This window comes from Macrobrachium nipponense, chromosome 24 (genome assembly GCF_015104395.2).
Source record: "Macrobrachium nipponense isolate FS-2020 chromosome 24, ASM1510439v2, whole genome shotgun sequence".
In the NCBI taxonomy this organism is placed as follows: Eukaryota; Metazoa; Arthropoda; class Malacostraca; order Decapoda; family Palaemonidae; genus Macrobrachium; species Macrobrachium nipponense.
Window position 1 is genome coordinate 73156714 of NC_061091.1, and position 72089 is coordinate 73228802.

Genomic DNA, 72089 nt, shown 5'->3' on the forward strand with positions numbered 1-72089 from the left:
GACTTTTCAAAGTTTCTCTCACTCCTTGAGGTACCTCTGAAGTAACTGCAATTTCACAGATCTCATCATCACCCCAATTAGTACATCTTAACCCATGGCAGTAACCAAATGTAGCCTCAGAGGGAGGTTATTTTCAAAGATTGTTGTGTTTGCTGTTGCCACCCTGTCTTCCACCATATCCATTTGCCAAGCCAGTTAGATCAGGTTTGTGACATGTAACAAGTTGGGTTTTCATCCTCTCAAAACCAGTTCCAGTCTTAGCAAACTTCATCTTCCATTTATGGATTGACAGAAAACTCTCTCTTGGCTGTCAAGGGATAGCATATTATCTTGTCAGTAGTAAGTGTTCTGTCTCTCTGAGGCCTCCAAGCTTGGATTTATCCTTTTATCCTTTGTCCTGCACAGTGTTACCACTCAGTCAAATGAGGCTTTGTTGGAAGGCTTCCCTCAGTACATTTAAACAGAAGCAATGTTTTTTACTGCCTTATACCCTTCTTAAGTGTGCATTGAGCTTCATGCTCCTCCTGGTGATATTTCCTACTCAAGTCTTTGGTTCTTGGTTAGGCTTTTCTTACCCTAAAACCTTGTAGCAAAACTGCATCTCAGTGGGTACAGTTACTCTTTGGTCCTTTTGCAATCCTTGCCCTTCTTCTTTTCCTTCTCAAAAAATATAATCTTTTATGTCCTGTGAGGTGTCGTTTCACTCCTCTTCCTCCCCAAGTGTTTTCTAGCAAAAGTGGCTAGTTTTGTCTGGTCTCAAAAGAACTGGACTGTTACTAGCTTAGAAAGCTGTTACCCACAATAATTCTGCAGCTCATAGAGAGGACCTTTCTTCACACGTAATCAAACTTCAAACCCTATGAAGTTTAGGCCCAGTCTTCCTCTTTGGCTTTTAATTATAACTTTGAGCTCCTTGCCATCCCTTGAGATGACAATGGCATTGTCAATTCTCTTCATTAAGTTGCTTTGTCATCCACAAGACTTATGATGTTATTCCATTTGGATCTATCATCATGGCAGGTCATTTCCTGTTATGTTTAGGGTTGAACCATTCATCACAGTCATCATACTGGAAAACACCAATGACGGACATTCATTGGAGGCGGAGATACAGTTTTTTCCCTGGAGCCCCTTCATCTTTGCCTCCAGTTTATATCTGTCATTAAGGATTCCTTCCAGATGAAGCCCATTTCTTCAAGGAAACCCCACTGGTTGCAACTCCATGCATGCTATATCTCTGTATTGGATTTGGGATTGGATCTCAGTTATCAAACTTTTAAAAAAAAATGATAATAATTTGCTGAATTTAGAGGTAGTTTTTTTTTTTATAAAAATGGGGGAAGCTTTTTCAGCTTGCACAATGACACTTTTTCTGTACTTGAATATTGTATTGATTAAGCCAGTTGTGTGGCTACTCACTCTGTTTGAATGTACAGTGGTACCTCGAGATACGAAATTAATCCGTTCCGAGACGGCCTTCGTATTATGAGTTTTTCGTATCTTGGAACACATTTTACATGTAAAATGGCTAATCCATTTCAAGCCCTCCAAAAACACCCTAGTAAATTATATTTCCAGGGCTAAAACACATGTTCTAGGGTTACGACGGAAGAAATATGTCTCCAAAAAGGCAAAATACTGTACATACTTGAGTAATGTTCAACTGCATGTAATGTTCAACCCCATTTTTACTGCATATATTAGGACTTTAGCACATGTCCCCTAGCAATAAGCCTAGCCTATGTTAGCGGTTGCTACTGTAGCTTAGTCTATGATTCGGACATCTAAACCTGAGCTAAAAGCTTAGAATATGCCAATAAAATGTATAAATAATCAGTATGTACTCATTTCAAATAATTATTAATTAATCATTAACTATAATACACAAACAAAGTAAAAACAAACCACCTATAATACACAAACAAAGAAAAAACAAACCTTCCAATCGATTGTTTACATTCTTACGAGTATCGAACGAGCGCCAAGCAATCATTTTTCCTAGCACACAGTAAGCCATAAATTGTCATTAATATCTCTCTTCAACTAATGAAACCACCAAACAGTATAATAACCATTCATTTCTATTCTTTATTCTATCTTTACCTAATGGAGATACCGAGTTACTGACAGCTGTAATGAAACATACGTAATACATCACGTAATAATAAAACAGAAGAAGAATTCTAAAAAATACCTATTTGTTGGCAGACTGATTTATTTTATATTTTCTGATATCTAATTCACAATTTTTTTATTAAATGTATTGCAAGTACTCATTTCAAATAATTATTAAGTAACCATTAACTATAATAAAAAAAAAAAAAAAAAAAAAAAAAGCTTCCAAACGTCTGTTTACATCCAGCACTTACTAGTATCGAACGATCGCCAAGCAATCACTTTTACACAGTGAGCCATAAATTTTCATTATCTCTCTTCAACTACTGAAACTACCAAACAGTATGATAACCATTCATTTCTATTCTTTATTCTATCTTTACCTAATGTTTTTTTTTTTTTATTAAATGTATTGCATGAATAAGTTTTTCAATTTACAGCAACCTTTTACCAATAGAATACTTAAAGCACAAGGGGTAGATGCTGACCAATAGGAGAGCAGGACCTTATGGGGTGACTAGCATCAGGAACCAATGGGAGAGCGGGAGGATGGTGGCGAGTTTACTCAGTTGGCGGCGCGGGAGTTTTAAAATTGTTCTCGGTGGTCCGGGCGAATCTCGGGACTTACAGCAACAACCTTTCGTATCTTGAAAACTTTTCGTATGTAGAGCAGTAAAATTTTTCGCATTGGCTTTCGTATCTCGAGTTTTTCGTAAGTAGAGCCTTTCGTATCTCGAGGTACTACTGTATTGTATGTAATGATTGGGTTTGTAGAAAATAAAAATTTATTATATTAGTTTTGGAAAATATCAGATAAAACTGTTAAGAGTTTTCTTCTATCTCTTATAAATTTTGATAATGAAGAATTCCAGTAAACTGTTCATTTTGTAATATAGAAGATGCATAGGCACATATTGAATGTATTTCCTCATACTGACCTATATTAGTGTACCATATAGGACCAGTAAAGGGATTTTGACGTAAGGAAAAATCTATTTCTTGGGCGATTGGTTCGTGTCGCCAGCGAAATATCTTTAATCCATTATTTTATAGGTAAATGTAATAACACATACAGAGAATAAATAAAATAAAGAAAAGGTCAGCACTACTGACTCGCTCACCCTTCAAGAGGGTGTCGGTATGAACACTATGGCGAGTGAGACCACTACCACGAACCACTTGCCAATAGAAATCTCCCACTACAAAACCCCCACTAGAGGGGAGCCGACCCACAGAGTGGGCAGCAACTACTACTACTCCATCCCATGCTGCCGACTGCTGCGCCTCTGGTGGCCATCCTGAAGTTAGCAGACAATCTTGAGCGTTGGGATGGGTAGGGCGGGATTTCGCTGGCGACACGAACCAATCGCCCAGAAATAGATTTTTCCTTACGTCAAAATCCCTTTTCTGGGCTCAGTTCATGTCGCTGCGCGAAATCGTACCAGAGAAATAGCACAAGATTGTAAAGAACAAATAAAACAGACAAAAGAGGGTCTCAATAAAAGATAACATAAAATGAAGAAATATAATTGCTAATAGATATACATATACACAATGATACAGAATAGAAATATTACTTAAAATTAACTTAAGGTTAATAATATTTCTTAAAATTAACTTAAATTTAACATATATATACAGGGCTTACATGGAAATATGTTGAGCTTAACATCTGTGATAGTTAATATGTACAAAATAATTACAATTTATAATAATAAATTTGAATAAAACAAAACTTCGACATAATATAATAAAGAAAGATGTAGACTGACTTAGTATACAAAAACCCGTAACCATTGTAAATAAGATGTGTTCCACCCTAGCAATAAAAATAAAGGGGGAATCACATCAAAGAGATCTTATATACAAATCAATTGTGAGTGACCCTAGCAAAAAAAATAAGGGCACCCACTACACCATATAAGAGCAGCTAAGACTCAAGGTAAACCTAGATGAACATGGCAGGTATAGACAAACTGTTGGGTGAGATAGGTAGAAAGGAGAACTGGATCTTCTACTAAAGATTAAGCAGAGTCGGCGGAAACTATGTTACCCACCGCAACTGCTGAAAATTTCAGAGCTTCCAAGGACTTTAAGTAATGACGCTTAAATACTGTCGGCGATTTCCATCCGGTATACTTTTTTAAATCATCGAAATTCATGTGTTGGAAATAGTTAATTGAGGTGGCAACTGCCCTGACATCATGTGCTTTAGGGAAGGAATCAGGATTGGCTTGCTTAATAAAGTACAGGATCTGTTGCCTGATACCTTTAATAGATAAAGTACCACCTTTTTCTCTCTTAAAGAGAGGACCCGATGAGGATGAGGATGTCCTGGACAGAAAGGCTCGTAAGGTCGATACTGGACAAAGAGAAATATCTTGTGGAAGGGGTACAACCTTCCACGGTTCCCACCTCATCAAAGGATCTTCATTCTTTGCTATAAAACTACGTTCCGGAGAAAGTAGAACTTCCCCTGTGGGAAGAAATTCAACATGATTCGGATCTCTGGATAACGCCGACAGTTCTGAAATTTCTAGCTCCTGAAGCCAAGCTTAATAAAAATAGAGTTTTTCTTAAGAGCATTATAAATGAACATGTCGTTATTATCTGTTTCTGAAGCCAGCTTTAGAACATCATTTAAGAACCACGATACTGATGTAGGCCTCACTGAAGGTCTAAGGTCTAGCACAAGCCTTGGGAATAGACGAGAAGTAAGAGTCTGTCAAGTCTATGCTGAAAACCGAGTTGAAAAATCTTTTCAAGGCTGACTTGTTTGTCGTAATAGTGCTAGCTGCTAAGCCTTTTTCAAATAAAGATCTGAAAAAGGATATAGCTGAATTGATTGTCATGATTCTAATATCTGATTCTCTCAGGAAGGTTGCTAACTTTTTGACTGCAGCATCATACTGTCTCAAAGTTGAATCTCTTTTATCAGATTCCAAGAAAAGAATATTTCGAGGATCAATATTCGCATCTCTTTTAGCCGCAAACTTCATGAAGTCCATAAAGTTAGGGTTTTGAGAATTCCTGAGGAAGCGAACACAGTCTTCGTTTGTACTGACTGGGAGAGCCTGGGATTGGGAATTCGAAGAGGACGAAGACCCAGTTCCAGAATGAGAGGGTACCAATTGCTCTTCGGCCAGTCTGGGGCTACTAGAGCTACTTGACCCTTGAACGCCTCCTGAGTTTGTTTCAGTACCTTCAGGAAGAAGATTCACTGGAGGAAAGACATAAATCTTCTCCCAGTTGTTCCAGTCTATGGACAGGGCGTCCGTGGCATAGGCCAGAGGGTCCAGGTTGGGGGCCACATAACATGGGAGTTTGTGGTTTGCTTGGGATGCGAATAGCTCCACTTGTAAACCTGGAACCCTCCGGAGAATCCATTGGAACGAACTGTTGTCCAGTGACCATTCCGACTCAGAGGAACTGATCGTATAGAGCATCTGCTATGACGTTTCTCACATCCAGCTATATGGGTGGAGGAGAGGTGCCAACTGAACTTGTCGCCAGGGAGAAGATGGCTACCATGACATGATTCAGAGTCGTGGACTTGGAGCCTCCCCTGTTTACACAATGGACTACCACTGCGCTGTCTAAAACTAGCTTTATGTGGGAGTTCTTTGGCGGACGTAACCTTTTTAGAGTCAAGAACACTGCCATTGCTTCCAGTACATTTATGTGAAGCTGACGGAACTGGGGTGACCAGGTTCCTTGAACCTTCTTGAACTGAGAATATCCTCCCCAGCCGCTTAATGAAGCGTCCGTGTGGATGGTAATCCCCGGAGGAGGAACTGAAGGGGTACTGATATTGACAGGTTCTGACTTTTTGACCAAGGACGTAGACGATTCCGCAGAATCTGATGGGGACTGATGATAATTTGTCCCTGGACCTGACATTTGCTCGTGAGCGCCAGATTCTGTTGTTATGGTCTTTCAGTTTGGCTTTCATCAAGATGTTTGTCACTGATGCAAATTGGAGTGAACCCAGAATCCTTTCCTGGGTTCTCCTTTGAAGCAAGTTTGTGTCCTAGAAATTGCTTTACTGACTTCGCTATTCTTTTCTCTTGGCTGATGGAATCGACAGAGTAGTGGGAGGATAGATTCCATTGAATGCCCAGCCACTGAAAGTTTGACTCCGGAGTGAGTCTCGATTTTGTCCTGTTTATCTTGAACCCTAGATATTCCAGGAACTGGATTACTTTCAGTGTTGCTTTGCGACATTCCTCGACTGTTGGAGCCCAAATTAACCAATCGTCGAGATACGCTACTACCATGATCCCTTGCGATCTTAGTTGTTGGACGACCACTTCCGCCAACTTCGTGAACACCCTGGGTGCCACGTTCAGACCGAAGGGAACTACCTTGAAGGAGAATGCTTGATCTCCTATCTTGAAGCCCAGATAAGGGCGAAAGTGTCTTGCAATAGGGATATGATAGTATGCGTCTGTCAGATCGATAGAGGTGGTGACGGCCCCACGGGGAAGTAAGGTCCGCACCTGCGAGATGGTGAGCATCTTGAACTTGTCGCAGCGAATGGCCAAGTTTAAACGGGACAAGTCTAAGATTACCCTTCTTTTTTTGTAGCCTTTCTTTGGAACGCTGAACAAGCGCCCTTGAAACTTTAATCTGTTGACTCTCGCTATTGCTCCTTTCTGAAGGAGGTCCTCCGCATACTCCGTCAATTCTTTGATGGAAGTTGAAGGAAAGGTCTGGGTGGGGGCGGATTCGCCACCCAACTCCAACCCAGGCCTTTCGACACTATACTTTTGTGCCCATTTGCTGAATCCCCACCGGTGGCGGAAGAGACAAACAGCCTCCCTCCTACCTGGAAGTTCTCATTGTTGCTGGTAACCTCCGCGGCCTCCCCGGAAGTGTTTTCCTTTTCTATTAAGGGACCTTCCTGATCCTCTCTGACGAAAGATCGCTTACCTCTGCCTCCCCTAACCCGAGCGGTCATACTGTTGAAAGGCCTGGCCTCGAACACTTGGTTGAAGGCTGGGGAGACAGCGTAAGAGGTGGAAGGTTGAGGCTGGGAGAAATCACATAGATAGGCTGTGATTTGGGCCTTGGAGGTAGAGGGTTGGGCCGCCTGCACCAACGGAACAGCCGCAAACAAGCTGGGCGAAGCGTTGCTGTTTCTTTTGGTAAGGCTGGAAACGTCTGGGTTTCCTCTGAGCCTTACCCCTCATGCTTGGTCTTGGCGTCTCTTTGCAGTGAGACCCAACAATCCTTAAGGCTTTGGTTAAGCCTTGTAGCTTCCGCCTGGACCTCCTTTACCATTGCATCGGGGAAGAGGTCTGCTCCCAGATGTTTTGATGAAAGCAACTTATTCGGTTTCATGCCGAATAGTTGCTTCCTGGAGGACATGCTTCCGACAATTAGTTCTGGCTGTGGCGAACTCAAACATGTCAGACTGTACCGTTTGAGTCAGTGACTTGGTGATAAGCTTGAATAGTGGCTCGGAACCGTAAGCAATGGTAGCCACTTCTGTCATGGCCATGGAGTTAATAGACTGGCTAGCCTAGACTTGGCCTCAAACTCCGCCTGAATGAGGCTGTCCGAAGTCTAGGCAGTTCTCACCAAACTGATCCATAGCACAGTCTGGTTTGAGTTTGCCCGCCGAAAAAGTGTTGGGCAGGTCTTCTTCCAAATTCTCCGGTTGAGGGAAGCAAAGGAGATGTGGGGTCCGCTTCCTTTAGCTGCGGTAACGACTCCCCCTTTTGGGCCGCTGGGATAGTGACCGTAGCGATCTTGGTAAGGAAGGGAAGCGGAGTTCCCTCTTCCATTGTGAAACATGGTGAAGGGACTCTTAAAGGGTTGAATCTTCGTATTTGAACAATCCATGTCTCTAAGCACCTGAGCCATTCTCTTTGAGCCTGGTCACGTGAATAGAGGACTGTCTCTTTAGGGACCTTGTCATCTCGCGTCATGGCAGCGGCAGTGAGTCTGGCGTAGCCAATGAACGCGGTTGTAGATCCTCCGGGTAGAACTCGAAGTCCTCAATCCTTCGAGTTCCACACTCCGGAATAGAAATAAGCCCGTCCTGGAAGGGGGCGTATGACGCCACCCTCCAGGGGTTATTCATAGAGAACGGACGGAGCAGAGAGTCATGAGGTGGAAGCTGAGCTATACTGTGCCGAAAGGTGGGGAGTAGCTAGCGGACACCCTGGCTCAGTTCGGCGATAATGTTATCCTGGGAGTTAATCCTGTCGGACAACCGGGAGAACATCTGCTCCATCCTGTTTTTGAGAGAACCGACAAAATCCCCCCATGTGTTGCACAGACCAGCATTGGGATCCAAAGCCGGAGCTGCTGGGGAGGTGGTTGGGTAACTCTGAACAGTACAAGGGGAGAGGAGAACGGCTGACTCCGCCGGAGTATGTGATCTCTCCCTTGGGAAGATCGACTCCTTGAGGATTTGGAGCCGGACCCAGAAGCTCTAGACCTCTCTGCTCCGGGGTTCGTAGCCGGAGACTTGCGAGATGTTGACGCCGACGACGTCTTTTTGGACGACGACGACGTCTTTACTTAGGGTTTTCACAACCGTCTGTCCTTTGACCTTAGGTATTACGGAAGCATCAGGAGAAGTATAAAGGAGCTCCCAGCTCCTGTAAAGCCTTGGAAGGAAGCGTGAGAGTTAGCAGGAGTAGAAGGACCCAGTGGCGCCCAAGGGAAGCCCTTGGGCGTCCAACGTACCTACCTCGACCAAACGGTCGTCAACACCTACCATTGGTTCAATATTTAGATCCAGTGTCGCGACTTCCGACGAGATGTCCTGGCCTGGTTCAGTCAACGAAGCGGCGAGCTGTTGCTGAATCGCCGCCATAGTCGGGGCTGCCTCTGCCGGGTCAACGTAACCCGTTGACTTGCCGCGGGGAAGATCAGGACCGCCAACCTCTTCTCAAGGATGTAGGGCTGTCCCTTGGCGGCGTTCTTGCCAAAACCGCCGACCCAAGCCGCCCGCAGGTTGCAGGGCGGTGTCTCTAACAGCGGGAGCCTGGAAGAGAGGGTATTCGTTAGTTTTAAGTTTAAACTTAAAATTAAAACTTAAGTAATAGGTTAAACTAAAAACATAGAGGATGCGAGATCCCATATAAAACAAGCTTAAGTTTAAAATAAGAGATTAAAATTAAACTTAAGAACTATAACTTGTAGGGATTAGCGAACGGATTGGGAATACTTACCCCCGTCTAAGACTGGCTCACCAGATCTAGCAAATAGTGCAGGTCTCGTGAAACCAGACTTGAAGGTTCCCGTGCGGAGTCGCGCATGGAGCATGGGATCTGCAGACTTCATGCCCACAGGGGTCCTGGAGCATGGCATTGCATCCCGGATGCTCACAGTTGGTGGTCTGTAAGTGAAAAGATACATGAGCATCCTAAAAGATATCACTTACAGGCTAGAGGCTAAAAGAACTCCGCTGCATGCCGGAGCGCGAAAAAATTTTTGGGCATAACCCCTCCCCCTACCGCCTGAATAGGCTAGAACCCCGGAAGAGATCCGGTGTGAGTAGGCAACGGAGGGATTGGCTTAAGGTAGCTTAAATTAAACTTACTACAGTGGGGCATCGCTTATTCACGGATCAGTATTCACGGATCCAGTTAATCACGGGTTTTTTCTTGGACCGTTTCTCATGTTACATCACTGGTATGAATCGCTGCATCACGGGTTTGTTGTGTTGCGTATGCGATGTTTTTCGGTAGGCTAACCCTCGGCCGTGGTCCGATAACTACCAACATTCATTTAAAGACTCATATAATGATATTAACTGACAATAAAGGTAATAAAACCATTCTCACCTAATATATTATTGTCCTATCTTCGAAATAAATAGCCTATTCAAGGTTTATGTACGACGTTCATTGGTAGGCTAAGCGTAGTTGCAGTGCGATAACCACCAACGTACACAAACATTCACATTATGATATTAACTGACAATAAAGGTAATAAAACCATTCTTACCATATATATTATAGTCATATCTTCATAATAAATAGCCTATTCGAAGAATAATTCCACATCATGCACTCAACTTATCGTCGGAGTGGCCAGCCACAAAATGTAAGCATATACTTTACGTACGAAAATGGTTTATGTATACGGTTGCGTTCAAAGCGACATTTTTGTTTTGATAAATCTTTTAGAAATTTTAATAGTAGTGGTAGTGATATTACAGTAGTAATAACATTAAGGCTAAAAATTAATTCGAACTTCATTATTTTTTGGCAGTATTCGTATATAACTTCTCTGAACAATGAAGTCATACAAACGCTATTTGTCATAGATTATCGTAAGTATTGCTGTTTGTTATTGGCGACGAAGCGTAAAACGTGAAATACATAAAAGCATTTTTTAACCTTATATATTTATCGTCATATCTTCATAATAAAAAGGCTATTCGTGGAGTAATTCCATATCAGTGAAATCAATTTTATCTATGCGAGGCCTGAACAATGAAGTCATACAACGCTATTTGTCATAGATTATCGTAAGTATTGCTGTTTGTTATTGGACGACGCGTAAAGGAAATACATAAAAGCATTTTTTACCTTATATATTATCGTCATATCTCATAATAAAAGGCTATTCGTGGGAGTAATTCCATATCAGTGAAATCAATTTTATCTATGCGAGGCCCTGAACAATGAAGTCATACAAACGCTATTTGTCATAGATTATCGTAAGTATTGCTGTTTGTTATTGGCGACGAAGCGTAAACGAAATACATAAAAGCATTTTTTACCTTATATATTATCGTCATATCTTCATAATAAAAAGGCTATTCGTGGAGTAATTCCATATCAGTGAATCAATTTTATCTGTGGCGAGCCAGCCAGCTGACAAAATGTACGTACGTATATGAAAATCAAATTATGGTAGCGTTCACAGCAAGATTATCTTTCGAAATTTTTTATAGTACTATTCATGCTACGTAGTAATAATGTTTGGAATATACGTAACATTAATTTTCAATGCAAAATATCATCGTTATTTTGGTAGTGAATAATAGTTTAGAATTATCATACATACACTGCATTGTTATGGGTTTGTGCCAGTGATAAAAAAACCAAAATAACGTTCTCCTTTAAGTCAACGCGTTTAGGAAAAACATGACATAGAATCGACTTTGCGACTTCGTTCACTTTGATATTTTTAACGATACAATAACTATCATTTGTGCTACTAAAACCATCTTCACATAAGTAATTTTTCGTGAGATATGTGTTGTTACAAAAGCTAGCTTATACATAAAAGGCTTTATAATTTAAGTCATCTTAGATATACATATGTACCCAAACTCATTGTGGGGAAATTTACTACTGTTTCCTCGGATATTGAAATACTTTAGCATCATTCAACTTTAATAATATAATGCATAAATACTAGGCTATACTATTTACATCGTATACAAATACTACATACAGTTATATACACATACTTTTATATACAAAATTAATCATATGAGTAGTGATCAGACGACAGCTGTGCTGGAACTACGTACGTACTACTTGGAAGATAAAAACAAACAAACAAAAATTTTTTTGTTGTTAGTCGCTGGGATAGATTAACATTTTTCAGAGATTAAAGAGCTGAATTTTGTTTTGAAGGTATGTCAACCGCGTTAGTAAATAGGTATCATCTTCTAAGGAATTTTTTTTTTTCTCTTCTTTTTGCGGAAGAATTTCAAGCCATTTTGCATTCAAAGTAATGAGAAGGAATCATTCTAATCTTCATGAAATCAGTAAATACTTACACTAATAATAAAAACTAAAACTACGTACTGTATGCCAAACACATACATCATCGTTAGCTTCGTGTGTGTAAACGTTCATTCTAAGAAATTACAGAGTAGTATAACTAACACCTGATTGGTTGGTTGGTAGCCATGGAGATCTGTTATCCAATGACTGCCCTCTGCTTCTGTTCTATTATAGACATACGCCATGGATGGCACTAGTTTGAACGTTACCTGTTAGTGGATTTTCTGACTGCTGACGGCAAAAAATTACTCAATAATTTCTTTATATAATTATTCCTCGTGAAAACAATAATATAATATCGCGGTTTGACTACCTTCAAAACAAAATTCAGCTTTTTAATCTCTGGAAAAATGTTAATCTATCCCGGCGACTAACAACAACAAAATTTTTGTTCGTTTTATCTTCCAAGTAGTACGTACGTAGTCCAGTGCACAGCTGTCGTCTGATCACTACTCATATGATTAACTTTGTATATAAAAGTTATGTGCATATAACTGTTAACTTTGTATATAAAAGTATGTGCATATAACTGTTAACATATAAATATGTGTATATAACTGTATGTAGTATTTGTATACGATGTAAATATGTATAGCCTAGTATTTATGCATATATTATTAGTGTTTGAATGATGCTAAAGTATTTCAATATCCGAGAGGAAACAGTAGTAAATTTTCCCCACAATGAGTTGGGTGCATATGTATATCTAAGATGACTTAAATTATAAAAGCCTTTTCTGGGCTCAGCTCGTGTCGGCCTATGAAAGGGATCCTAATATCATTCTTTCTAGGTAAAATTAGCCTAAAATTACCAGAGAAAAACAAAATTAAGAAAATGTCAGTAAAACTGACTCGCTCACTCTTAAAAAGAAGTGTCGGTATGATAATAGGGGCGAGTGTGGAACACTACCACGAGACAAACACCAATTAGAACTTCCTATCAGAATCCCCCAAGAGAGAGATGATACCAACGGCGCGATGCAGCCTCTACTACTACTACTACTAGAGGACGCCACGGACAGCAGCGCCCTAGCGGACATCCTTAATTTTAGCGCTAGCGTCAAGACGCAAATTTTCCTTGTGCTGTGCTATTCGGGATTTATCCTTATAATCTACAATGGAACGCTCTACAATTGCCACGGCTAAGTTAAGTAACTCATAAGTAATATTTTACCACAATTTTTATCTTCCGGGTACCAGTATTTTCCTCTTAATAGGTCATATACGGTTCCCCGGTTGTCTCGTGGCGGCCATGCTGCCTCGTAAGAATTCCCGTTCCTCCATACTGGGACTTCTTATACTTATGGGCTTACTTTATCACGTTCATTGTTTTACATCGAGTTTTAGCTAGTTTAGCCCTCCTACCATTCTCTTAGTTCGGTATTTAGGGCTATTATTATTTTTATTCCGGCCCAGCATCCCGGCTCTTGCTCTTCATCGGCTATCGCTGGCTCCGAGTAGGCTTCTGTTTCTTGGAACAGTCTGCCTCCTCCTGGGCTTCTTTCTCTTTTACTAAAAGTGTCTCTTCCATCTTTTCGATGTATATATTTATTTTATTTAGGGTGTTAGGCTAGCCTAGGTGCTTGTTCCTTGTAGTTGGTACAGCTTGGTTCACGTGGCCCTCTCACGGTTGTGTTGCTCCGCGGCCTAGGCCACTTGCGGTCACGTGTTCCATCGCACCTTACCCTGCCCCTGCCCTCCCTTTCTGGTATAGGTAGGAGCTGGGGGACCCCTTGGTTGTCATGACAACCTCAGTCGCCTTCTCTCACTCCTACTCGGAGGTGGCCAGGGGTTCCTCCCAGCGGGGGGTATAGGGCGACCACTCATGAGGTACAGGGTCTCCATGCGGGTAGCCGGTGAGGCGGGGAGGAGTAGGCCATCCCTCCCCCCTCTCTCGCTCCCGCCGTGTTACGCCGAGACCTTCCTCCCCCCTCCCCAGTTGCTCAGCCACCTCCCTTGCTATACGAAAGGAGCCTTCCGTCGCAGCCGGGGCACCTTGGTTATAGGTTATGGCTCCGCTAGCGGGCGGGGTGGGCACTACTAGTGGTCGGTTGCTTGCCTACTATATCCTTATATCTCTCCCCGCTACCGGAAGGGAGCTTACTTCTTACCTACGACTCTTCTAGTAGACGGGCGGAGAGAGGTTTGTTTTATTATTATTTAAGGATATACCCTAATTGTACAATATTTTACAATGAATTGTGTAATATTATTATTATCTACCATCCCCGCTATTTTCCGTCGTGGTTTCCAATTACCACCACTCCTGGTTGGTTTCCTTTTGTGTCTCCGCCATCAGCGGAGCCATAGCCTAGGATACCAACCTGGTTACCACACGTATTTTGGCGGGGCTCTGGTTTAATCTAACTTATCGCTCCGGCACCAGCGGAGCATCTGTTAGACTGTAAGTGTTTACTTGGTACTCATGTACTTTTCCACTTACAGGCTACCAACTGCCAGGTCCCAGCGTGTAACGCGACGCTGTTCGACCCCTGTGGACATGATGAGTGTAGGTCTCACGCCCCCTGTGCCACGTCCTACAACGAGACGATCGTCTGGCACCCTGAAGCCTGCGCCATCTGCTACGACCTGGTCGGTCAGCTGGGAGATGGGGTAAGTCCGTTATAGGCTTACTTATCATTTTACTAACAACTTTTAGTCGTAAGTTTGTTAACACCGTTCCACCATTGGCAGCTAATCTCGCCTTTCTTTCAGGCTACCGGTGTGAGGGAAGTCGCCCTCGCCACCCTGAAAGCGTGGGTGGCGGCTTCGGGAAGAACGCCGCCAAAGGCCAGCCCTACATTCTGGATAAGAAGCTGGCCGTCCAGATCTTCCCCGCGGGCAAGTCGACGGGTTACGTTGACCCCTTGTCCGCTGCCCCGCTGATAGCCTCCATCCAGCAAGACCTCCAGCAATCCTTTGGGGTCGTAGCCTCCAGGAGTCGGTCACGGACGTCGCTGCCTGGACCTAACACTCGAACCTATGGCGGTACGGGGTGGAGGATTTGTTGGTTGAGGTAGGTGTGTCGGGCGCCCAAGGTCTTTCCTTGGGTGATTCTGGATCTTCTCCTGTCCCTCTTTCTAGTGCTTCATTCCAAGGCTTTGTGGGAATCTGAGATCCCTACCCGCTCTCCCGCTCTCTCTGTACCCCCCAAAGGTGAAGGGACAGAGAGAACCGAAGACTCTAGCCAAGACGACTTCTTTAGGAAGTCGTCTTCGTCTTCTTCGGCTAAGAAGACGTCGACTTCCTACGCCGATGCGGTGAAAGCAAGGCCGAGCTCTTCTCACCCAAAGAGCTCCAGAAGCAAGGCTTCGAAGGAGAAGGCTCGCGCTCCCGCCGAGTCACTGCCTTCTCCCGCCTCCACCGCTTCCACTCCGGCTACGCCGTAGGGGTAGCAGGGTACTAGCACCTTTGATCCGCTGCTTTTTCAGCAGGGGTGATGGAATAGGTGGGCGTGCTGGTGGGCTCGCAAATCTCCGCACTGGGGACACGGTTCGAGCAGATGTTTGCACAGTTGTCAAACTCTCTGTCTCAATCTGGCCAATCAATCCAAGATCTCTCTAACAGAATGAGAGAAAATGAGGACCGAGTAGCTGGGCTATCTCAGGTTCCTCCCCCAGTCTCCCCAGCGTCAAGCACTGGGATTCTTCAACTCCCGCCATATGACTCTTTGCCAGCTTTCTCTATGGAGAACCCATGGAGAGTAGCTGCCTACGCTCCGTTCAAAGATGGAATGATCTCTATCTCGGAGTGTGGAACTCGAAGGATTGAGGACTTCGAGTTTTTACCCTCCGGGTCTGACGCAGCCTTTCATCGGTTATGCTAGGCTGACGCCAACGGCTCTGACGAGGGAAGACAAGATCTCTAAGGAGTCGGTCCTGTATAGTAGAGATCACGCTCAGCGGGAATGGGTTCACTGCCTTGAGGACTGGGAGTGTACGAACACCAAACTCCAGGCCTACAAGAGTCCTTCACTATTTTCGCGACGGAAGAGGAGGTTTCTCTTCCGTTCGCCACGAAATTAGTTGGAGAAGTCCCTTCAGGCAGTCCTCAAGGATGAGCCCATCCCACAGTTGAGGGAGGCGGAGTCTACTTCTCCGCTCTTCCCGGCTTTCGGTAGAATTGTGGGAGAACTTGCCAGCTACGTTCACGCTTGGTAAGCTCAAACCGGACTGCGCCATGGACCAGTTCGGCGAGAAACTACCAAGGCTGCCGGATTCCCTAATCCAGGCAGAGTTTGATGCGCGAACCAGGTTTGGCAGGTCCCCCCTCAATTCCCTTATAATCACGGAAATGGCTGCCCTCTCTTATGCTACGGAACCAGCTGTTCAAGATTCTGGCGAAATCTCAGTTCCAGACGGTTCTAACGGACGCTTTTGACTTCTTCCAGGCTAGGAGGAACTGCCGGAAGCATGTCCTACAAGAGTGTACCATTAGGCAGAGCCTAATAGACTCTTGGCCGCTAGCATGTGGGAGAGCGGATCTCTTCCCAGAGTCCGCGGTTAACGAGGTACACCATGAAGCTGCTAGGCTCAACCAGAGCCTTAGAGCTAGGTGGGGTATTTCCTCAAAGAGGAAACAGGAGTCCGTTCCCACTGCTGGCAAGAAACCGAAGAAGGCTGGTAAGAGGTTCCAGCCATATAAAAAACTCCAGCAAACAGCAGCAATTTGTGCAGGCGGTCCCGGTTACCCAACAGGGACAACCTGCCAGTTCAAAGCAGAACCAGCCTATCCTCCTGTTGCCCCCGCCAATCTCAGCCATCCACTTCCTACGCTATTCTCGCCGGCCTTCAACCCTGCATATGAGGCTCAAGGCTACACTCAGCCGAGAGGTAGGGCGAGAGGGTTACTTCGTCAACGTGGCGCAGGAAGGGGTACGAGGAGCAGACAGTTCAGAGGAGGGCGTGGTGGCCAACCCGCCCATCAACAATGAGGCTCCCCAGGTAGGAGGGAGGCTGTTCTCTTCCGCCACAGGTGGGGGTTCAGCAATTGGGCACAGAGCATAGTGTCCAAAGGATTGGGCTGGAGTTGGATCAAAGATCCTCCTCCAATCAAATCATTCCATCAGATACCGTCAAAGGAATTGACAGATTACGCGGAAGAACTCCTTCAGAAAGGAGCTATTGCAGAGTCAAAACATCTAAAATTTCAAGGTCGCTTATTCAGCGTGCCAAAGAAAGGCTCAACAAAAAGAAGGGTAATCTTAGACTTGTCAAAGCTAACTCTTTCATTCGTTGCGACAAGTTCAAGATGCTTACCCTCTCGCAAGTAAGGACCTTACTTCCGCGTGGGAGCCGTCACATGCTCCATCGATCTTTACAGACGCATACTATCATATCCCTATAGCCAGGCACTTACGCCCATTCCTAGGATTCAGGCTAGGAAATCAAACATTCTCATTCAAAGTGATGCCCTTCGGTCTGAATGTAGCCCCCAGGGTATTCACAAAAATAGCAGAATGGTTGTTCAACAATTGAGAGCTCAGGGAATCATGGTAGCAGCATACCTCGACGATTGGTTGATCTGGGCACCAACAGTCGAGGAATGTCTCAAAGCCACCAAAAAGGTAGTTCACTTTCTGGAACATCTGGGGTTTCAGATAAACAAAACGAAATCCAGACTACTCCGGAATCTCGTTTTTCAGTGGCTAGGAATCCAATGGGATTTGTCTTCCCACAATCTGTCAATTCCAGTCGCCAAACGGAAGGAAATAGCAAAATCTGTCAGACAATTTCTCAAATGCAAGCAAACGTCAAGAAGAAACAGAGAGAATCCTAGGGTCTCTTCAGTTTGCTTCGGTAACGGATATCCTTCTGAAGCAAGGCTGAAAGATATAAATCGATTTGGCGGCTCAAGAGCAAACTCCAAATATCGAGACAAGTTGTCAGTAATCCCACAGATCCTCCGCAACCAAACTACGGCCTTGGTCAAAAGTAAAGAACTTAGCCAAGAAAGTACCCCTTCAATATCCCCTCCCAGTGTTAACCATTCACACAGGATGCATCCCTGTCCGGGTGGGGGGGATACTCTCAGTTCAAACAGGTTCAGGGGACTTGGTCAGTTCAATTTCGCCAGCTCCACATAAACGTGTTGGAAGCAATGGCAGTATTTCTTACTCTGAAGAGACTGCTTCCCCGAAGAAGTCTCATCTAGGCTAGTTTTGGACAGTGCAGTAGTAGTTCATTGCATCAACAGAGGAGGGTCCAAATCCAAGCATGTGAATCATGTCATGATAGCCATCTTTGCCCTAGCAAACAAACACAAATGGCATCTGTCTGCCACTCACCTGGCAGGAGTAAGGAATGTGATAGCAGACGCCCTGTCCCGGTCAGTTCCTCTGGAATCAGAAGGTGTCTCTTGGACGACGGGTCCGTAATTCACCAGGTTGGGTAGGTCCGGAGAGTCCCAGGGTCTTCCAAGGGATTGGATCTCTTCGCCTCACAAGCGAACCACAAGCTCCCTTGCTATGTGGCCCCCCAACCTGGATCCTCTGGCTTATGCCACGGACGCCCCTGTCGTTGGATTGGAATCAGTGGAGGAGAATTTATATTTTTCCTTTTTTACCTCCAGTGAATCTTCTCTTGAAGGTCCTAAGCAAACTAAGGTCTTTCAAAGGGATAGTAGTGCTCTGATGGGGTGCTCCGGACTGCCCAAGAGCAACTGGTATCCTCTCCTTCTGGAATTGGGTCTCCGACCTCAACGGATCCCCAATCCCAAAGCTATCACAATCAGTACAATGAGGACTGTGTTCGCTTCCTCAGGAATTCTCCAGACCCTAACTTTATGGACTTCATGAAGTTGCGGCTAATAAAGATGCTGATATTGACCCACAGAATATTCTCTTCCTAGAATCAGATAAGAGAGAGTCAACCATTAGACAATATGACTCAGCTGTTAAAAAATTAGCATCTTTCTTGAGAGAATCGAACACTACAACCATGACAGTTAATTTGGCTATATCCTTTTTCAGGTCCTTGTTTGAAAAAGTTTAGCAGCTAGCACGATTACCACTCATAAATCGGCTTTGAAGAAAATCTTTCAAGTAGGTTTTCAGATAGATCTGACTGAATCTTATTTCACATCTATCTCTAAAGCCTGTGCTAGACTTAGACCTTCTCAGAGGCCTACTACAGTTTTCATGGTTCTTGAATGATGTCCTCAAACTAGCTTCAGATACTGACAACTCATCCTGTACATTCATAATGCTCCTGAGGAAGACTTTATTAATTATTAAGCCTAGCCCTCAGGAGCCAGAATTTCAGAACTGTCGGCTCTATCCAGGGATGCGGGTCATGTGGAATTCCTCCACAGAGAAGTTCTACTTGCTCCGGATCGTAGCTTTTTAGCCAAAAAATGAGGATCCTCTTGCAAAGGTGGGCTCCTTGGAAGGTTATCCCACTTCCACAGATCCTTCTCTCTGCCCAGTATCAACTCTTAGAGCCTTTCTATCTCGTACTTCTTCAAGATCCTCAGGTGCTCTCTTCATGAGGAGAAAAAGGTGGTACCTTGTCAGTAAAAGGTATTAGAAAAAAACACAAATCTTCACTTCATTAAGCAAGCCAACCCTGAGTCATTCCCAAAAGCACATGATATCAGGGGAGTAGCCACCTCGATTAATTATTTTCAACATATGAATTTTGAGGATCTTAAAAAGTATACTGGATGGAAATCCCCGACAGTCTTTAAACGACATATTTAAAGTCCTTGGAATCTTTAAAGTTTTCAGCAGTAGCAGCGCGGGAAACATAGTTTCCCCTGATACTGTATAGTAGTTGTAGTATAGATCCAGGTCTCCTTTCTACCTACATCAGCCAACATGCCTCACCCTATCGCCAGGCTACTCGAATATCATAGCCTTAGCCGTTGAATCATATAGTGGATTGTCCCTTATTTTTTTGCTAGGGACATCCACACTTGTACTGATAATGTACTTCAGTGTACCTACCCTTATTTTTATGCTAGGGTAGGACACAATATGTTTGTATATATTCACCATTTTTGTATTTATGATGAACTTCAGTGTACCTACCCTTATTTTTATGCTAGGGTAGGAACACAATGTGTTTGTATATATTTTGCAATACTTGTATTAATGATGGATTTCAGTGTACCTACCCTTATTTTTATGCTAGGGTAGGACACATGAGTTTGTATATTTTGTAATTTTGTTAAGTAAATCCCCCTTTTTCTTTATATTACATGCATCACTGTAATTTACTGTAATTACCATTTAAGTACTTTAAGATTACTAACGTTCTATTATTTTACTGTTTAGTATAAGTTAGTTTAAGTGCTTAGTTGTATGCTGTAATTGATTTACTTATACTTATCCATCCGCATTTTACGCTGTTTTCATTGTCCCTTTTTTCCCATCTTGTCTGTTTCTCTGGTACTCTTTCATAGGCGACACGAGCTGAGCCCAGAAAAGGGATTTTGACGAAGGAAAAAATCTATTTCTGGGTGATTGGCTCGTGTCGCCCTATGAAACCCCCCTTTATGGTTTGTTTCCCCCCTTGCAGGACAAGATGTATTTAGTTGGTTTTTAATTAATTGGATGTCCGCTAGGGGCGCTGCTGTCCGTGGCGTCCTCTAGTAGTAGTAGTAGAGGCTGCATCGCCCGTTGGTATCAGCTCTCTCTTGGGGGGATTCTGATAGAAGTTCTAATTGGTGTTTGTCTCGTGGTAGTGTTCCACACTCGCCCCTATTATCATACCGACACTTCTTTTTAAGAGTGAGCGAGTCAGTTTTACTGACATTTTCTTAATTTTGTTTTTCTCTGGTAATTTTAGGCTAATTTTACCTAGAAAGAATGATATTAAGGATCCTTTCATAGGGCGACACGAGCCAATCACCCAGAAATAGATTTTTCCTTCGTCAAAATCTTTTATGTATAAGCTAGCTTTTGCAACAACACATCTTACGAAAAAATTACTTATGTGAAGATGGTTTAGTAGTACAAATGATATTAATTGTATCGTTAAAAATATCAAAGTGAACGAAGTCGCAAAGTCGATTCTATGTCATGTTTTTAACTTTAACGTATAGTGGTATGAAAAACACCAGTGTGTCGTAGCGATGCGGTCATCAATAATAGTTGGTATGAAAATACCTACATGGTGTTGTAGCGATACGTAATCACAAAGTACAAATCCTTTTCCCGGACCATCCTCAAAATTTTACGACTCTTCAACTTCAAGATCGATATGGTAAAATATATTATATAGTCTACTTATTGTTAAAATTCACAAGTTGAACTGCAAAACATTATTATATTTTGATTGTTATGTACATATATTTTTTTGTGTTTTACGAATGTTTGTTTTGAAAATAATACTATTAGTGAACATATGGTATTAATTGTCCCACTATATTTTATAGGTGATCTTAATTATCTCACATTCATTTAACAGTATTATATTATATTATTTAAATAAACTGTAATTAATAAATAACAATAATGAAAAACATAAAGGGAAAAAATGTTTTTGCTGCAGTAGTGGTGTTTGTTGATATGCATCCTGACCTCACATTTCCGAAATCTGAAAAAATTCCAAAAACCGAAACATCGGAATGTGTGTGTACTGCACATTTTTTAAACACGCACACAATGTCTACACATTTACTGCAAATTACAGTACGTACGTATTTATTCCTGAGAGAGAGAGAGAGAGAGAGAGAGAGAGAGAGAGAGAGAGAGAATGATTAAGGACTCCAAGGCGTGTTATTTTTACAATTATTTTATTATTATCTTTGGGATTTTTTTTAATCTTGAGATTTTCTATTCAATTCTCGAGATTAATAAGAAAATTACCGTAAATTGACTAGCATCAGCACACATCTGAATGACTCGGCCATTAGCAGGCTAAACCACCAACCTTATGAACTTGCATGATACATGAGATACATGACAAAACACAAAACCACTGTTTATTGGGTGAAAATTAGGGGGTTTGCACGATATGGGAGATTGCACGTTATTCGAGTATATACGGTATGTGATTTTTTTTTAGCCTTTTATGGAACAAAATCTAGCAAGAAATTGCCATTCCCAGTTGGCAACACTGGCCTACAAACGTTTGTTTGTTGTTGTTATGAAATGTGGTGTGCGGCGCGTTCTTTAAATTGTACCCATATAAACGAGTTAATTATGTGGCATCCAAAAGCCCTGATTCTTTTACTCTTATGGAAAGACGCCTAAAGGTCAGATGAAGGTTTTTACAGTGGAACTATACTAGTATTAACGTGTTGTGACGAAGGGAAGAGATGTTTCGCTGCATACTGTTGGTAGCATTATCGTTATTATATTACTGGATTGCACTGCAAAATCGTCGCCATCTTTTATCAACATAGATTGTTGGTGAGTACCCCATATGATTTACATATGATAGTTCTCTTACAACTCATCCTCTCTTTCCTTGTAAAAAAAAAAAAAAAAAAAAAAAAAGAGAGGCCCACCATGCGTATGTAGGCTTCTAGCTGTAACTCCCTAGGCTAGTAGGCTACATATGTACAGTAGTACATATACTACATTTATTTTTTAAGGCTAATTTTGTACAATAACTTTAAAACTGTCTTGAATTTAGTTTTAGGTGATAGTTGAAAACATATTTGGTGTTTGAACTAAAGTAGGCAGTTATAAACATTGGAATAGTGGTCTTGGGTGGGTTAACTATTAAAGTAGGCAGTTTTAAGCAATTTTTGAGGGGGGTATCAGGATAACACAGGTATTTACTTATCACGGGGGGGTTCTGGGCCCTATCCCCCGTGGATAACGAGGCCCCACTGTATAGTTTAAATTAAATACTAATACTTAAACCTAAAGCCATAGAAACGTACCGAATAAATCCGGTGCGCGGCGGTGTTCGTGTCGCGAAATCAGCGCGACGGGGTGTTAGTAATAAAGACCAACTGTACGCCTGCAGTTCCGCCCGTCAGGGTGAACTAGCACCTTTCCACGTGGATGCCGGAGCTCCGGTAGATTAAAGAGCACCAGTAAGCTGGGAAAGGGCGAGAGGGCGAAACAGACTCGAGCTAGCAACGGAGCGACGGCAGTAACGACGGAGGGGGGGAAGGCCAGTCCCCCCCCCTTAGTCATCCAAAGAGCGTGCCGTGAAGCCAGAGAGCGGTCGAGTCCAGTCTGGGTCTGTCCAGCCCCCCCTACTCCCTCCGCCTAGGGAGAGCAGGGAGGCAGGCACGGGTATGTGGAAGCGAGCGTGGACAGACCAACCCTCCCCCCCGGCCCTATGGAAGAGCGGGAGGAGGGAAAGGTGACTGGACAGGCGCCTGGCTGCTCCGTGATCACGTAGTGACCACGGAGCGGTAACATGTAATACAATGACACAATACAGCCTAGGATAAAGCAACCAACTAATCAGAGAGATGCTATAGAGAAGCAACCGAACTGAAGAGCGGAAGCAATAGTGGTGGATACCAATAATACATAACCTAGGCTACGTGAAATGCCAGACGCCGTAGGCTAACCTAAAACATAAATAATCAAAATCACTTAACATAAAGAAAGAAAATAAATCAGTAGGAGAAAACAATCCAGGAGTGTACGACTAACTCGAAAGAAAGTCTACCACTCAAAGCTAGCCGGGCCGATACTAAGAGCTGTGGCTAGGGTCTGGATGGAAGATGCCTACGCAAGGTGAAGAAGACATGCATGCATGACATAAACCCAGTAGGCTGAACCCCTAACATAAAATAGATAACTAATAATAGAGCGTAAGGAAATAAGGGAAGGTTCTGGGTATGGAAGACCAAGAACGAACCCGCCACGAGGCAGAACCATGCTGCCATGCTTCCGACCTAGAGCCCGTATTTATACCTAAAAAACGGCAAATACTGACTCAAGGGCGGAAAAAACCAAATAGCAATAACAACTGATTACTTAACTTAGCTGCTGCGATGGCTGTACGCTCCATGACTAATAAATCCAAGATAGGGGCACAAAAAACACAGAGCAAAAAAGGGCACGTGTATACGCGGTGCGCTAACTGAAAAGGATGGCCACCAGAGGCGCAGCAGTCGGCAGCATGGGATGGAGTAGTAGTAGTTGCTGCCCACTCTGTGGGTCGGCTCCCCTCTAGTGGGGGTTTTGTAGTGGGAGATTTCTATTGGCAAGTGGTTCGTGGTAGTGGTCTCACTCGCCATAGTGTTCATACCGACACCCTCTTGAAAGTGTTGTGAGCGAGTCAGTAGTACTGACCTTTTCTTTATTTTATTTATTCTCTGGTATGTGTTAGTACATTTACCTTAGAAATAATGGATTAAAGGATATTTCGCGCAGCGACACGAACTGAGCCCAGAAATAGTCTATCATACTAATTACCAGTGTATCATTTACTTATTCAATTCCTGCCTTACAGGTTAACTTTGGTGCTGAAGATCCATGGTTTACTCCTTTGACAAGATATACTTATGTAGGCCACATATCACTGCAAGATAGAGTTTTGGGTGGACAAGGACCAGCAACTAGAGAGGAAGCTGAGGTAAGAGGTGAAGTTTTTGGTACAACTGCAGGTGCCCTATGAAAGTTGAGTCTTGACTTGTAGGTCGAGTTGAATTATTTAATGATAATCTAGCATCACAGCTTAATAAATAGTTCATTAACCCTGGTATATGTAAGGTTTTGAGGTAAAAATTACCTGATGCCATTCATTTTTATTCTTACTAAGTGCCCCAAGGCTACTGTGGAGGAAGGTTAAACCCTCACAAACATTTTATTTTGGGTGGGGGATAATTAGTTGCAATAAAATTATACTAACTATTAACCCTTTACAGTCCAAGTGGCCCATATGAGTTTAGGTGGAGTACGCTAATCCATTCTGGGACACTTTGGATTTTTTGGATTTTTTTAACCGTTATGGACCGTAACGGTTAAAAAAATCCGTTAAGATACGGAATCACCCACAATTTGTTATTGTGTGTTATTGATTGTCTGTTTACAAAAGTGAGTGCTGTTAGTGTCATTTCTAGTAATTATAGTAATGTTAGGTTCATTTGCATGCATTTTGATTTAGTTTGCAGTTGTTAGGCTTATGTGCACAGAGAGAGAGAGAGAGAGAGAGAGAGAGAGAGAGAGAGAGAGAGAGAGAGAGAGAGATTGAGACAAAAGAGAGATTGTTTACAAAAGTGTTGAGTAGTGTCATTTCTAGTAATTATAGTGATGTTAGGCTCAGTTGCATGCATTTTGATTTAGCTTGCAGTTGTTGGACTATTGTGCAGAGAGAGAGAGAGAGAGAGAGAGAGAATTATTACATGAATTTTAATTTTTTTTTTTGCAGATTAAAAGTTCGATGTTTTATGGGCGAAGGAATGCTGCATTGGAGCATGAAGATAATAGTCAACGTTCTTGGATAGCCCCTGATGATGCTGCAGGCAGTGACATGGACGTGGCATCACTCGAGGACGACAGTGACCTTGAGGAACTCAGCCTCGACGAGGATACGTCTTCTACCTCGAGATCTGAGCCAGGTTAGTATGACGCATATTATAAAGCCAGTTATTGCCGTGCGTTTTTTAAAAGTCATGCCATTTTTATATTGATGTTTTGTGTATGAAAATGTGTACATTTGCTACACTCACTGCCCACATATACACATGTACGCTCACTGCTCACACATACATGCACACATACCCTCACTGCCCACACATACACACATTCAAACATACTGCCCACACATACATATGTAAGTGTTTACATAATAAAAATATGGAATGTTAGTCCATATATATAAAAGTCTAAAACTAAAGAGGTCAACCAGATTGCTTGCAGGAATGTGATCAGACTAGAGACGCTAAAGATGACGTATACAATAAAAGTAGGCTAAGATAACATGCCGTCACCTGTAGTCATTCAATTGTTTATAAACATTAGTCCAAGCTCCCTGCTTGAGACAACTACCGCCTACGTGATCTGTAGCGTGTCTCATTTTGATTGTGTGTTCGTATGAAACTATGTCATTTGGATTGTATGTTCATATGTTCGAACTACTGTCTGTTCCTTCATAACTTGTAACAGAGATGGTAGACAGGCAGAACAGAGTTAGTGATCGTCATTAGAAGACCTGTACCTCTTTACCTAAGCTTTATCATGTAGAGGAATAGGATTAGCCATCATCATTGGCAGAAGCGATCAAGCTATCGTCATAGAAGACTTGTACAATCATATCTGATCTTCAGCATGTAAAACTTCAAGAATATATCTATTTTTTATACTTAGTGGTTTTCTACAAGAACCTCACCGAACCATGAGGGTTTAACACATCGTCGTAAAGATAATACCGACTTCGTAAGTGATCTACAAAACCCCAGACACTCCATTGAGATGAAGTGCAATACCAACCGACTTAGCGTATAGATTATCGCAAGTCTAACATTACCTCATAGGGCGCCTTATCATACAAGGCACAAGCCCTAATATTGGTGGCCAGCGTACCAGAAGAACTCTACAACGTCCTACGAAGAAAAAACCAGAATAATAAATCATGTATCATAAGAAGTCAACGACGACGGAAGCAGGCAGAGTTCTTCAAGCAACATAGTATCATCGTTCAGTGAGCGACTTCAGAAAACAATAAGAACTCTTCAACGACGACGAAAGCAACAGATTCTTCAAGCAACTTAGTATCATTGTTTAGTGAATAACTTCAAGAAACAAAACCGACGTGTCTTTTTCCTACGACAACGCAAGCTTCGTCTCTCATTAGAATCATTTAAGAAAACATCGTTAATGAGCGTTTCCGCACTGCAAGAAACCCCAAAAACCGAACGCAGGGGGGGGCGTCTGCAGCATCGGATCTTTCAAGGGCTCGAATCATCGAAAACAACGCGACACGGGAGAAACTGAAGCCAACGAGGTCATCCGCTAAATAGAGAAGGAGGACCAAGGCCGTGTGTCGTTATCGGAACACCGTGACTTCCCACAAAAGCAAGCTAAGTACAATTTTTTATTCATTTGGAGTAACTTTGAGTGTTTCCTTTGCAGGTCGAAATTCGTTATTCCTGTGGCTGAAGTTACGAGACATTCTTAATCTTACTTTTTTACAGAAATTATCTACATCATTGAGATTTCGCTACTGCGAGTTTTTTTTATCTTTGAGTGTCTGTTTCCAGAAGTTCTACTGAAATATCATAATCATATACTGATGTTAATTTTATCATTTTGGTTTTGGGTGATTATTAATCCCTTACGTAACAAATCATATTAAACAGTGAATATGCGTTTACGCAGTGGACGTCTGTATTTATACAGATGCATGGATAGGGTCGTAAGCACCGTAGTGATTAGAAAAACACACAAAAAACAAGTGGAACACCCGTACAAATCTATATAAATTAGAGGTAACACTATTTCGGGTCATGACAATAAATGCTCCTTTGCAAGTCCCGATCGCAGTTTTAGCCTTGAGTTTTTTTAGTTATATAAAATATCGAACCTCAATGACTCAACTTAACTTTAAAAAATATGGCTGGATTGCAAGGAATAACATGTCGTAAAAAACTTTCATCAGGCTAAATGCGCTGACCAGGATCCCTCACTATTTCAAAATTTTAGCAAAGAATGAAGTACAAACAGTTAGTATTGTATGCAGTAGTGATAACTTGGTCTTATTAGTAATCGTCTCAGTTCCTAATAGTTCGTCATTCATTGCTTTATACGTAACCAGCAACATAATGCTAAAAACACACATCGTTGCCGATGGTAATAAAGAGAAGGATCCCAATTATTACAAAAGAAATAGAAACAGTAGCCCGTTCAGAATCAAACAAGCAAACTCGGTGACTGTGTCACCTAGTCAACGCGGTCAAGGTCAGTCAAAAAACTGCCGAAGTGTTCAAAGCAAAGCAAATTCCACACAATAAGCGACTCTAGCAGAGTGGGGAAAAAGCGATGTTGGATCATACATCCCAAATACCTTTTTAAAATTAAAAAGGAATTTCCCTATGCATCCACGACCATATAAAGTAATCAGAGCATTTTGTTTTCGGTTTTTTTTTTAATTACATAAGTTATATAAGTGTGGTGGATTAAGCCCGATGGCTTACGCGCCGTAAAATTAGAATATCTTGATTTATTTCATTAGTACACGTATTATCCTGTATTTACGGACTCACCGTCTGTTGTTCGAACTTCCCTAATGAGAAGTCCGGATAAGCGAGCGCTTACAGATACCTCTATAGTTATAAAAAACATTGATCTGTATCTAGTGTAATTGTAAGATCCATCTAGGGGTATACAAAATTATCTTACATCCTGCAAAATAAGGTGTGTTTATCAAAGGGAAATCCTATAAACCTTCAAACATATTAAAATCCGTTTGAACAAAAATGAGACAGTTAATCAAATAATAACTTATATAAAGGAACTATACATTTGTCTCATAAATCGTAACATTGTTCAAATGACCCAACAGAATTCTCCCACAACCGCAGTCGCACTTTGCACGCAAAATCTCGAGAAGCATGCACCCTCGAATGTCTTAGTGCGTGTAAAAAGACTTTGCTGGGAAATGAAATTTTAATCCTTCCCGACACTCTGAAATATAACGATTTCCGCGAACAAAGCCCTAAAAGTATACATATCGTGGATACGGAAGTTATAAATATCGCATTTTTTATTGTTGCTAATTTTTAATCACGCCCAACCGGTCGTGGATGAATTTCTCTGATAATCTATCTAAAGTAATATCCGTAAAGTCATTCAAGCAGAGGTGATTCAGCAGAAATTTTTTTTATCTTTTACCTGAATACCAGGAAGTTTCTCCACTGGCGAGTGATCTCTGGAAAAAACGGATGTAATTTAACACAAAATACGGTCTAAGGACAAACATAAAGCTATATACGTACCTTCGTGTAGACTCTCAATGAAATTTCAAAATAGAGATAAATGACGAAGTTGAAAAATGTTAGTAATAGGAGCCATTAGGAAATCAAATAAGCCCATATAATTTTTCCCTCAAATGTCATGCCATAAAAGATCGGACTTGGCGTATCTGCGTAGATTCTGTCGCTTAAACAAGGAAACGACTTCCGATAGTTTCCAGTGCGATGTACCGACGACATCTTATCTCTGTTAGGTTAGAATAAATTTTTTTCACCAACTTGGACTTACTTAAATGCTTTTTCCAGATACCAATACCTAAGTGATTGTACCTCATACACCGTTTTCAGCACACTCAGGGGACATTATCAATTTTTTACGTATGCCTCCGGCTTACGTTGCGCCCCAATTACAATATATTGTTTGGAGACTTTTAGGGGATAACCTACATGCCTATATGGATGATCTTGTAATCTTTTCTAATACCTTAGAAGTACATTCACATAAAGTAGAGCTAGTGCTACAGAGACAAAGACAAATAATCTCAGAGTAAAATATCTAAATGTGAGTTTTTTAAAACCGAACATGTTTATCTAGGTTTTATGTGTCTGGTCAAGGTCTTAAAATAGTCCATGGTAAGGTGCCGGCTATTCATAACTTTCCGGTACTTATTAACGTAAAAGGGGGATACAGCACTTTTGCGCTGTAGTGGGTATTACAATCGTATGTAAAGATATTTAAACTCTTCAATCAGTACAGATCCTTTAACAGATCTTACGAAGAAGAGCGTAGATTTATTATGGTCTGAAAAGCATCAACAGGCGTTCGATATCTTAAAAGCGAATAATGCAGTTCACCTAACTTAAAAAATCCCTGATTTAAATAAGGAATTTTTTTTATTGCAACAGACGCCTCAGACCAAGGGGTAAGAGGGATATTACTTCAGTAATATGATAAACAGTTCTTCCCTATAGCTTTTTATTCACGTAAACTAAAGCCCTCTGAAAGTAAATATGCTACTAGGCAAGGAAGGGCTAGGTATCTTTAACTCACTAGTACATCTTAAGTTCATAATCTATGGCTATCCTGATAAAGTCCTTACTGAACATGAGTCCTTTACCGAGTTTTTCAAAGGCTTTAATCACAGTCCAAAGGAACTCGGTGACAAATGATCATTCAGGTCTTTGGAGCCAAGATAAGATATCTACCTGGGAAGCAATTATCATAGCTGACGCATTATCCCGCAATCCCGCACCATACTGCAAAGAACCATTAATTAGACTAAAAGATATAGAAACATCCGTACCTATTGTTAAAACCGTATCTAAACAAGAAAATTCCTTAACCTAAGAGATCGCGAGCATTGAATATCTGGGTTGGAGCGCAGAACTGTTACAAACTGAACAAAGCAAGAGTCAACAGACATAACCCAAACAATAAACACTTCGAACGGAAACAGAGTCAGCAGCAATAAACACCAAAACAATAAACACTTCGAAATGGAAAACAGGGTCAGTGGCTAGGCAAAAAACAATAAAAACACTTCGAGCAGAAACCCTAAAGCAAAAGTATATTTAAAGTATGTGTATCAGAATAATGTAATCAATGTAATATTATATGTAGGTCTGTGACGAGGAAAACCCGAAGAACACAGCAGATGACTAACGACCAGGTATTAGTAATAATCTCTTTCATACCAATCGTCATAAACTGGTTGCATTCCGTCATCCAGGGTTTCCTACTATGTCACAGAAAGCCAAATCACTATTTTACTGGCCTACAATGCTTACAGATATAAAAAGCACATAACTAATTGTAACACGTGTCATGAAAACAAGGGATACACTAAGACACCTGTCAGTTTAAGGGCCTATCCTGTGCCAAATCAATCCTTGAAAGAATATACTTAGAATTATTAACAGAATTACGAGTCTGACAGAGGGAATAAACACTTCTTAGTGTTAATAGTCCTTGACACGTTATATAGAATTAATAGCACTAAAAACAAACACCGCAATTGAGTGCGTTACGAATATTTATGAGTGCTAAATCAGTAAACATGGAATTCAACACATGATAATCTGACTCGGGTGGTGTAAATCAATAATAATCTCCATAACACGTGGTGTGAATTCCTTTCCATTAGAAAACCAAAACCAGTTATATATTTTTATCACCCAGAGTCAATCGGTTTGGTAGAATAACGGATAATTAAATAGGAAGTGTCAATGTCTTACGAGTTACAACTCGTGATGTTGGATCCGAACTGGATTATAGCGGTTCTCGCGGTTTAAATACCTTTATCATTTATATCTTGTATCTATAGAATTGATGCCGCAAGTAGCCTTATACGGTACGCCGCTAGAAACACCTTGTTTTCCAACATATTCAAGCCAACTATTAATTTATCAAATATATATAAAAAATATATAAATAAATAAATAAATATAAAAAAAAGAATAAGATAAATATGGATACAAGTGGAGTCAATATAATACACTCCGTAAGAAGTCGGAAGGGTTACAAATTATAATAAAAAAAGGATCACGATAAAATCCAATAAGCAAAACGTAACCATAGATAATTAAATATCCAAATATATATGCGTAAAGATTTGAACTCTAACTTAACGCTTTAGTAATGACAAATAAGCTAAAAGTTCAAACACATATCAAAACCTACTGACATATTGTCTGTCCCGGTGATTTATATTCGTAGTCAATGAAAAAAAAAAAAAAATTAAATAAATAAATAAATAAATAAAATAATAAATAAAATGAATAAAATAAAATAAAAGAGATTTTAAAGTCATGGAAGTCTAGAAGTGAAAATGTTATCTATGAAAATAATCCTATATGAATCTTATACAGGGCTAATAATATATATAGAATTTTGTATGAAACCTTTTTTTCATATAGTTTGAATAAGGAATATTTAATTTACCATAATCATGCAGTTTTCCAACATGAAACTAATATATTGTTCAATTTTGGTACTGTTTTTTTTTTTTCAGACATTCTTCTCATGCGGGTGGAGAATTAAAACACTAAAATAAATATCATTGAAAAAAATACTAAAGTCGTATCTCTTACAGCAAGTAACGTAACTCTTAGCTGGCTGAGAGCAATCTCCTGCCAAGTGACGACGTCATCATTGCCGTATCAGCATTTGTTCCTTTTAACCTCAATAATCTGCTTACACAGGCTTCATCTGTGTGTCGTCTGTGCTTGCAAAAGCAGATTGACTGGAGAAAGGAATGCTTAGTTCATGAACTTCACATGTGGTTCATAGGTCACATGACAGGCCACATAACATATTCTTATCCGTGTGTGTAATGCAATTAGTTAAGGACTTGTAATCATTTTAAAATTAATGAACAATATAAGCAAATAGAATTTCTATAACAACAAAATGAATTAATTTTTTTTTCTGAACCTCATAGACATTTAGAAGTATCAAGATATGTATATATGAAATATTTACTTGCAACATTAGCCTATTACAATTCAAGTAAAACATTCATGGGAAAATGTCACATTTTCTTGGAAAACCCAAAGTTTATTTAGAAATTAGTTACATAGTGGGTTTTTTTTTTGTTGCATCTCCTACCTATTAATAAAGTTTTTAAAAAAATTAACCTCGAGGATGCGCACGAGAAAATTGAATATGAAACTTTTGTTAGGGCACATAGAATCATGATTAATATTCTCTTTGACTCTTATGCTGCCTGGCAATCTTACAAATAGCTCCATTTTCCACTTCTTTGTCTAGTAACTTACTACCAGTAATATCGAATTTTCTTTGAGATTCGTATTGATATCTATTTATTTTTTATAATTATGGATATTTTTACGAGTCATCATAGACCTGGATAGGTTCACTGATTGTTAATGCCATGGATAAAAAGTTTGTACAGCGGACTCTTCTGAATTCCAAAATATCAGCGAATTCATGTGGGTTAAGTCTGGTCTAAATGGCTCTCTCCCCTCCCCTGTATTTGGATGTCGTCTGAATTTACTTTGCCCTTGTAACAAGTATAATTTCACTTGCAGGCTGATAATGGAAACCGGTTACAGTATCCTGCAGTACGAGAGTTTCACATAGCAACTTCAAAAAATCGTTCGTCGCTGCGGATGACTACAGTCAAGTAACAACCGCCTACAATGTGAAAGGAATTTCATGGACTTCTTCGACCGACACCGTATCTCGTCGTTAATCTCGTTTTAATGCGGAATGCTCTGGCGGCTGTCGGAATCGACTACGAATGGGACATACTTCCGACAATTACGACCCGAAGGATATTCAACTCTACTTTGCTGGCGAAGGACTCGTGCTGGGGATGTTTTTTTATTCATCGCGAACGTAATCGTGTAGCTTAGGATGCAGAGAATAAGTATGAGCGTTGGACCCGCCCAGGCAAATTTTCCCCTTGTTTTAACCATTGAAAAAGGCCGTTTCATTGGCTATAGGTGGTTGTCTGGAACTGTGTAATGGACGAAAAGTTGTTCGAACGCTAGTTAAAAGTGAAGTAGTATAACCTCGGTCATGTATCCTATATATATAAAGTATCATGTATCCTATATATAATTGATCATAAATAACAGAGTCGAAATATATCTTTTGCGTGTACGCAATAGGAATCTCTTATATTAAATGATCATAAATAACAGAATCTAAATATATCTTTGCGTGTACGCAATAGGAATCTATTTAAAGTGCACATATATTAATCATAATTATATGAATCCATATACATATGTATAAACAAATCAGGTAGCCTATAATCAATCTGTTACCTTATATCTTACCATTATCTGCAGTTATTTATGAGTTAGTATATGAATTAATGAATCAGATATATAACAGTTAGCATAAAAATCCACGAATCAATCAGCATAAACATTAATAATTTTATCAATTCATATATGAAATATTTTATCAGTTAAAATATGATTTTTATCATGTTAATCTTCATTCTATGCAATTATCAGAGTACATTAGTATTTTCTGTAGCATAAGTATCTTAAAGAGATGAAGTGAAAAACTGTATCATTATCTATCACGTGATCACTATTATTTACCAATATCATTGTTTTATATTTTATTACTTGAATCAATTCATGTACACCATGAATTTTTATTTACTTATATATATATATATTCGCATAGTGTCTGTATCACACTCCTATAAGTTAAGTGCAAGTCAAGTTTGAGTAATATTCAGTAGTTGGTTTTGGTAGCTGACCGAGCTGATGTAAGTGTTTACATAATAAAAATATGGAATGTTAGTCCATATATATAAAAGTCTAAAACTAAAGAGGTCAACCAGATTGCTTGCAGGAATGTGATCAGACTAGAGACGCTAAAGATGACGTATACAATAAAAGTAGGCTAAGATAACATGCCGTCACCTGTAGTCATTCAATGTTTATAAACATTAGTCCAAGCTCCCTGCTTGAGACAACTACCGCCTACGTGATCTGTAGCGTGTCTCATTTTGATTGTGTGTTCGTATGAAACTGTGTCATTTGGATTGTATGTTCATATGTTCGAACTACTGTCTGTTCCTTCATAACTTGTAACAGAGATGGTAGACAGGCAGAACAGAGTTAGTGATCGTCATTAGAAGACCTGTACCTCTTTACCTAAGCTTTATCATGTAGAGGAATAGGATTAGCCATCATCATTGGCAGAAGCGATCAAGCTATCGTCATAGAAGACTTGTACAATCATATCTGATCTTCAGCATGTAAAACTTCAAGAATATATCTATTTTTTATACTTAGTGTTTTCTACAAGAACCTCACCGAACCATGAGTTTAACACATCGTCGTAAAGATAATACCGACTTCGTAAGTGATCTACAAAACCCCAGACACTCCATTGAAGATGGAAGTGCAATACCAACCGACTTAGCGTATAGATTATCGCAAGTCTAACATTACCTCATAGGGCGCCTTATCATACAAGGCACAAGCCCTAATACATACACATACAAACATACTCACTGCCCACATGTACATACACATACACACTCAAGATTCATTTACTGTTTTACTAATTAGCCCTGGAACACTGAACGTGGGTATAGATTACCCAGAGTAGGTGACGTCATTCGTGTTCCCTCCTCTTCCCCACAAGCCAGCGCGCTGGGACTCAGTATAGCTTCAGTCTACCCTATGGGTTTATAGGGGGAAGTCGCGTCGCTCCAATCCTCTGCCTGGATTTTGCGCTACAGACGTGTTCGGGTACCGTTTACCCACGTTCAGTGATAAGAGTATATAGAAAAAACTGGGTAATGTGTACCCGGGTTCAGTGTTAATAGTTACAAATGGAAGCTATAAGTGTTGGTGTACTAATAATTGTCTTTCTTTTCAGGCTGTAAATGCTTTTTCAGGATTTCCAAAGTTCAGTGTGACACAATGGCAAGACAAGGACGAAACCTTAGTGATTTTCAAATTTTAGAATTGCTTGATGCCTCAGACAATGAGAGTGAAATTGACTGTATTGAAGCAGAGGTACTGTATGATAGTGACCTTGATAAAGAATATGTGCCTAGTCATCAGGAAATGATAGAAAGTTCTGACAGTGACTCAGAAGAAGACCTCCCACGCCGCCGCATAGAACAAAGGCGGCTGGTCAGAAGAGGAAGAGGCCTAGGCACCTCCCTCCACCATCTCACCTGATAACATCGCACTCCCTCTACTGGCCTTGCCACCTCTACTCCTGGCCCTAGTGGCTACTCTGTTCCACTTGACCATGGTGATCTGATCCACATTCATCTACTGCTGCCCCTGCTGCAATCCCTGCTACTGCTCCTGCTGGAACCCCTGCTACTACTCCTGCTTCTCCTGCTGCAACCCTTCCTGCTGCTGTCCCTGCTCCAACCCCTGCTACTGCTCCTGCTGCTGCTCCCCGAGGACAACGGCGACGACGTGCAGACGATGGGGAGTTGCTAGTTACTTTTAACTCGGCAACTGTGAAAAGTAACTCTGGTTATACGTGGCACACAAGGCCACAGGTGGCTGCCGCAAGAAGGACACCAGCTGGCAATATTGTGGTGTCAAGTAGGCCAGGTCCCACACAAGCAGCTTCTCAATACACCACACCTGAGGAGTGTTTTGACCTGTTTATGTCCACTGCAATTGTTGATCTTATTGTGGACTTTACTAACAAGAAAATTGATGATGTTGCCACAAAATACAAGAGGAAGACAGCAACTGTACAGCACACAACAGCTGCAGAGATACGTGCCCTTCTAGGTGTTCTAATATTTAGTGGCTACCGCAAAGATAACCACCTAAATACTAGGGAATTGTGGTGCTCTGAGGTAGGGGCTTTGTTTTACAAGGCAGCAATGTCTGAGGTCAGATTCAATTTTCTGCTATACTGCCTCAGATTTGACGACATGGGCACACGTGAGCAGAGGCGGGCCACAGACAAATTCGCTCCGGTCAGGGAAATGTGGGACATGTTCATGGCAAACTGTGAGGATAATTACACACCTCACGAGAACCTCACAGTTGATGAACAGTTGCTTGCTTTTAGGGGAAAGTGCCCTTTTAGAATGTACATCCCTAATAAGCCAGCAAAGTATGGGATAAAAATCGTTATGGTGAACGATGTCCAAAGTAAGTACCTGTTAAAAGCTATTCCCTACCTAGGAAAAGCAGGTACAACAACAAGGCATGGGCTGACGCTGGGCCACATGTTCACCAAAGATTTAACCAGCCGCTACCAGAACACGAACAGGAATGTGACAACAGATAACTGGTTCACGTCTGTGCCCCTCATACAGGACCTCCTGACTAATGGGCTGACATTGGTGGGCACAGTCAGGGCCAACAAGCCAGAAATCCCACCTGTCATGAGGGAAAAGAAGGACCGCAGACCCGGGAGTTCAGCATTCCTCTTCACAGATGATCTGACACTCGTATCATACGTGCCAAACACACAAACAACAAAGAAGAATGTGCTCCTCCTTTCAAGTATGCACACACAGCAAGTAGTGAATGATGTCACCGGAAAGCCTAACATAATTGAATATTATAATGAGACAAAAGGAGGGGTCGACACGTTCGATCAAATGTGTGCAACATATAATTGCAGCAGAAAAACAAATAGGTGGCCATTGTGTGTTTTCTTTGGGATGGTCAATGCAAGTATCATTAACTCCTGGATTATATACAAGGCAAATAATCCAACGCTACAACGCAAGGAATTGCACCGAAGAAAATTCATGCATGGACTGGCCCTGCAACTAATCAAGCCCTCAGCGCAGGAACGGATGAATAACCCTTCTCAGCATCGCCAGGTGAAGCTGGCCATAAGACAGGTGTGCTCCCTCAACCTCCGCTCTGGCACAGCTGCAGGTGCTGGACCATCGGCAGCCGAGATGAGGAAACCCTATGGTCCGTTGCACGAAGTGTGACTCCAAGGCAGACAAAAAGACACGTTTCAGGTGTCACAGCTGCCGCCAACCTGTTTGCCCGAGCCACTACTTCCCCTACTGCTGTGATTGCATATAAGGCTGAGGTAGGTAATATATATAAAACTAAGATTTTGAGTGATAATGTGTGATAAAGTATAAAAAGAAATATAATAAACACATTATATTCCACAATTTGTCATTTCTGGTGCACTAAAAAAAGGGTGTTTTTCCTACTCTCTTCCCTACAGTTCCCGCATCCCCCGTGCCTTGATGACCCCCTGGGATGAGAGCCTGACATCCTTGGAAGCGTGTGGGAGCATCTGAGCGATTTTTTGGGGAGGGTTTTTTTTTGCTTAATTTTTTTGCAAAAACATTCAAATTTTTTCACTTTTTTACATTCCTTTCTTTTTGCTTTTTAATTCAAGTTTCTGAAAGTAAGTATTCTAATTTAATAGTTTCATTACTAGGTAATAGGGTTATATTTAGTGTGTAAGGGATAGGATTAATAAATTTGCATATTTACTATTTTTCTTTAATTTTCCAAAATCGGGTATAAACTACCCACGTTCAGTGGCCGTGTAACAGGGAAACGGGTTCAGTGTTCCAGGGTTTAATCATACTTTTTTTTATTTCAGGTCGCAAGGTCTGTGTTGCTGTTCCTCAACAGATGCCAGAGGATGGTGATGCGGTCCAGCCTTCCACTAAGAGACCTCGGGTTCAACAGTGGAAGAAGGAAGACATCACTAACCAGCCCCGGCAGGAGTATGTTCACCCCCGTCCTGACTTTCTGAGGCCGGCCTCTGAATACTTCACACAGTTTTTTACGCCTGACTTGAGGTCCCACATTGTCTCTCAGAGTAACCTATACTCGAAGCAGAGGGATGTGGTCAGTAACTTCAACCTCTCCGAATCCGAGTTCATGGTTTTCCTGGGTCTCATCATGTATATGGGACTTGTGCCTTTGCCCAGCATAGTGGACTACTGGTCTGCCAAGATGAGGGTGCCTCAAGTTGCTGAGTATATGTCCAGGAACCGTTTCAAGGCAATCCGGTCAAACCTCCACTTCAGTGACAATGACCAGGCAGCAGGATCACAGGACCGGTTCTTGAAGGTGCGTTCCCTCTTCACTAAGGTTACCAAGGAGTTCTTGAATGTTGCAGAGACTCCTATGCAATCCATAGATGAGGTTATGGTTGCTTACAAGGGCACCATGGCGGGTAACCTTCGTCAATATGTAGCCAAGAAACCGGACAAGTGGGGCTTCACACTATTCTGCCGTTCCAGTGTGGATGGATTTATCCATGACATTCTCATGTACCAGGGGGCCACTACGTTTCAGAGCCACCACACATCACTGTTGCAAGAAGGAGGAGAAAAGTTGCCAGTCACTGACAAGTTGTTTTTATTGCCTTGGTCAAGACCCTCAAGGACCCAGAGAACTCCAATGTGTATGCCAACAGTACTTCACAAGTATAGCATTGGTTGAGTACTTGAGGTCACAGATAGTTGCTGTTATGTGGGCAATGCCAGGGACCAACAGAGTTGGCTATCCACCCCTGCAGTCTGTCAAGGACTGACGAGAACTCGGTACCCAGGGGCACACTTGACTACGTCTCTTCTGATGGCATCCTTGTCGCCAGGTGGAAGGACAACAGCATTGTCACAATCTTATCCACTGGTGTTGGTGTGGAGCCTGTTTGTGAAGTGGAGAGGTATGACAAGGAAGCAAAGAAGAAGGTTCCTGTGCAATGTCCAAATGTTATCAACAAGTACAACAGTCGCATGGGTGGCATTGACAAGAGCGACATGTTTGTGCACCTCTACAAGACCCCATTCAAAGCAAAGCGGTACTACATGAGGCTGTTTGCTTACATGCTGGACTTGATTATCTGCAATGCCTGGATCCTTTACAAGAGAGACTGTTTGGCATTGCAGTGTAAACCTATGCCTCTCAAGGAGTTCCGCTTTGAAATCTGTTTTTGGCTGGTCAGCTTCAAGACCCTCATCAGCAAGGTAACCAATGCTTCCCTTGGAACAAGAGATGTGCCTAAACCTAAGCGGGGCCAACGTGCAATCGTGCCTTCCATAGAGTCCCGCCAGGATGCCACCTCTCTGCATATGCCAAAGCATGTGGGCGAAAGGCAAACTTGTAAGTTTTGTTCAAGGAAGGGCCACATTCGCAGATCCCGTTGGGTGTGCGAAGACTGCAAGGTTGCATTGTGCCTCAATGATGTGAGAAATTGTTTTTCATTATTCCACAAGGTAGGCTAGTAATTGTAAATACATTGTAAATATCAGTAATTGTAAGTATTTTTTAAAATTCATTGTAAAATAAATAACTAAACCATCTCATTGTTTCTTATATAATTATCTGAAGTAAAAAAAAGTGAAAAAAATCAAAAGAAATAAGTTGGTAAATTACTGGAAAATAATAGTGAAAAGATATAAAAAGTAATAAAAAATACAAACAGTAAGAAAAAAATTAAAAAAATTTAAAAAGTTTGATAGAAAACTAAAATAATAAATTCAAATTTTCTGATATACATTTGTTCATATGCGAACAAACCTTCGGTCTTAACAATAGGATAATTTCTAGCACCTAGCTGGATTGGGTTAAAAAGCAGATGAAAAGCAAGGAACCTTGTGATATCTGGCAATGCATGTGTAGATCGGGAGAAGAGTGATCAAAGACCACGCACCTACACCAGTCTTTTCTTTGACCGCCTGGGCGAGAGTTGTGTTATCCTCTCTTGGACTTTTCCCGGTTCATTGCCCATTTCGTTTCTTTAGTGTGTGTGTGTGTTTTTGCCAGGTATTATGGCGACTTCTGCTCTTTCTCAGCGTTGGTGTATGTGCCCCTGAGTTCCTGGTTTTCCGTGTTCTCGTTTTTTGCTTCGTCCCTGTTATCCGACTTGCTCAGCCGTGGCGTCATCTCTGCCGCCCAGTTCGCAACATCTCCCTTCCCCCCCTTGTTCGGAGCCTTCTCTGGCACATCAGTCTGAGGTCATATGCCAGGCAGTGCTTCAGAGGTTGGACTGTATTGGATGTGAAGTTGGCTGCCTTATTGTTTGGGAGAAGAGTGCGCATAAGAATCCAGTGCTGTCTTCCTTTCCCTCTATCCCCTCTACGCCTCGTCGGCATATTAAGCATTGGAAGGCTAAGGACTTTGGCTTTCCTTCGCCTTCGAGGGAGGATCAATGCAGACGTGCTCCCGAGAGTGCTGTGGTTTTGGGCAGTGTTAGTGATGTGCGTTCTGCGGGAGTTGGCTCGTCTTCTCGTCTTCTGCCTCGAATTTTGAACGTACAACCCCCTCGTGAGCGTGTTGCGACCTCCCCTGCCCGTGCACATGATGTTAGTGCTCCTTTTTCTCCAAGAACTATTCGTCACTGTAAAGATCTGAAGGCACCTGTCAAAAGGTCGAAGGTAGTGAGCATGGAATTGGTGCAGCTGGAGTGTTTGCCTGCCCCTTTCACTAGTGCTTCCAAATGTTTGACTCTAAGGGATTCTCCGTCAATCTCAAGTGTTCGAGCTTCTCCCCCCGGGTTCGTCTCGGAGGCAGAAGCTTTGACCCAACCCAAACAGGTTAGTAGGAGCTCCAGACTGTTTGGCTGCTAACCCTTCCGTTAAGTTCGCTGGAGAAGGCGCATTAGAAGAGCCTGCACACCCTACTTGTCGTCAGTCTCCAGTGCTAGAGCAGGAGGAGGGAGACACGCAAGAGTTTCTGTCTTCCTTTTCAGAAGATGTTGATCTCATTTGCGGGTTTAACAATTTGGAAAGTAAGACTCAGATTTGGTCGTCTTACACTCCTTTTTGCTTGGAAGCCTTGGTGGGAGCTACTCAGGACCCCAAAACATCTCTTCAGCTTCCTTTGTCGGGGCACGTTCAGTCGGTCTTGCAGAAGGTTAACGCCTCTGTTTCTGACTGGGACGGGTCACTTCGCTCTTGGGGCTCTACCAAACTACTACCCCCGCCTCTCACGAGACATAGGAAGTACTGTGCTACGAGCTCTGCATATTTATTGTCACCCCATCTTAATCCAGACGTCATTCGCCTGAAGCCGGGTTTGACTTTGGAACAGGTGAGGTCGGTGGCTCCGTCCTTGTCTCCGCAAGATGCCTCAGCTTTGGAATCTACAGCGGCCTCCATCTTGCCGATGGTTTCTTGGCTAGACATCTGGTCTGTGGTTATTGCCAAAATAGCTTCTGACAGGTCCCCAGAGGGGTTGGTGAGTGCCGCCTCGCTTGTCAGTCTGATGCAGTCTGGGGGCAAGGCGTTTTCATATTTGGCCTACATCAGTGCCATATTTGGCCTACCTCAGTGCCAATTTATGGGCTAATCTTCTTCTGATTAGAAGGCATGCGGCTTTGTCTAGGATGGAGAGATCACTCGACGCTGAGTCTTTGCTGGCTTTGAGGAACGGAGATCTGTTGGAGTCCCAATTTTTGTTTCCTCGGACAGAATTCGAAAATGTGATAGACCAGTGTTGGGCTGACACCAAAGACCGACTGGTGCACCAGGCCGTGTCTAAGTCGGAGTCTCGTCCTCGGAGACACCCAGCTCCTCCTCCTTCCCTGGTCCAGCAGCAGTCAAGGAGATCGTCGCCTGGTAGGCCATCGAGGACCTTGATTTCGGCAGGGCCTTCCCGTTCGACACAGCCTAAGTCTGAAGATCAACACCCCTTTCACTCTCTGAAAGGGGTGATGATCTTGATAATGATACAATGATTCTCATTGTATCATTATCAAGAGTGGTACATACCGACTCGGAGGTGAACTCGTTCACCAGGCCGTAGCAGACCTCACAACCTTCGTGGTGCCATACCACCAGATCTCCCACCTGGACCGCACAACCAGCGTGGGTCCGGCACACTACGTGCCCGCAGGGCTCTTGGAGGACGGCGGTGCACCCCGTCTCCAAACAACGCAAGACCTGTAAATCAAATGATACAAGAGTATCACTATTTAGACCCACCGGAGGTGTGTCCGGTGGGGCATGCATTATACTACAGTCATCGGAGGTGACTCCGGTGACAGGATATTTTTACCACTAGGGTATCATGCGTCCTTGTTCTCACCAGCTCCGGGGTCCAGCTCGTGTTCTTGTCATGCCAACAAGTATAGGGCTGGTGGAACGGGGCAGGTTAAGTGAAAACCTGTCCTGACTCCGTTAGCGCCGGAGATGTAAAATCTAGTGAAATAAGATTGAGTCTCAAGCCCATTCTCCATTCCTCTAGAGTGAGGGATGGAAAGACAATTCAACACAATTGAACAAGGCCGAGGGGCTAGTGTTAACAAGGTACTTCGGTTTTAATTACCCGGCGGAGTAGTAAGTCCGCCGTAGTAAACAACCTGAAGTATAGTAAGATATCTTATTAGATAAAACTAATAGTATATGTATCTAACGTACATAACCATGTGTGTACATATATATGTGTGTGTATGTGTGTGCATGCATAACTAACTGATCCAATAGCAGTGGATCATTACCCATCCCGTGTCTAAATACACCTAGCTATCCCGATACTGGGTCCGGCTTCATGGGAACAGAACAGGGGGTCGGTAAAACCTAGGTCCATATCTGGTCAGTAAGGAATCAGAGCTATTTGTATAGCCAATACCTTGAAGCCGGGGTCCCGGATCCGCCGGAGTGGGGGACAGGACTGGTGAAATAAGACCGTGGGAAGGGGCATGACAAAGTGGGCCGGAAAGCGCACTGCCCAGACGAGCCAGGTGGCCAGCCAAGGCTCGCCCGAGCAGGGCACCCTCCCCACCACTCATACACAGCATGGTGCGGTGAGCCTACCCCCCGATCGCACTCCCCCCTCCCCCCCCCCCCCCCCATTAGGCAAGGAACTCGGATCGGCTACGTGGCATAGCGTGTTCGAGTCCTATACCCCACCGAGGTGGGTGCGTGGGGGAGGGAGGTCAGCTAGCGGGGTGGCTCACACGCGATCAGCTGGTATCCCTCGCAGCCGGGTGTACAACCATGCGGTAAAAAGGATCCAACTGATCGGGAATAGAAGGCCCATAGGCCTACTAACACATGCCACTAATAAAATAACCGTGTATTCGGATCTAATCATAACACATATATATATACATACTGTCTTAACGCGGGGGAGATATGAAAAGAGAAATAATTATGGAGCGAGAGAGAAAGCAACGAGTCCTCTCGAACTGCTGGCCTAACCTTCGCAAATCGAAACGATCTGAACAGGTTGGCCTGGCAGGCTCTGAGCGGCCTGGCCTAGCTTGCCAAATCGAATTTATTTAACCGAAAAGGCTTGAAGATTAGGGTGGCTCATGGACCGTCCTGTATAGGCTACGGAAGGGCCAAGGCTTTTATGTATGCAGACAAGGGTGTCTTATAGTAGAACTAATATATATATATAGCCTATAATACACCTTGGCTAGATTATTGGTTGGGATGCCAACCTCAAGATGTAAAATAAGGCTAACTGAACTAGGCTACGTCCCGAGAGCATGCGGTTCGGTCGGTAGGCTATCCCCCGCGATCGGACAAATTCTTTAGACGTCAGTCAATAATAAAAGCATCTACAAAACATATGGGGAACTGCTAATTGCTTGAAAATCAACTCCAATTAGTATAGGGGACCAATTGGGAATCGATAGGAGAGTAAATATACGCGGGTAGCGATCCACGGAGCGATCCATGAAATGGCGGCTTGTGGACAGCAACACGCGGGCTGCCGCTCCCGCATATATAACCAATTTAAACATGTTTATATCGCCCATCGCTACCTTAAAACAAGATCAAACATTAATTGCAGTACTCAACTTAGGTGCAGCAACAACTTGACGTTCCATGATGCAAAGTTAGATGTATTCCAAACGGAAAAACACAACACAAGAGAAAACACGTGTGAAGTGAGCAGTGCTATCGAAAGGAATGGTAAACAAAGCGCTAGTTGTAGCAGTAGTGGGTGGCAGGGGCCTAGAACGGCTCCTCTGTAGACGAGGGATATTGAGAAAGGAAGAGACTAAATGGCAGGGGACCTCTGGTAGTGGTTTCACTCGCCCCAGATACCATACTGACACCTTAAATAAAGGTGAGCGAGCCAGAATATTTTGGCATTACCATATAGCTTTTTTCTCTGGTATACTTAGCAATATTTATACCCTAGAAATGAGTGCTAAAGGAACCATTTCACGGAGCGACACAGGGTAGGCCCAGAAAAAGGGATTTTTGTACATGCAACTTCCCCGGCAGATATATACTTAGCTATAGTCTCTGACGTCCCGACAGAATTCAAAACTCGCGGCACACGCGACAGGTAGGTCAGGTGACCAGCCCACTCCCGCCGCTGGGTGGCGGGAATAGGAACCATTCCCGTTTTCTAACCAGAATTTTTCTGTCGCCGGTAGCAACAACATCGTTGTTGGTACCTCCTGCATTGGAATTCTTTTCTCGTTGGCCGAGGATTATCTATCTGTCTTTTGGTGATGTACTTTAATCTTTGGTTTTGGCATACGCTTATCGTGGACCGTTTTTTGGATTTTGATTTGGATTCTCTTTAAAATGTCTGACGTGGCACCTGTATTTAGGGTGTGTGCGAAAGAGGAATGTAAGGTGAGGCTACCGAAAGCATCGGTGGATCCTCACACAGTCTGTAAGAAATGTAGGGGGAATGATTGTTCTGCGACTAACACCTGTCTGGAATGTGAGAGCTTAACAGAAGTGGAATGGAAGACCTTGGCTTCTTATGTAAGGAAACTTGAGAAAGATAGAGTTAGGAGGGCTTCCATCAGAAGCTCAAGTAGATCCTGCTCTAATGAACAGGAAGTAGCTCCTAACTTTTCTAGTATTTCACCTGCTCATAGTTTGGCTTCAGCCCCTTCCCCCAGCAGCGAACCATGTAGAATGCCGTACTAAGAAATGGCTGCAATGAGAGCCTCAATAATCAGCTTGAAATCGCAACTGCAAGCAATGAAGGAGACAGGTAAGCGCAGTGATGTGTGCAGTGATTTGTGCATGTCCCCAGTGAAGTGGAGGGGGCGTCTGACCGACTCCGCATTGCTCCTAGGCCTAGACCTCTTTCAGACTCCCATGACCAAGGGAGGAGGAATGTCGAAACAATCCGCAAGGGGGATGTAGAGTATTCCCAACGGTCAGGCGTCCCTTCGGCAGATCCTGTAGCCGCTTCCCAGGCTGCCAAGGACAGCTATTGCAAAAGCGTCCTCAGGAAGTGCTTTTCGGACTCAGACTCTTCGTCTCCCAGAAGAGGATGGAGTTCTTCCGCTAAGTCGCGTCCTCTTAAGAGATCCTGGAAGACGCCAGCAAGCGAAGCGTTGCGTTCCAGTCCTGAGCCTTTTCCGGAGTATTCGCCTGCTCGTAAGAAGAGAGCTATGAGATCTCCTGACTCTTCTCCGGAAGACTTATCACACAAGACGAAGGAAGTCTTGGTAGGACTCCAACAGCAGTTGTCTGCCTTAGTGGGAGTTCTTTCTGAAGGCTCTTCTAGGAAGAAAGACATTTCTCTTCCCATCAAGAGTTCTGTTAGGAGAGCATCAGAGAGTAAGCGTCCTAGCTTTAGCAGACGCTCCTCGCCTGAAAGGTTTTCGTCCCCAGCGAGACCTTCTTCAGTCACATATGACAGGAATCGGAAACTCCCTACGAGCAAGAGTTCTCCCAGGAGTTTTGCTAGAGACGATTTTGCCTCTCATGGCAAGCATCAGGAGCCTGATTCGCGGATTTCTCGTGAGAGAATTCGTGCGACTAAGAGCTCCGGGAGAGAAGAGAGCCCCTCTCTATTCAGAGCTCCGCAAGAAGGAAGGAGCGTTTGTTCGTCCTCTAGACATTTTCCGAAGGACGCAAGAGTTTCGCCGAATAGGCGCCGAAGCTTAGACAAGTTTTCTTCACCTCCCAGGAGGGATAGGAGAGATTCTAGCGCCTCTCCGGATGGACGCAAAGGGAAAAGGAGTTATTCGCCTGCTAGACGCAGTCACCAGGACGCAAACGTCTCCCCTCATGGACGACGGGAACAAAGGGTTCTCCTTTCTCCTCGCAGGCGCATTTCGCCTTCTAGGCGTCCTCATCAGGACGCAAATGCCTCTCCTTCTTGGACCAGGCAGCCTCACCAGGACGCAAGCGCCTCGCCTTCTTGGCCCAGGCGCGCTCACCAGGACGCAAGTGCTTCTCCTTCTTGGCGCCAGGAACAGGATGTTCTCCTTTCGCCTAGCAGGCGCTCTTCGCCTCACAGGCGCCTGATTCAGGACGCAAGCGCCTCTCTTAGCAGACGCAAGGAGCAGAGCAGAAGCCCGAGTATAGGGAAACTCCAGGACTCGTGCAGGAAGGAGGATAGGAGTAAGGACGAAAGGAAAAGGCTTCTTTCGACGGATCGGTCTCCTGTTAAGGAAAAGCCCTCTTCTCCTGCATCGCTTTTGGAAGAAGTTTCGGATGAAGAGATATCCAAAGATGCAGGAGTTTCAGACTATAAGAGACTTGCTTCTCTTTTGCTGCAGGTGTTTGGAGACTCGCTACGCCAGTCGGATCCCCCTTCGCCGGGATCGTTATTATCCAGTACGAAAATGTCGAAGGCCTCCTCCTTCGTTAAGATGACCCCTACTCTTTCTATGAGAAAGTCTCTGAAGAGTCTCGAGAGTTGGCTCAGATCTAAGAAGGAAGCGAGGAAGACAGTATTTTCTTGTCCTCCCTCTAAGCTGACAGGGAAACCAGGTATGTGGTACGACACCAAGGAGCCAATGGGCCTGGGTCTCCCTTCGTCCTCTGATGCGGATTTTTCCGCTCTTGTAGATGCGTCTAGAAGACGCTCTCTACACTCTGCAAAAGCCTCTTGGGGAATGTGTGAGGTGGATCATCTCATCAAGGGCCTCTTCAAGACTCTCGAAGTCTTTAACTTTATGGACTGGGCTTTGGGAGCTTTAGCCAAGAAGTCTCAAGAACCAGACTTCGTTACCATGGAAGAGTTGGGCAGTGTTTTAACCTGCCTAGACAAGGCGGTTATGGATGGCTCCAATGAAGTGGCATCCCTTTTTGGATCCTGTATATTGAAGAAGAGGGCAGTGTTTAGCTCCTTCTTAACGAAATCTGTTTCTCCTCTGCAGAGATCCTCCCTTTTATACGCGCCTCTCTCTAGTCACCTTTTTCCTCAGGACATAGTGAGGGACATTTCAAAGACACTTTCAGAAAAGGCCACACAGGACCTGCTGGCCCAGTCAGCGAAGAGGCTAAAACCTGCTGTGCAGGTTGCGAAAAAGGAGAAAGTTCCCTTCCAGCAGCCCTTTCGGGGAAGGTCTGCACCAAGAGCTTCTCTTAGAAGTAGACGACCGGAGAAGAGAGGAAGGTCTTCTCGAAGGCCGTTCGTCAAGACCCAGTGAGACTGTGGTCCTCCAGACAAAAGTGGGTGCCAGGCTTCTAGATTTTTACGAAACTTGGGCACAGAAAGGTGCCGATGCCTGGTCCCTATCCATCCTAAAGAAAGGATATTTAATCCCCTTCAGGGAAAAACCTCCCTTAACTACAACTCCAAGGGAGTTAACAGCAAACTACAAGGAATCTGTCAAGAAACAAGCCCTTCTACATCTCGTGGAGCAGATGCTTTACAAGGAAGCCATAGAGGAAGTAAAAGATCTCTCTTCCCAGGGGTTTTACAATCGCCTGTTCTTGGTTCCGAAGAGCTCAGGAGGTTGGAGGCCAGTTCTGGACGTGAGCGCCCTGAACGTGTTCGTAGCAAAGAGGAAGTTCACAATGGAGACGACAGCCTCGGTGTTAGCAGCCCTGCGTCCAGGGGACTGGATGGTATCCTGGACCTGCAGGATGCTTATTTCCACGTACCAATACACCCGTCTTCCAGGAAATACCTCAGATTTATGGCTCAAGGAAGAGTATTTCAATTTCGGGCCCTATGCTTCGGACTATCAACAGCCCCCCAAGTATTCACGGGACTAATGAAAAATGTGGCTCACTGGCTTCACCTCGAAGGGATTCGAATATCCTTGTATCTAGACGACTGGCTGATACGAGCACAGTCGCGAGTCAGATGTCTGGAGGACTTAAAACTGACACTGGAGTTAACACAGTCCTTGGGACTGTTGGTAAACCTCGAGAAATCCCAGATGATTCCCCAGCAGAACATTGTTTATCTGGGGATTCGGATGGATTCTCGGGGTTTTCATGTGTTTCCATCACAGGAAAGACAGAACCGCTGCTTGGAAAAAGTAGCAACCTTCCTAGAGAAAGAACAATGTTCCGCGAGGGAATGGATGAGTCTTCTGGGGACCCTTTCCTCGTTGGAACAGTTCATTTCTCTAGGAAGGCTTCACCTAAGGCCGTTACAGTTCTATCTAAGAAAACGTTGGGATCAGAAATCTCAAAATCTGTCCGATTCCTTCCAGATCACGAAGGAAATAAAGGAGGACCTGCGTTGGTGGATGAATCCGTGCAGGATCAACGAAGGAGTATCCCTTCACGTTCCGAACCCTCGGCTAGTGTTGTATTCCGACGCCTCAGATGCGGGGTGGGGAGCCACTCTAGGGATGAGAGAAAGTGTCAGGCACCTGGAGGGGAGAACAGGTGTCCTGGCACATCAATATGAAAGAATTAGCAGCGATTTACCTGTCCCTCATACACTTCGAGGCTCAGATCTCAGGTTCAATCCTGCAGATCAATTCGGACAACACAATAGCCCTAGCTTACATCAAGAAGCAAGGAGGGACGCACTCGTTCTCTCTTTACAAGAAAGCAAGAGAACTACTGCTTTGGGCAGAAGAGAGAAGAATCACTCTCCGGACGAGATTCATTCAAGGGGACAAAAATGTAAGAGCCGACCTTCTGAGCAGGAGAGACCAAGTACTGCCTACAGAATGGACGTTGCATCAGGAAGTATGCAACAGACTATGGAACCTCTGGGGGAGATCAAATATAGATCTTTTTGCCACCCATTGGAACAACAGGCTGGAAAGTTACTGCTCCCCGATCGCCGACCCAAGGGCGATTTCGGTGGACGCCCTTCTCCTCGATTGGTCCGGAATAGACGGGTATGCTTTTCCTCCGTTCAAAATATTATCGGAAGTGGTAAGGAAGTTTGCAGCAGCAGAGGGAGCCAAACTGACCCTCATAGCCCCGTTCTGGCCAGCGCAAAACTGGTACACAGAGGTACTGGGATGGATGGTAGACTTTCCGAGATCTCTCCCAAACAGGAGCGATCTTCTCAGACAACCCCACTTCGACAGGTATCACAAAAACCTGCCCACTCTCGCTCTGACTGCCTTCAGACTATCGAAGGACTTGTCAGAACGAGAGGCTTTTCTCGAGAAGTTGCGAAAGCGATCGCAAGAGCTAGAAGACCATCTACTATTCGAGTCTACCAGTCGAAGTGGGATGTGTTTCGCAGATGGTGTAGAGCTCAGAAGATATCCTCTTCCAGTACCTCGTGACAGATATAGCTGATTTCCTCCTTTACTTGAAGGAGAAATGTAATTTAGTAGTCTCTACAATTAAGGGCTATAAAAGTATGCTATCTTCAGTCTTCAGGCATAGAGGCCTTAATATTGGGGAAGACAAAGATTTGCATGACCTGATAAGATCCTTCGAGACGTCAAAGAACAGAGGGATTAGAGCACCTAGTTGGAACTTAGATGTGGTCCTAAAATACTTAATGACCTCAAAATTCGAACCTCCCTGTAAGGCTACGTTCAGAGATCTGACAAGGAAGTCTTTATTCTTGGTCGCGCTAGCTTCAGCGAAAAGAGTAAGCGAACTACAAGCCTTAGAACATAATGTTGGCTTCAGGAACGACTCGGCGTTCTGTTCCTTCAAACCGATGTTTTTGGCGAAGAATGAAAACCCTTCTAAACCTGGGCCTCGAACATTCGAAGTAAAAGGACTTTCGTCGCTTGTAGGTACAGAGCGAGAAAGGGCTCTTTGCCCAGTGAGAAGCCTTAAGTTCTACTTAGAAAGGAAGAACGAACTAAAGGGGAGTAAGGAAAGTTTATGGTGCTCAGTTAGAGATCCAGAAGGCAGATCTCTAAAAATGCTCAGGCGTTCTTCATCAGAGACGTAATCAAGGAAGCCCATTTAGCGTGTAAAGAAGAACAACTGGACCTCCTTAGAGTTAAAGCTCACGAGGTAAGAGCAGTCGCTACCTCTTTGGCATTCCACAAGAACTTGTCGATACAGACTCTAGTGGAGTCAACCTTTTGGAGATGCAATTCGGTCTTTGCATCTCATTACTTGAGAGACATTCAAGTGACGTACGACAAGTGCTTTACTCTAGGAGCGTACGTATCTGCGGATTCGTTGCTGGGACAGGGAGCTGAACCCAATCCTTTTTAGTTTTATTAGGTTAGGGTTTTTAATGGTGTTTGGTGCATTTTATTGGTCGATTGAAAGAGGGTGCAGGAGTTGACCCCTTTCAAATCGTAGTGCTAACATGTTAGTGTGGTCAGGTGATCGGGATTGGTCATTATGCTCCTTGTATTGTCTTAAATACCTAAAGCTCTATCATGTAAGAGGGTTAGCCCCGTTGGTATGATACAGGTCAAGGTTCTGCCATGTAAGTGGGTCAGCCCCCATTGGTACGATCCAAGAAAAGGCTCTGCCATGTAAGCGGGTAAGCCCCCATTGGTATGATCCGAAAGGGTTATCAGTCGCAGGTCTCATCCTCTCTGGAACTCTGATGGCAAGCAGACTCATAGACAGTATCAATGAAGTCTTCTTCCATATCAGGTAGGAACCAAGGTTGTTTTTTGTTAATATACCTACAACGTATGTTGTTTCCCTGTTTTTATATTCAAAAATAATTAGTATGTAACTGTCTCTTGCCCTCCACCAAGGGTGTCAGTCAGCTAAGTATATATCTGCCGGGGAAGTTGCATGTACAAAAATGATATTGTTAGTATACAATAAAGTTTTGTACATACTTACCCGGCAGATATATACGATTAATGGCCCGCCCAGCCTCCCCTCAGGAGACAGGTGGAAGAGAAAAATTCTGGTTAGAAAACGGGAATGGTTCCTATTCCCGCCACCCAGCGGCGGGAGTGGGCTGGTCACCTGACCTACCTGTCGCGTGTGCCGCGAGTTTTGAATTCTGTCGGGACGTCAGAGACTATAGCTAAGTATATATCTGCCGGGTAAGTATGTACAAAACTTTATTGTATACTAACAATATCATTTTGACAAAGGAAAAATCTATTTCTGGGCAGTGACCTGTGTCGCCCAGTGAAATGTTCCTATAGCACTCATTTCTAAGGTATAAATATTGCTAAATATACAAGAGAAAAAGCTATATGGTTATGCCAGAGTTTCCTGGCTCGCTCACCCTTAATTAAGGGTGTCTGTATGGAAACTGGGGCGTGTGAAACCACTATCAGAGGTCCCCTGCCATTTAGTCTCTTCCTTTCTCAATATCCCTCGTTCTACAGAGGAGCCGTTCCAGGCCATCTACCACCCGCTACTGCTACTACTAGCGTCTTGCCTGTCATTCCTGTGAATAGCACCCAAGCTCAGGCCAGTTAGGGTGAGGAAGATAGAGGGGTGGGTTTCACTGGGCGACACAGGTCACTGCCCAGAAATAGATTTTTCCTTTGTCAAAATCCCTTTTCTGGTCCTAACCTGTGTCGTCCCGTGAAATAGTAACAGAGAATTGGCCCCACCAGCTTGGAAATCTAGTGTCAACAAGTTACTGGAAGGAAAATTAAAGAATTATAATTAATTCTACAGTAGTTTTAATAAAGTTCTTAACTCTACAGAGATTCCAATAATATCCTTAAATCTACTGTCCTTACCCTAATTAAACATAAGATTATACAATCAACCTGGTAGGAACAGATTCATCCAACACCCAAATACAGGATTTTTACATATATATACAATCAAATCAGTATGTACAATCAGGAGTGATCAAAAGTGCATTCCAGGTGAAACCAAGGTCAATTGTGCAACCAGGTAAACAACCAAGGCAATGTTAAGAATGCTAGCGAGGCAGGTAGGAGAGAAAGAACTAAAGAGAGATATAGGCTATTAAGACTAGTTATTTCACTAATGCTAGGCTGTGTCAGGGGAAACTACGTTTCCTGCTGCCACTGCCGGGTATTTAGGGGCCTCTAAAGACTTTAGGTAGTGGTGTTTAAATACTGTCGGTGATTTCCAGCCCGTATATTTTTTGAGATCATCAAAGTTCATGTGATGGAAGTAATTAACTGAGGTGGCCACTGCTCGGATGTCATGCACATGACGAATTGATTCTGGATTGGCTTGTTTGATAAAATAAAGAATTTGTTGTCTGATTGCTTTTAGGGAGATGGTTCTGCCATTCTCTTTAATAAATAAAGGGCCTTAGGGCTTTTTGGAAGTTCTGTTTAGATACGATCTCAGCGTGTTTACTGGACATAGAGATAGATCCTGTGGAAGTGGGACAAACTTCCATGGGGACCACCTATTTTGTGGATCCTCGTTCTTAGCCAAGAATTTTCGGTCTGGTAAAATCAGAACTTCTCCAGATGGGAGGAAATCAATGTGATTTGGTTCTCTGGAAAGGGCCGACAGTTCAGATATTCTGGCTCCTGAGGCCAGACTTACCAGGAATAATGTTTTCCTGAGAAGGGTTATATAAGTACATGATTCGTTGACAGTGTCTGAAGCTAGCTTAAGTACATCATTTAAAAACCAGGAGACCGTCTGAGGTCTATGTACTGGTCTTAATCTAGCACAAGCTCTGGGGATAGATGAGAAATACAAATCTGTCAAGTCGATATTGAATCCAAATTGGAATATTTTCTTTAAGGCAGATTTGGTTGTAGTAATAGTACTAGCTGCTAGGCCTTTTTCGAACAAGGTTCTAAAAAATGTAACCGCCAGATTCGTAGTCATAGTCTGTACCTTTGAGTCTTTTAGAAAGGTGGCTAGCTTCTTAACTGCGGAATCATATTGATGCAGTGTAGATTCTCGTTTATCTGATTCTAGGAACAGGGTGTTTAGGGGATCAATATTAGCATCCTTCTGCGCTGCAAACTTCATGAGGTCCATAAAGTTAGGGCATTCTGAATTCCTGAGGAAGCGGACACAGTCCGCGTTTGTACTAACTGCGTCAATCTTGGGTTGGGGATCCGCCGGGGGCGGAGACCCAACTCCACTAGTAGCGGGAACCAATTGCTCTTGGGCCAGTTGGGAGCTACTAGCGCAATTCGCCCTTTGAAAGACCTGAGTTTGATTAAGAACTTAGATTTAAGACATTCCTATTAAATAGTAATTAGAATTATTATACAAGTTTTATTTCCCTTACAGTAACTTACCTACTCTAATCTTTCAAGCTGGTGGGACCAATTCTCTGTTACTATTTCACGGAGTGACACAGGATAGGCCCAGAAAAGGGATTTTGACAAAGGAAAAATCTATTTCTGGGCAGTGACCTGTGTCACCCAGTGGAACCCACCCTCTAATTTCCACACCCTATCTGGCCCAAGCTTGGGTGCTATCTACAGGAATGATAAACAAAGCGCTAGTTGTAGCAGTAGCGGGTGGTAAATGGTCTGGAACGGCTCCTCTTTAGACGAGGGATATTGAGAAAGGAAGAGACTAAATGGGAGGGGACCTCTGGTAGTGGTTTCACTCGCCCCAGTTACCATACTGACACCCTTAAATAAGGGTGAGCGAGCCAGGTTATCCTGGCATAACGATACAGCTTTTTTTCTCTGGTATACTTAGCAATATTTATACCCTAGAAATGAGTGCTAAAGGGACATTTCACTGGGCGACACAGGTCACTGCCCAGAAATAGATTTTCCCTTTGTCAAAATCCCTTTCTTGGTTCCGCAGAGACGTCTGTTTGCCTTTGAGGAACTGTCTTGTAGCCTTCGCTATCTCCCTGCGCTTCACCGGCGGGATTGATAATCGGTATGAGTCCAGATTCCGTTGTATTCCCAACCACTGAATGCATGGTGCCGGAGTCACCCGGGATTTGTTTCTGTTTATCTGGAATCCCAGGTATTCCAGAAAACTTATCACTTTGTCCGTTGCTTTGCGGCATTGTTCGACGTCTGTGGCCCCGATAAGCCAATCGTCCAGATAGGCTACTAACATTACCCCTTGAGTCCTTAATTCTTGCACCACCGTCTCCGCCGTCTTTGTAAATATTCTGGGCGCTATGTTGAGCCCGAATGGCATCACCTTGAAAGCATAGGCCCGTTTTCCTAGTCTGAAGCCTAGGAAGGGATGGAAGTGTCTTGCTACTGGGACATGATAGTAGGCATCTATAAGATCTATAGAGGTGGTGATGGCCCCACGGGGAAGTAAGGTCCACACCTGCGAGACGGTTAGCATACGGAACTTGTTGCAATGAATGAATGAGTTTAGATGGGACAAGTCCAGGATTATTCTTGGCTTGTTTGAGTCTTTCATTGGAACGCTGAACAAGCGCCCTTGAAATTTCAAGTGTTTGACTTCCATCACTGCCTTCTTTTGAAGAAGGTCTTGGGTGTATTCTATTAAGTCTGTTGTAGGTTTTTGATAAAAGCTGGTTGATGGAGGAGGTCCTTCTTTCCAACTCCATCCCAGGCCTTTTGACACAATACTGTGGGCCCAATTGCTGAATCTCCAACGATTCCAGAAGAGGTACAGCCTCCCTCCTACCTGGGGAGTCTCACTGGCTAGCCGATGGGCGACTTCCCCGGGCTCCCCGGAAGCCTTTGCCTCTGGCTGAGGCTCTTCCGCCGGCTCTGAGCCCAAAACTCCTTGACTACCTCTAGCAAATCTGTTATACCTTTGAAACCCTCCTTGGGTTTCAAAGGTAGCGTTGAAGGCTGGGGAGGTGGGAAAGGTGGCCGGGCTCTGGGGCTGCTGAGACAGTTGGCTCAGTAGAACGAATTGCTGTTGAGGTGGTGCCTTCGAGGTGGAGGGTTGGTTTAGCCGAGTCACTGGGACTGCCTCTTAGAAATGAGCCCCAAGCATATCCTCAAACTCTGGTTCACTCTGGCCGCTTCTCTGAGAACCTCGTTTACGATGGTCTCCGGGAACAATTTCGCTCCCCAGATCGAGGATTTGATGAGCCTATTCGGCTCGTGCCTGATGGAAGCATCCGCCAAGACGTGCTTCCTGCAGTTCCTTCTAGCCCCCGCAAAGTCATATAAGTCGCACTGTACGGTGTGAAGATATGCTTAAACATGCGTGTATCTAAATATGCTCTATCCGTTCCCGTTCACTCCTAGTGCAGTCTCCCCCTCCACCAAGCTATCTTTTACTTCCAATTCCGACTTCATGAGAACAAATCAGGGAAAATAGGTAAACCTAGGCCTGCATTTGATCATATAAGGGATTTTGACGAAGGAAAAATCTATTTCTGGGGGAAGACCTGTGTCGCCCGGTGAAAAATCCCTGTAGCTCATTTTTCAAGTATAAATATATCCTAAATATACCAGAGAAAAAGCTTACATGGTATGCTGAAGTTACTACCCTCAGCATGAGCACCCCGAAGGGTGTCGGTATAAGTAAAGGGGCGAAGTGGATTACTATTCACAGATCCTCTGCCACTTAGAAGATTCCCTCTTCAAAATCCCTCTGCGGTGGGAGCCGTTCCAAGTGTCCCCTGCCTCACCCTCCACTTGCTACTACTACTAATACCCACGCGCTACCTCATTCCTGTATTAGCGGTCTTTGTGTGTGCTGCACGTCTTTTTGCTCCAGGAGTTTTGCCCAGTTCTATCCATTTGTTCATCATGGCTACGGCAGATGTTACTTCTACACCTAAGTTGAGTACCCCAATTTACGTGTTTTTGATTTTATGATGGAATTTTTCCCATAAGTCGCCTTCGGCCCTTCACAATAGTATTGTAGGCGCTGTCGGCTGAGCCGCCATTTTGGGAGTGTCATCGGAACGCGTGCAAATTTTCAGCACACGAGACCTACGAAATATTTACAATCTTAGTTGGAATCCCGGTTCTGCCGGGGCGGGAGGATAGGTGTGGGGATGGGGGCTGCGGATAGAGAAAATGAGAACGCGGTGGTACGTGGTGTATACCGTCCCGACGAGCCAAGTGGCCAACCCAAGCTCGCCAGGGTGGGCACCCCCCATACCATCCACACTGAGCATGACGCGGTGAACCCATCTCCCGACTGTACTCCCTACCCTCCCCCCTATAGTATGCGAGAGGCTCGGGTCGGCTACATAGGGTAGCGTAGGGCGAGCCGCGTCACCCCACCAAGGTGGGTGTAGGGGAGGGAGGTTGACTAGAGGAGAGGTCCACTCGCGATCAGATGGTCACAACGACCGGCCAGGTGGGACAACCCCCGAGAAGTCGTGAGCCAACCGATAAAGGGATAGGGGCCTATAGGCCTACTGGATCATGCAATTACACGCAAAAAACTAATAAATCAGCATAATTAAAATAAAATGTAATAGGTATAGTCCTGACACGTGAGGGGATCGGGAGAGGGTAGAAGAAAGAGAGAGAGAGGGGGAGAGGGAGCAATGAGTCCTCTTGAGCGGCTGGCTTAACCTTCGCAAATCGGAACAATTTGATCAGGTCAGCCAGGGAGGCTCTGAGCAGCTATCCTGATGGTCAGACATCGCAGTTCCAAATTAAGGGAAAGAATTCACCGTGAAAACACAACATGTGCAAACGTTTTCAGTGCTATCAAAGGAATGTCGGGCAAGACGCTAGTAGTAGCAGTAGCGGGCGGTAGATGGCCTGGAACGGCTCCTCTGTAGAACGGGGGATATTGAGAAAGGAAGAGACTAAATGGCAGGGGACCTCTGATAGTGGTTTCACACGCCCCAATTTCCATACCGACACCCTTAATTAAGGGTGAGCGAGCCAGGAAACTCTGGCATAACCATATAGCTTTTTCTCTTGTATATTTAGCAATATTTATACCTTAGAAATAAGTGCTATAGGAACATTTCACGGGACGACACAGGTTAGGCCCAGAAATGCTGGTTTCCACAAGGGGTCATTTATCTTGGTTAAGGTGAGGAAGCTCTTGCGTGCGAGACGGCACGGACTCAGCGAATCTGGAAAAATGGGTTCCAGATTAACACAGTGTAAAATAAAGACTTCTTGCCCAAATTTACAGTTACTTTTTGTCTAACACAATGGGGAAAAGAATTCTAGTGTTTAAATGCGATATTCAATGACTTTGTTTGTCTTGGACGATCACAAAAGGTGGCATGCGGCCACGAGGCAGTGAAAAGGAACAAAGAGATGTTCATTTGAGAATTAGGAGTTCGAATTGGAAAATGTGGAATAGTTACTTGACTCTGAGGGAAAGAACTGGCAATATGACTGTATCACAAGACGTACCTGGATGCCTTATGTAAGTGGACCTTTGTAGAAATCTGGCATCGGCGTTGTCCAAGGTCCGGGTGCGCCAGTAGCGCCATGGTAGGCCTACACTCTAGGCTGGCTTGGACATCTGTCCTGGGTCATGGACTAGAGTGGACTGAGGCCGAATGCATGTGTGGATCCTGGGTGTTGGGGTAGCTTCTCCCCCCAATAGCAGGGCATCTTGGGGACAGAACATATCGCTAGTGAAAAGTTCACACGATAAAAGGTCTTAGTAATAGGCCTAAGAGGTACCTAGCTAGCTACACACTTCCTTTTGGGATACGTCCTTAATGCGTGAGGAATTTTTACTCCCCCACTCTAAATGGAAATGCCTATCTCTGGCCTGCGTTTTCCCTTTGAAGTCAGCTGATTAGGGGAAAATGGCTACTCTTCTAGCAATGGAAATATTTAACTCAATGCTGGGTAGATGAGGCGATCAAAATCTGTAAGAATATATATACACATATACATATATATATATGTATAACTATATATTATATAATATATATATATATAATATTATATTATATATAGATATATATTATAAAATAATATATATATATAGATAGGATGATAGATAATAGAATAGCATAGATAGATATTTACGTATGAGCTGGCCTAAAGGGCCCAAATATGTAAAGGAAAATATTTTAGGGAAAAATGCAGAATAACTTACCTCAAAAGGTTTGCTTTGGGTTAGATTACTCTATAATAAGGTCGCCATTGAAAGCCCAGCTGATTAATTTACAGTATACATTTATTTACATGAGGCCGTTGAATGGCCTGGAGAAAGAGTAAATGCAGCTTGTCCGCACGGGGACACTCTTATCTCTCACAAGGGGAGAGATGGCTAAAATAAGATTAACGTAGATGCTGGCTTTCAAAATTATTCATATTATCTTGCATTAAGTTAGCACTTGCGAAGAGACTTGAACACGTGACTCAGCCGATCTGGAAAAATTCCCAGATTAGACACAAATGAATTAAAGATTTCTTGCACAAGTTACAGTTACTCACTTTGTCTAACACACTTGGGAGGAATTCTTAGTGTTAAATGAAATATTCAATGACTTCATGTGTCTGGGACGATCACAAAAGAGAGACATGCGGCCACAAGGCAGTGAAAGGAACAAAGGAATGTTCATTTGAGAATTAGGAGTTTGAATTTTGAAAATGTGGAGTAGTTACGTGACTCGGAGGGGAAGAACTGGCAATATGACTGATTCACAAGACGTACCTGGATGCCATTGTAAGTGGACCTTTAGAATGCAGCGTCGGCTTTGTCTCAGGTCTGGGTGCGCCAGTAGCGCCGTGGGAGGCCTAATGGAAGGCTGGCTGGGACATCCGTCCGAGGTCATGGCTTGGAGAGGACTGAGGCCGAATGCATGTGTGATTCATGGGTGTTGGGGGTCAGCTTATCCCCCTTTCCGGCGGCATTCCTGGAAACAGAGCATATCGCCAGCGAGAAGTTCACAGGATAAAAGATCTTAGGAGTAGGCCTACGAAGTACCTAGCTACCTACACACTCCCTTTTGGGATACGTCCCTAAGGCTGACAGGAGTCTTTCCCGCAGCTAACGGCTGGTGCTGGGCATGCCTAGTCTGGCCTGAGTTTGTGTTTCCCGCCTAAATCAGCTGATAATAGGGTCAACATGGCTGCTCATTTACAAATAAAATAAATTAAATAACTGCTGGGGAGACGAGGTGATCAATATTTGTAACAGCTCCCCCTGTTAAGAAGGCATTCACTCCCTTTCGGGCGTGAAGGCCTTGGTTGAATAAGTTTCAAGCGGCTCTAAAGTCAAATGCCTTGAGGGCTAATGGGAAAGTGTCAGGGCGGGGTACGACGTTCTGTTGATGATCCATCCTTGTTTGCCTCAACCTACGCCAAGCAAATACATTAGCGGTGACCAGAACCACCACCAACATGCATGTCACAGCCAGCAGTGTGTAGAACCGTAGATCCTCGTTGACAAGGTAAGCCTGTGAAGTGCGGTCCATACTAGTCAGTTTTGATAGTTGATGGGCCACTTTTGCATTGTATGGAAGGGGTAAAGCTGGGATGATGGTACTCGACCAAGAAAAATTTGCGAAGTAAGCTCGTTCCCTTATGACTCCACAGACCGTGTAGTATCGTATCCACGATCCGTTATTCAGCCTGTAAGCGAACTTATACTTGTCAAAAGGGTAAAGTTGTTTTAGACATCTTTCACGTGTATGAGAGAGAGAGCCGTTTAGCACTAGACCTAACTTGCATGAATCCCTTGATATATTGTGGAATTCAAAGGAGTCAGCTGTACAAACTTTATTACCCATGGCATAGGAACAGTGAGTGAACCTATCCAGGTCTCTGATAACTGTAAATGTTTCTTTATTAGGAGAAATCGATACGTATCCCGTCAGATTGGATATTACTGGTAATGAGCTATTCGTCATGAAAGTAGGAAACGGTGCAATTTTGTAAGATTGTCAGGCATCAGAAGAATTGAAAGGAATGTTAATCATGATCGTGTAATTCTCAACACTTACTGATATTAAGCTATAATAAAATGCTATCTTATGTGCATCTAACAAAGGAATATAACCAAGTTTCTCTCATCAGTTCTCTAAAGTTAATGTTAAATCTTTGATAGGCAAAAGATGTTTTGAAAGAACACCCTTTGTAGCGAGCATAATAGCTTCCACATAGTCTTTTGATTTTTCAATAAAATGTGAAATTTTTGTACGGATATGGTCTACCTTAGAACTGTAATATTCTAATGTTGCCAGCAGGTGTTGCACATCCATCATCTGATTGATATTACTGGAATGTTCGTTCACCAATGTCATAAGTTGATTGATTGATGATAATTGTTTACGAAGTTCGGAAAAAACTAATTCATTTTCATGTTGCAAAATTCAATTCTCTTATTCTGATCGTTAATCTTAAGACGATTTGAAATTCCCAAACCTAAACTTGCAACAGACCCGAAGACGTTGAGTGCCGCAAATATAAACGGGTTACGTCTTTCTGTGCTACTGTGTCTCACAGTCCACATAAGTAGATCACGAGCCAAGCATTCTGCTTTAGCAGTTTTGTTTTGCAAGTCGAATGACAACATCTCTGCGACACTTAGTCTGACCTAGCGAAATCTCTGGATTAAAAGGAAAATGACGATGGTGTAATTGATTCAATGATTCAGCAAACCGCGACAAGTCGCTTTTTAGGTTAATGACATCGTCTTCTAGCAGGAAAATCGCTCGCAAATCAACTTCTAGAACTATATTGCTTGCTGTAATGAAAGTGTGTAAAATGTATATCTTTTGTTTTAGCACTTTCCACACAACAAGAATGTCTGAACAAACAGTACCAATCCGAACAATATAAGCTTCATGTTGGAAACCTGCAATTAGTGAAATATATGTAATTACTCGTGTTTGAATTAACTACTTCTATACAAACAGATAAAATATTTTCATACAAATGATATATACATACTTTCATCATGCAAGTTTCATATACGTACTACTTTTTATCAGGTATGTTTCATATATATATATATATATATATGGTCTATATATATATATATATATATATATATATATATATATATATATATATATGTAAGGCCTAGGGATTTTGATTAATAATATATTGTTCGTGCGTTCTCTGTGACCTATGGAATGTGGAGAACAGTGCAGAGGTGACGACCTGAGAGTAGCTGATCAATGAGTTTCTAGGGGTGGCGTGAGATAAAAATGCTTAGTTCGTCGAGTCAATGTACAACAGTTTATGAACTCTTCTCAAAGTGCCTTTGTGAAACTAGATGCAGTTAGAACCGCGAGGCGCTATCGAACTGTGTGTTCGTATGTGCGTGTGCGCCTCTTCTATTCATAATGTATCACTAGCCAAGTCTATGGGAAGACTTGCACAGAGATTCGTGGGAGGAAGGCAAAGCCACGATGGCGGGTGCCAAAGTGTTTTTTTAAACAGTGAGTGATATTCCGGTTGGGAATGGACGGATCTGGAATACCGGGGGACAGAGTTCCCAGTGGGGTGTGGACTTTTGGGTGACTTGACAATGTACTGTTTTTGAGTTAGTCTGTAAGACTGGATTACTTGGTTAATTGATTTATTTGTTCTTGTAAATAAACGTTATGTTATGATGCAACTCTCTCATTTTCGTTACCTGTTAGAATGGAGAGAGAGAGAGAGAGAGAGAGAGGGGGTGATTGCCGGGAGAGAGAGAGAGAGAGAGCCTGTGTGTGTAATAGGGTGTGTGGGTCTGCCTTCCGTTTCGTGTCCACGCTTACCTTATGAATACTGGGGGTTCTTCCCCCACGTTATAGTATATATATATATTATATAGATATCATATATCCTAATATATATCTATATATATATATATATATATATATATCATAGATATATATATATATATCTATATATATATAGCCATACATAAATTCTTCTCTTTTTTCTTTTCTTTCCTTCTACCCTCTTTCCCTTAACTGTGAACATGAGCCAACGGTATTGTTCTCACGTCAGTAGGTTGGGATATGTTTTGAACCTTTAGTCTGTTGGCCGTTAATATTTCTAAAATGCTAAACGGACCTTCAAACTTAGGTGTTAGCTTGTAGTTCAAACCCTTGGGTACATATACTTGTATATATATTTGATCGCCTACTGCATATGATTTAGTTGACTTAGCGATTTTATCATGATTTCTTTTCATTATGATTTGTGATTCTCCTAAATTCTTACGAAGTATATTATATTGGCTTACACTTGCTTCCATAACATCCCGTAGGGGATTTGATAAATTGGTTGTAGGCGTAAATACATGGAAAGGTGTCCTAGCTGGAGTACCGTACAATGCCTCATGTGGCGACATTTTTATAGATACGTGGTATGAATGGTTAAGAGTACTTAGAACCGCGGGTATGACAATATCCCAGTTGGGATCCATTCCCCCAAGTGTAACTCGTAGGACATTTAACACCTCCCTATTTACCCTTTCAACTAATCCATTCGACTCTGGGTGATAAATCATGGTATTGATTTTCTTAACGCAAAGGAATTCACACAACGAGTTAAGGAAATGATTATTGAATTCTCCATCCGAGTCAGAGATTATCATGTGTGGAATTCCATGTTTACAAATGTAGCACTCATAAAATTTCCTAGCGCATTCAATTGCGGTTTTAGTTTTTAGTGCTATCAATTCTGAATATCGAGTCAAAGCATCTATTAACACTAAGAGGTGCTTATTTCCTCGGTCGGACTCGTAAAACCACCCTGTTAATAAATCTAAGTGTACTCTTTCAAAGGGTTGGCTGGGCACGGTATAGGCACCCAGGCTGACAGGTGTCTTAGTGTGCCCTTTGTTTTCATGACAAATGTGACAATTAGCTATGTGTTTTTTTATATCTGTAAGCATCATAGGCCAGTAAAATAGTGATTTGGCTTTCTGTGACATGATAGAGAACCCTGGATGACCATGTAATGGATTGGAATGCAACCAGTTTAAGACGACTGGTATAAGCGAGATTGGTACCACTACCTGGTTGTTAGTCACCTGCGGGGTGCTTCGGGGTTTCCTTGTCACGGCCCTACACAGAATGTTATCCTTGATTTTATAATTCTGCTGTGCATACTTCACATATTCCTTTTCTTTAGGATTATCGTTCAAAGCATCTATTATTTTCTTCAACTGCTGATCTTTTCTTTGTTCAGTCTGTACTAGTTCAGCACTCCAACCCAGGTCTTCCTGTTCAGATACAGTTTTAACAATAGGCACGGATGTTGATATATCTACTAGTTCAGCACATGGTTCCATTACAAGATGGAGGCGGGTTGCGTGATAGTGCATCGGCAATGACATTTGCTTTCCCAGGTAGATATCCTATCCTTGCGCCAAAGTCCTGAATGATCATATGCCACCAAGTTCTTTTGGGACTGTGACTAAAGCCTTTGAAGAAGTCAAAGGCTTTATGGTCAGTAAGAACCTTGACAGGATAGCCGTATATTATGAACTTAAAAAGGGATTTTGACAGAGGAAAAATCTATTTCTGGGTGATTGGCTCGTGTCGCCCAGTGAAATGAAGTTTTTATTGTAAAACTAATATTGTAATACCTACCTGAACACCTGAACTAGCCCTGGTCACTTACCAGCCCGAACCATCATTTATTAAAAATTTACCAAATCTTTGGTTAAAATAAACGATCAGTGTTGCCAATCTCCTGGCAAACACCCTCGTTACCTAGTTACCAGCCCACCGCTAGTAGCCCTGCCTCACGGGCCGGTCACACCTGCCCTCTCACGTCAATCATAACTCAATAACTCTGTATGAGAGGGGAGGAGGGTGGGAATCATTCAGGTGTTCAGGTAGGTATTACAATATTAGTTTTACAATAAAAACTTCATATTGCAATACACCCCCTGAACACCTGAACTAGCCCGATTAACAACATTAATTTGGAGGTGGGGGAATCAAAAATAAATCTGCCCGGCCCTCCACTGTACTAGTTGTCAGTCAATATAATTGAGTACGCGAGTCAGTCTCAAGTTCATTTGTCATCGCGTCCAAGCTAATCTCCCATGTGTGGGCCTTCTAGGCCTGCCATATGTGGAGGGAAAAACTCCCTGCACCTCTACCCTAAGGTCAAAACTCATTGAGTGCGGAAGGGATACAAACCTGTTTCCTCTCAGCTGGCTGTGTGCCTCACCTGAGTAGGAAAAACTGAAAATCCCAATGGTGGCTCCGGCCTTCGAAATCACTGTACGGAGGGAGGGAAAACTGAAGACCTCCCATGTGGCTCTCGGCCTCTCATGTATGGAGGTTAACTGAAGACCTCCCATGTGGCCTTAGGCCTCTCATGTACAGAGGAGACAACCATGTCCATCGGTGGGCGTCTGCGACGGTGTCGCGATCGTAGTGATGTCCTCTTGTAGTGTTGTACCTGCCTGTCTGTACTCTGCCTGGTTTGGCACTTGAAAGAAAAATACCCTCAGAATAGACCTAGACATGTTCTTTCCTATTGCCCTATACTTAAAATCCTCTTGTGATATATCATATCAATCCTACCTACATATTTTCCTAATAGTCGCTCCCTACTCTAATACTAACTCAGACAGCAAGATTGTTGGGTTTAAAAATAGAATTTGGTTTAGGCCAAAGGCCGAGTATTGGGACCTATGAGGTCAGTCAGCGCTGAAGGGAAATTGAGAAAGTTTGAAAAGGTGTGAAAGGAAGAAAAACCTCTGTTGCACAATGAGTCCAGTGTTAGGAGAGCGTGGAAACATAGGATGAAGAATATGGAGAGAATATGAAATCAGAAAGAGAAAAGAGAGAGAGAGAGAGAGACCCCGAGAGAGAGAGGAGAGAGTTTCCCCGGATGGAGAGAGCGAGAGAGAGAGAGAGCAAACACAATCGTCTATTGATAGAGAGAATATAAAATCAGGGGGAAAAGAGAAAGAGAGAGAGAGAGAGAGAGAGAGAGAGAGAAATTACGATCGTCTAATATCTCCACCTCCGCAAATTGCAGCAGTTAAAATGGGTATTATCTTAACGATAATACTCCGTATAACTCCGTACAGCTATGAACAACCGAACGAGAACTTGTTGCTAATGCGATCGCTCCTATAACAACATCACTTTATTGTATTGATCAGCGTGTGACAGTAATCGAATCCGATAGCAACATCCGTTATTGTATTCATCCGCTTGGGACGGTAATTACTGTATTCATGTTATAAATGCAAGCTGAAGCTAATAAAAGGCAAAAATTACGTTCATCAGCAACCTGGACAGAAGTCCCGAGCTTTTGTATGAATTCCAACCGCAGCCGTGGTAACAGAAACTAATAGCATGAAAGAGCTCATTACTGTTGTTTTCACACAGACAAAGGATTAATAACGTTATAAAAGTGTAAAGTTCGTAATACCTATGAACAAAACGAGTGAAAACGAACGGAATCCTAAATTTAACGCCATCTAACCCGAGGGAAAAACTAGCTTCCAATGAGACGTATCAGTCAATTTTGGTCTTAAATTACATCGTAAGAACGAACAGTATGACTTCGTTACATAAGTTAAGTATCCAGATATTCATTAATATGCTAACTAAGGACAAAAACATTAGCCGAGACCAAGCGATATGGTTGAACTCTGAAGCCAAGGAGAAAAAAAAAAAATAGACTAGCCGGCATCCTTGTCTGTCTAAACCACACCTCCTTACAATAGTGCTGTTTGACGACAAGCTAGTGTAATTGTAATTTAATTGAAAAGTAATAAAATAATATTTAAAGGTAATTAAATTAACTTTATTAGGCCTAATATTAATTTCAGTTGTCATTGTAATTTGATAATACGACTGGTAATAATTTGTAACTGTATTGACATGAGCTCAATGTAAATACTGACGGCAATAGTCTGTTAAACGTATGAAGACGTCATACATACAAATTCCTTATATCTGACATCTGATTATATGCCCCAAGATAGATACCTCAATTGGACTATATTAAATGTCAACATAGTTGAAGACACGTCTCCTTTAAGACGTTTGTACAAACTTGGCATAAGTGAGAGTGTTGTTACGTTAGTCATTTTAGTCAATCAGGAGAGAATGAGATGGATACGGCGACGCAAACCCGATTCGTCATCCGCTGACTTCAGCGTGAATGACTGCCGAGTTTAGTGTTTATACTAGCCAATATGATGATACACATAATACAATTATAATGCCTTTAGTCGGACAGAATCCGATCTTCATTCTGTTCGATTACATTCATATAATTATCCTCAGATCGGATTCTCGTTCGTTTTCAATTACACCTGTATTGAATTATCCGAAGTCAAGAATGCCTTAAGCCTACAGCGTTAGCCAATATAAAAATAACTACCGATATGTTGTACAGCGAATACTTTAGGTTAGGCTAGGCTACTGAATATGCATACGATATATCATCGTGAACACTAGGCTAACCGTAGTTAATTTTATTCGATTTCTCTTCATACTGAATATCGTAAGTCAATATGCATTGAACGGAGAATTAGTTGATATTAACAATTATCGTATCGTATATGTAGAGGAAAGTAACCTTAAAGACGAAGGAGCATATCTGAAAGACCAACCCTGGCCTAAAAGCCTTCTGATGCAAGGAATCGAAGTCAGGAAAAATCCTAAAGATGCTCTAAGGACACTGTGCCTCTAAACTACTACTTTTAATAGAAAACCGACCCGAAGAAGCCTGCACTTCTCTTCCTAAACTAAACACTATGTAGCCTATTATCCCTACTCGTCTATATCTGACCTAAGTTTTTATCATCCTGAGAACTTACACATCGAGGGAAGGGGAATCTGCTGCCAACACTGCCTGCTCCGCGCCAGGGGGGACGGCGGATCCTGCCCTGTGGGCTTGCGGATCCCCATAACCCCCAGCACCGGTTAGGGCTGATTCTGGAACAGGCAGGGAGCTGAAAAGAACGATTAGTAATTTCAGTATCCCTATTGCTCGATCTATCCTCACATAATCTTGATATAAAATCGGTAACAGAGATGTCATCGAGGGAAGGGAAATCTGCTGCCAACACTGCCTGCTCCGCGCCAGGGGGGACGGCGGATCCTGCCCTGTGGGCTTGCGGATCCCCATAACCCCCAGCACCGGTTAGGGCTGATTCTGGAACAGGCATGGGAGCTGGAAAGACGATTAGTAATTTCAGTATCCCTATTGCTCGATCTATCCTCACATAATCTTGACATAAAAATCGGTAACAGAGATGTCATACTCTATGTCAGCGTACTCTCAAGTCTCTTAAAGAGCACTGTCTCTAAGTCTTTATCTTGATCTACGTTAGTCTCTTCCTGCCTACAGTTACTTCTTAATACGAGACCTTTCCTATGTTTGAGATACCCTAACATCTGGTCCAAAGACCACTCCTGACATTCCAAACATCTGGTCTTTACATTATATTGAACAGGCCTACAATTTACGCATAAGGAATGACTATCGTGTCATAGGGTACTCATCCTTTTCTTGCATTGTTGGCAAAGACGATACGTTGATTGAACTTCCGCTTCATCGTTTTCTGTGATGTCGTGGCCGAGGATGCAGTAGTCCCGTTGTCGTAGCCTGTGGTTTGGTTTCTTAATTCCTTGCAGAATCAATGTTTCTAATGAGAAGGTATTAAGAGCAATCCAACCGTAATCCAAAGGAATGCGTAATTCGTCACCAAAATCAATCAAATCAAAGGTGCAAATGAAGGCCTCCGGGCAAGACCGAAAAGGAGTTCGCTGTGGATACATCTGTACTCACCACCGCGAACGATAAGTGATTGACGTGAGAGGGCAGGTGTGGCGGCCGTGAGGCAGGGCTACTAGCGGTGGGCTGGTAACTAGGTAACGAGGGGGTGGGTGTTTGCCAGGAGATTGGCACACTGATCGTTTATTTTAACCAAAGATTTGGTAAATTTTTAATAAATGATGGTTCGGGCTGGTAAGTGACCAGGGCTAGTTCAGGTGTTCAGGGGGTGTATTGCAATAGTATCCTTAATATCATTCTTTCTAGGCAAAATTAATCTAAAATTACCAGAGAAAAACAAAATTAAGAAAATGTCAGTAAAACTGACTCGCTCACTCTATAAAAGAAGTGTCGGTATGAGAATAGGGGCGAGTGGGATCACTACCACGAGTCATTCACCATTTAGACCTTCCAACCCAAAATCCCCACCAGAGAGAGCTGATACGAAAGAAGGGTGATGCGGCCGCTACTACTACTACTACTGACGCCACGGACAGCAGCGCCCCTAGCGGTCATCCTTAAATCTATGAACATCTTGTCCTGCAGGGTGGGTAAAAGAAGACAGGGTGGGTTTCATAGGGCGACACGAGCCAATCACCCAGAAATAGATTTTTCCTACGTCAAAATTATTTTCTGGGCTCAGCTCGTGTCGGCCTATGAAAGAGTACCAGACAAGATGGGAAATAAGGGGACAAATGAAAATCAGTTGTAAAAAAGAGATATATAATAAGTGAATCAGGGACATTACAGTATACAAACAAAGTACTTAAAGCTAACTTATCCTAAACAATGACATGATAAAGAAAGCAAACAATATAAGTACTTAAAAATTAACTGTATATTAAAACATAGTAATACCCATAATGTAATGGCAAAATAACAAATTGATATCACTTAAGTAAGATATTTACATAATATACAAAGACATTGTGTTCTACCCTAGCATAAAAATAAGGGTAGGAACACTGAAGTACATTATAAGTACATAGTGTGGATGTCCCTAGCAAAAAAATAAGGACAATCCACCAATATGATTCCAGCGGCTAAGGCTAGAGTATCCGAGTAGCATGGCAATAGGGGTGAGGCATGTTGGACGAGGTAGGTAGAAAGGAGGACCTGGATCTATTAACTGACGACTACTATTAACAGTATCAGGAGAAACAATGTTTCCCGCTGCTACTGCAGAAAATTTTAAAGATTCCAAGGACTTTAGGTAATGACGTTTAAAGACTGTTGGAGATTTCCATCCAGTATACTTTTTAAGATCCTCAAAGTTCATATGTTGGAAGTAATTAATTGAGGTGGCTACTCCTCTGACGTCATGTGCTTTTGGAAATGAATCAGGATTGGCTTGTTTAATGAAGTAAAGGATCTGTTGTCTAATTCCTTTTACTGATAAAGTACCACCTTTTTCTCTCATAAAGAGAGAACCTGAGGATCTTGAGGATGTACGAGATAGAAAGGCTCTTAAAGTTGATACTGGGCAGAGAGAAGGATCTTGCGGAAGTGGGATGACTTTCCAAGGAGCCCACCTTGCAAGGGGATCCTCATTTTTAGCCAAAAAACTACGATCCGGCGCAAGTAAGAACTTCTCCTGAGGGGAGGAATTCCACATGACCCGCTTCTCTGGATAGAGCCGACAGTTCTGAAATTCTGGCTCCTGAAGCTAGGCTTTAATAAGAATACACGTCTTTCTAAGAAGCATTATGAATGTACAAGACGAGTTGTCAGTATCTGAGGCTAGTTTGAGGACATCATTTAAGAACCATGAAACTGCAGTAGGCCTTTGAGAAGGCCTAAGTCTAGCACAGGCTTTGGGAATAGACGTAAAGTAAGATTCTGTTAAGTCTATCTGGAAACCCAACTGAAAGATCTTCTTCAAAGCCGATTTATGAGTAGTAATAGTGCTAGCTGCTAAGCCTTTTTCAAACAAGCACCTGAAAAAGGATATAGCTAAGTTAACTGTCATGGTTGTAGTGTTTGATTCTTTCAGGAAGGATGCTAATTTTTTAACAGCTGAGTCATATTGTCTAATAGTTGACTCTCTTTTATCTGATTCTAGGAAGAGGATGTTTTGTGGATCAATGTTAGCATCTTTGTTAGCCGCAAACTTCATGAAGTCCATAAAGTTAGGGTCTGAAGAATTCCTGAGGAAGCGAACACAGTCCTCATTTGTACTGATTGCGACAGCTTGGGATTGGGAATCCGTTGAGGTCGGAGACCCAATTCCAGAAGCAGAGGATACCAGTTGCTTTTTGGCCAGTCTGGAGCAATCAGAGCTACTAGTCCCTTGAAAGTCCCTCAGCTTTGCTCAAGACTTTCAAAAGAAGATTCACTGGACGGAAAAACATAAATTTTTTCTCCACTGATTCCAATTCTAACGACAGGCGTCCGTGGCATCAAGCCAGAGGGTCCAGGTTGGGGGCCACATAGCAAGGGAGCTTGTGGTTCGCTTGTGAGGCGAAGAGATCCACTTGGAGACCTGGGACTCTCCGGCATATCCACTGGAATGACCCGTCGTCCAGGGACCATTCTGATTCCAGAGGGACTGACCGGGACAAAGCGTCTGCTATCACATTTCTTACCCCCGCCAGGTGAGTGGCGGACAGATGCCATCTGTGTTTGTCTGCTAGGGCAAAGATGGCTATCATGACATGATTCACGTGTTTGGATTTGGACCCTCCTCTGTTGATGCAATGTACTACCACTGCACTGTCCAAAACTAATAGTTCTTAGATGAGACTTCTTCGGGGGGAAGAAGTCTCTTAGAGGGTAAGAAATACTGCCATTGCTTCCAGGACGTTTATGTGAAGCTGGCGGAACTGAACTGACCAAGTCCCCTGAACTTGCTTGAATTGAGAATATCCCCCCCATCCGGACAGGGAGGCATCCGTGTGAATGGTTAACACTGGAAGGGGATATTGAAGGGGTACTAATTTTGGCAAGGTTTCTTCACTTTTGTCCATGGACGGAGCTGATTGCGAAGGATCTGTGGAATTACTGACAACTTGTCTCGAGATTTGGCGTTTGCTCTCGATCGCCAAACTCGATTTATATCTTTCAGCCTTGCTTTCAGGAGGATGTCTGTCACTGAGGCAAACTGAAGAGAACCTAGGATTCTTTCCTGGTTTCTCCTTGATGTTTGTTTGCATTTGAGAAATTGTTTCACAGACTTGGCTATTTCTTTTCTTTTGACCACCGGAATTGATAGATTGTGGGAAGACAAATCCCATTGGATTCCTAGCCACTGAAAACGAGACTCTGGAGTAAGTCTGGATTTTGTTTTGTTTATCTGGAACCCCAGATGTTCCAGAAATTGAACTACCTTTTTGTGGCTTTGAGACATTCCTCGACCGTTGGTGCCCAGATCAACCAATTGTCGAGGTATGCTGCTACCATTATCCCTTGAGTTCTCAACTGTTGAACTACCACTTCTGCTATTTCGTGAATACCTGGGGGCTACATTCAGACCGAAGGGCATCACTTTGAATGAGAATGTCTGATTTCCTAGTGTGAAGCCTAGGAATGGACGGAAGTGCCTGGCTATAGGGATATGATAGTATGCGTCTGTAAGATCGATGGAGGATGTGACGGCCCCAGGGGGAAGTAAGGTCCTTACCTGCGAGATGGTAAGCATTTGAACTTGTCGCAACGAATGGAAAGAGTTTAGCTTTGACAAGTCCTAAGATTTACCCTTCTTTTTGTTGAGCCTTTCTTTGGCACGCTGAATAAGCGACCTTGAAATTTTAGATGCTTGACTCTCGCAATAGCTCCTTTCTGAAGGAGTTCCTCCGCATAATCTGTCAATTCCTTTGATGGTTCCTGATAAAATGATTTGATTGGAGGGCGATCTTTGATCCAACTCCAACCCAATCCCTTGGACACGATGCTCTGTGCCCATTTGCTGAACCCCCACCCTGTGACGGAAGAGGAACAGCCTCCCTCCTACCTGGGGAGCCTCACTCTGTTGTTTCGGGTTGACCTCCGCGCCCTCCTCTGAATTGCCTTCCTCTTGCAGCTCTCCCTGTGCCACGCTGGCGAAAGTGGCCCCTCGCCCTGCTACCCTAGAAAACCTATTAAAGGCTGGGGTAAGCCTGGCTTTCATAACATAGAGTTGAAGGCCGGCGAGACTGCGTAGGAGGTTGAGGGTTGAGACTGAGGGGACAACAGGAGGATGGGTTGGGCCTGTTTCGAAGTCGATGGCTGTCCCTGTTGGGTAACTGGGACGGCCTGAACAAACTGCTGTTGCTGCTGTTGCTTCTGGTAAGGCTGGAACCTTCTGCCAGACTTCTTAAGTTTCTTACCAGCAGCAGGGGCGGTTTCTTGCTTCCTCTTGGAAGAGATGCCCCACCTAGCCCTAAGGCTCTG

The 72089-nt window shown here is 43.0% G+C and overlaps 1 protein-coding gene across 1 annotated transcript; it reads left to right on the forward strand.

Annotated features, from left to right (window-relative positions):
* Positions 1-24202: 24202 nt before the first annotated feature.
* Positions 24203-37660, forward strand: LOC135205784 (uncharacterized). Its single transcript, XM_064236923.1, has 4 exons — positions 24203-24372; positions 25168-25357; positions 35085-37241; positions 37386-37660. The coding sequence occupies exons 2-3, from the start codon at positions 25180-25182 to the stop codon at positions 35390-35392; spliced, it is 486 nt and encodes a 161-aa protein (XP_064092993.1). The 5' UTR covers positions 24203-24372; positions 25168-25179; the 3' UTR covers positions 35393-37241; positions 37386-37660.
* The last annotated feature ends 34429 nt before the right edge of the window (positions 37661-72089 follow it).

Excerpts from the sequence above, each read along its gene's own strand:
- LOC135205784 (XM_064236923.1), top strand. The coding sequence starts at position 25,180 with ATGTTTTATGGGCGAAGGAATGCTGCATTGGAGCATGAAGATAATAGT. Across the intron at positions 25,358-35,084 it reads TACCTCGAGATCTGAGCCAG|GCTGTAAATGCTTTTTCAGG; the intron begins GTTAGTATGACG and ends CTTTCTTTTCAG.